The sequence below is a fragment of the Bufo bufo genome, chromosome 3 (assembly GCF_905171765.1).
Source record: "Bufo bufo chromosome 3, aBufBuf1.1, whole genome shotgun sequence".
Classification (NCBI taxonomy): Eukaryota; Metazoa; Chordata; class Amphibia; order Anura; family Bufonidae; genus Bufo; species Bufo bufo.
Genome location: NC_053391.1, coordinates 97,777,911 through 97,849,999, shown reverse-complemented (window position 1 = coordinate 97,849,999; position 72,089 = coordinate 97,777,911). Strand labels below are relative to the sequence as shown.

At 43.6% G+C, this 72,089-nt stretch overlaps 1 protein-coding gene across 2 annotated transcripts; it reads right to left on the bottom strand.

Annotated features, from left to right (window-relative positions):
* Positions 1-53,276: 53,276 nt before the first annotated feature.
* Positions 53,277-69,157, bottom strand: LOC120994657. 2 transcript variants are annotated; one of them, XM_040423385.1, is made up of 4 exons: positions 68,806-69,157; positions 59,361-59,465; positions 54,163-54,232; positions 53,277-53,714 (listed from the first exon to the last, which is right to left on the bottom strand). In XM_040423385.1, the coding sequence occupies exons 1-4, from the start codon at positions 69,106-69,108 to the stop codon at positions 53,428-53,430; spliced, it is 765 nt and encodes a 254-aa protein (XP_040279319.1). In that variant the 5' UTR covers positions 69,109-69,157; the 3' UTR covers positions 53,277-53,427. The 2 variants fall into 2 exon arrangements, with proteins under 2 accessions (XP_040279319.1, XP_040279320.1); XM_040423386.1 differs by lacking the exon at positions 59,361-59,465.
* Positions 69,158-72,089: the final 2,932 nt, after the last annotated feature.

Sequence of the window (72,089 nt, the reverse complement as noted above, 5' to 3'; positions counted from 1 at the left end):
CATGAAAATATAATGGTCTTACTTACTTTCCTTCAGCAGTAGGGTGTTAGCCGCCGCTACCACCCTAGGGTGGTAGCCGCCGCAAAAAACCGCCCCTCATCGTGTTGATTGACAGGGCCAGCCGCGATCTCCTCCTCCGGCCGGCCCTGTCAGCATTTCAAAAATCGCACGCCTGTGTTCATTCGGGGCAGGCGCTCTGAGATGAGGAGGCTCGCCTCCTCAGAACTCCCTCAGTGCGCCTGCGCCGATGACATCACCGAAAGAGAAGACGTCATCGGCGCAGGCGCACTGAGGGAGTGCTGAGGAGGCGAGCCTCCTCATCTCAGAGCGCCTGCGCCGAATGAACACAGGCGCGCGATTTTTGAAATGCTGACAGGGCTGGCCGGAGGAGGAGATCGCGGCTGGCCCTGTTAATCAACATGACGAGGGGGCGTTTTTTTGCGGCGGCTACCAGCAAGTAGACGCCCTTCTTGCTGGTAGAGACCTAATTTACATATTATAAAAGTTCATTTTTATAAGAAACTGCTGAAGGAAAGTAAGTAAGACCATTATATTTTCATGTATCGCAGTATAAGGAATTTAACTAGCCCAAAAAAATAAATAATGACTTTAGTGGGGTGACAGAAGCCCTTTAAGATCATTTTCAGGTGCTAGGTCAGGTTTTTATTTAAAGGGTTTGTCCGCTTTTTTCTTACTGATGATCTATCAAGTGACCTATAGTTGTGACATCATTGGCCTGTGCGAAGCAGCGCAAAGGCCGTGACGCTACTATGAGCACCGCTGCCTTCTCAAACAGCTGATCAGAGGGGATCGATCCTAGGTGTTGAACCCCCATCGATCAGGCGCTGAAGGCCTATTCAAAGGATAGATCATCAGTCAGAAAAAGGCGGACAAACCCTTTAACTCGGACAACTCCTTTAAAAAAAGTTGTCTAGGATTATAAAAACATGATTCCTTCCTTTCAGAAACAGTGCCACGCCTGTCAATAACATGTCCATAAGTTGTATGTGGTATTGCAGCTCCGTACCATCCACTTCAATAGAGCTGAGCTGTAATACTAGAGACAATCTATGGACCAGTGTTGTGCTGGAAGCGACAATGTTTTCCGAAACCTGGACAACCCCTTTAACTGTGGCTATAAAAGGAAATAAGCTTACAGTAAGCAACAATCCTCATGGAGGTGTTACGTTTCAATAATGATATCAAGGGATTCTATAAAACCAGGAACCATTTTTCATATGGGAAGGCAGGGTCAAAATGTTGGTCCCCGCTGGACTGGAAGTGTGATCTGTTGTCTACCTGGACATCACTGCTGCTGGCCAATCAATGGACTCAGCACTGGTAGTATCTACATGCAGGGCCTGCACACGTCACTGCTGAGGCCATCAGCGGTGACACGCATGTTACATGTAACTTTCACAACCAGGTTACTTACCGCTTTCCGTTTTCTTTTTTTCCAAAAACTTTATTGGGTCACGGCAAGAGTAAAAAAAATAATAAAACCCACTCCCAAAGAGCAATATGTGCCTAAAATACTGTACTAAAGCCTCTTCCATACAGATATAGTAAAATGAAACTGCTTCTATGGGGAATACAGTGCAACTCCTCTACATAACCACGTTGTGCATCTAGTCCATAAAGAAAAAATATGGAGTCAACACACGAAGCTGAAAATGAGTCCTTTCATAAGAAGGCATATCATTCTTTTTCGTGTATGGGTATTAAATTGAAAAATATCCTTATGTCATTTGTGATGTCTTAATAGTAAATTTACAATTACACGCAGCAAGAAAATCCAGCACAATGAATGATCTCGCGCTGTAGTAAGCAGTGTAATTTGTAACATCCTGTTTAATGATATCTGCTAAATGACTTGCATAGCCTACAGCGGTTATATCTCTTGAATGATTTATAATGAAATTTAAAATGCATTTATATTTAGACCAATAGACATGGGTTGTGGATTGATTCCGGTGAGCATTCAAAATGTGGAGCCCAGACGATAAATCAGCATCCATGACACGGGAGAGTAATATCCGGCAAGAGGGTCCTAAATGTATGGCAGGAAGAGCTGGGAAACTGCGACAGGTGCATTCAATGGAGCTGTGAAGACAATGAAGCAGGTGGGAGTTTTGTGTATCAATCACTCAGCCCCGGATGGGAGAAGATGATGGGAGGATTGTAAATTGATAATAGGAAATAAACTACTGTATGACAGAAGTCTAGGGCAGGTGGTACGAAGGAAAATAGAGAAAAAAATTACTTATGATGGCTAAACCCACACAAACAGGATAATAGCAGCCATTTATCAACTGATCATTTACCTAAGGGTGCCCGCTCATCACACGGCCCAGCTGCAGGGTCTGCTTGGTAGCCCGTCCACTTGTTTCATTACAGGAATCCAAGAGGGATGAGCCAGGACAACTACAGAGTAAGGCCCCATTCACTTGACCGTATTTGTGGTCCGCATCCGATCCACAAAAAAACGGACACCACACCATGTGCGGTCTGCATCCGTATGTCTGTTTCACAGTCCAGCAAAAAATATAGAACATGTCCTATTCTAATCCATTTTGCGGACATGAATAGGCCTTATTACATTGAGTCTGCAAAAAAACGGATGCAACACGGACATCACACAGATGTCATCTGTATTTTTTTTGTGGATCGTAAAAAAACTATGATCGTGTGCATGAGGCCTTACTATCAGCAAACTGAGAATTTTATCAGCCGGTGTGCAACTACTTTGGATCATATTATTCCTCTGTGTGTTCTCCCATTTCCCGCGTGCACTGCTAGGCTGAAAATTAGTTTCCAGAGCATCTTCTACCAATGGTCTGTGAAAATCACTGACAGAACACCGATGCCACCTATCTACAGTCAGTGGTTTCAGACTTCAATGGGTACATTTGTCACATCCCAATTGTCTATTGTCTATTACTCTGGCCTGAGAATAAATCTATTGAGGCCTCTTCCACACGAACATTATGGATTGTGTCAGCATCTGTTCAGAATAAAAAGGATGGTTTTGCACACAAATTCAGTTTTTTCTGCGACTGCGTTCAGTGTTTGCCTTTTTTCTATCCGGATTGCATCTGTTTTTCATGTGCGTGAAGAATAACAATCTACATATCCTAGGAACCGTCAGTGAAAAACGCATTGCATCCGGATGTCTTCTGTCTTTCACCCTAGCCTCATTCACTACTATGAAGCCAGAGCTGCATGAAAAACGCACAATATAGAAAATGCTGTCATTTTTTCTGATGTAAAGATAATGTGTGAAAAACAACTTTCATGTGCACAGAGCCATTGAAATGAACGGGTCAGGATTCAGTCTGAATACAAAGCGTTCGCTACGCACATCGCATCCGGATGGAAAACTCACTTGTGTGTAAGAGCCCCAAGGTAGATAATCCGAACCTGTACGCCGAACTTGAAACCACAAGTTCGCTCAACACTAGTCAAAAACACAGAACAGGTGTAAATCTCTCCATTATACTTTATCTCTGTGTAGCCTCCACTTCTGGTTTTGACTCATAATCACTGGTGGTAATTACTGATTAAACGCTGACCAAACCAAGTGCGGGTCAAAAATACAGAACAGCTGCAGATCTTTCCATTAAATCTTACTGTATCTCTGTGGCGGCTCCACTACTGGCTTTGGCTCACAATCACTGATGAAAACCACTGACCAAACACTGACTGTGTGAAAGCGGCCTAAACACATTAAAGTCAATGGTTCACTAAAGTGTGAAAAAGGCCTAAGGCCAGACACACATGAGCGATTTGAATGCGATAAACTTGCTAAACTTGCAGCGTGTGTCAGTGAGAGGTCCTGCGCCGGCTTTCCCTGACCCTGGCCACAACCTAGCCTGATGAAGGGCCCGAAACATTGTATTGTTGTGCACCACCATGTCCGTCTGAATAAATACACCAATTTGCATATCTACCATTTGGAGTGCTGTCTATTTGTATATATATACTACAAGTGTGGATCCTGAGGTGGAGTCAGGAACAGAACCGTGACTAGCACCCTAAAATAAGCCAGACTATTAATGAGTGCTGTGACCATTTGTGATTATACTCTGCTCCTCTGTCAGGATCTCACAGCAGTACAATGATTTATAATGTTGTGTAAACCTTTACTTTACCAAAAAAATTATTGTTTGCTTGTTTGTCAGATTATTGGATCATTCATAGGATATAACACAATTAATAAGAATCTCATACAAACGGAAAATGCAAATGTGATCGCACACTACATCCAGCACTCTGCCCTCCATGCTGGATGAGACATTGGTTTATATTTTGGCCAAAGCATAGTAAGCCACTCACCGCGTCAAGGTTGTCTCATGAGTGGTCCCTAACTCTTGTTCCTACCTGTTCATGGGCCATGACAGCCACATAAAATCCAGGGAATGCAGGTCAGCATGCAAGCCAAGTACACTTTGCTTGTAACCCCGTCCGGTGCCATTACAGCTTTCATCGGATCCAGGGATGCAAGTACCAACATGCATGCTGAACCCACCATATACTTCTCCTGGAGCCAGATGGCCAATGGTAGGTTCTATACAAGCAGACTCAGTTTTATACTGACTTTAAAACCAGCCTCAAGGACAGATTAACTGGTCAGGTGTGCAATGACTCCAAGGAGATCGCCACGCCTCCAATATATACTACAAAGAAAAAAATAAGGGGTTGGGTCAGCACAACCTGCCTGTAGGTGCACATCACTATGGCGAAATACATAAAAAAACGGAAAATGCAAATGTGATCGCACACTACATCCAGCACTCTGCCCTCCATGCTGGATGAGACATTGGTTTATATTTTGGCCAAAGCATAGTAAGCCACTCACCGCGTCAAGGTTGTCTCATGAGTGGTCCCTAACTCTTGTTCCTACCTGTTCATGGGCCATGACAGCCACATAAAATCCAGGGAATGCAGGTCAGCATGCAAGTCAAGTACACTTTGCTTGTAACCCCGTCCGGTGCCATTACAGCTTTCATCGGATCCAGGGATGCAAGTACCAACATGCATGCTGAACCCACCATATACTTCTCCTGGAGCCAGATGGCCAATGGTAGGTTCTATACAAGCAGACTCAGTTTTATACTGACTTTAAAACCAGCCTCAAGGACAGATTAACTGGTCAGGTGTGCAATGACTCCAAGGAGATCGCCACGCCTCCAATATATACTACAAAGAAAAAAATAAGGGGTTGGGTCAGCACAACCTGCCTGTAGGTGCACATCACTATGGCGAAATACATATACAAACTGAAAATTAAGAATCTCATACAGCTTGTATAATTCGCAGAGATAATAAAAGGTAAAAAACATTATTGCAAAGAGATGCTATGATTCGAAAGCACCTGTACACCAGCTGAACATATTCTCCTATAGTTGTGCCTGCTGTGCTCACCTTTCCTGATGCCCTGGACCCACCTCCCGCTGTCTCCTTCTTCCAGAAAGGCCTGTCCACTGGGCTTGCTCTGTCCCTCCACGCAGGTTGTGACCTACTTGCCTGCCCGTACTTCATGCACGCTCTCTCCTTCCAGTTCTTGAATGGCCAGCTCACATACCCGAATCTTCACCAGCCAATGGCTGGCAACTCTGGGTTCCCCTGTGGAAGGTGCCTGAGCAATAGGTTGTCTACCTTGTTAGATGTCATATTCTCTGCCCATGTACCGACTCTGCCCGTTTCCAGATTTGACACTTCACTGCCTAACCTGACCTCTGCCTGAACTCCATATTTATGCTGAGCTGCCCAGCCTGTCATCGAACTGTTTATCAAACTGCACGCAATTTGCCTGCCCTGACTACGATTCTGCCTGATCCCTTGGTGCTCTGCATTGGAATCTTTTGACTCCATAGGGTCAGCTGTCAATCATGTAGAGACTACATCAGGAGGTAGTGGCCTGGTGGCAAAGTCCAGATCCCTAAACAGGGGTTAAAGGATGAATATACCAGGGGACTGCCAGGAATCCTAACACCCTTAGGAGTAGCCCAAAGCCAAAACTATTGGATTGGACTGTGGTTCCACACCCAGTGCCGTAACAGACTACTGCATGGGTATGCAGGTTATGAGCACCAACTGAAAGGCTATCATGGTCGCCAATTGGTGCCTGTTACAGAGTAGAATATCTGCTCACGTAAAAGACACCTAATTGGGTTTTGTGCAATTTCGGTTATGTGGAATTAAATAGTATTTACATGTTATTACCAGGGTTGAGCGAATCGGGTTTGGATTGCTGTATCCGAACCTGATTCATTTAAAAACTTAGTTAATATGGGCTCCGTTTTACTGTTAAATGTATGTCCTCCTTGGAGGTCATTCCGAAGTTTCTGCAAATATCGCACTTCTTCTCGCCTCTATCATGTGTCACTTTGTTTATTGGCATAAATTACTGTATCAAAATACTAAGCTGAACCCAAGTTCAGCTTCATATTTTAATACAGTCATTTATGCCAATAAACAAACTGACATGATAGAAGCAAAACGAAGTATGTAAGTCTCACGATATTTTCAAAAATTCTGGAAACACCTCCGCGGAGGACATACATTTTAGAGTAAGACAGAGCCCATATCATTAAGGTAGTTTTTAAAAGAATAGAGTTTGGATTTCTGTATTCGTTCAACCCTAGTTATTGCCTATTACAATAGGACCCATTCGAAACCTCGGACGGTCCCATGCAGGGCCGGCGCTTCCATTAAGGCAAGTCCTTAGGGGCTCCCGCCGGCACCGCAAGCAAATATATTTTCGTGGGCCTGTGCTGCGGTGGGGCAGGAGAGGGAGAGGTGTGTCCCTCCCCTGTTCCTCAACTGGGGGCATTACAAGGGGGTATTTTTTGCACTGTCACATTATAAGGAGAATTATTTCTACTGGGGGGTCATTATGGTGGGCTTTATTACTCCCCCATGGTATGAGCCGCCTAGTAGCAGCACCAGCCTCTCCTTTCTCTGCTATCCCTCTGACCCTTCTCCAAATTCTTATTATGAAATCTCTCTCATTAGGATAAAACACAACATCAGCTCCGAGCCCCCGGCCAAAGTGTTGAAGTGGCGTCCGAGATCCCCAAGGGCCGAGCCAAGTAACTGTAAGTTTTCATGTGAAATATGTTTGTTATACACATATAGCATACACTGTGCCACACAATATACAGTTTCTTCTGTATGAACGTCCACAAATTAAATCTCCAGAGTAAATACCGGACGTTAAAGTGAACAAGTGTCATGGGGGGCCCTTATTGTTTTTCGCCCCAGGGCCCCATTTCACCTAGAACCGGCCCTGGTCCCATGCAGTACCTACTGGGCAGTAGTTAAGAGCTGATGGATTTATCTGTGCACATCCCTGAAGGCAGTACCACCTATACTGACCTGAAGGCCACTTTGTAACAGCGAATTTGGTAAATTAATATTTTATAGCAATAAATAAAATGAAATATGATCAGAATGACCAGAACACGCCTTTGAGAATGTCATTAGAACCGGTGTGTTGGTTTACCTATTGGTTTGCCTATTTTGTGTGGTAAGCATAGAGCTTTATTAGGGACAGTGGTGGGGATTCATCAGAGCGGGGGAGTGCAGCAATAATCCAGCCAGACCCTGCTTCACCCTTAAGCATATTCATATAGATTATGATTTATTGTGGCATGACAGATTGATGAGCTGATGCAGTGAGCATGAAATGCGTTGCTGGGGCACTCCCTGAGCTCCTGATGACAGTGAGCAGTAATTATCAGTCGCCAGCACTAAATCACTGCTATGTCTACATAGCCCCTGGCACTGATAGCCCAGTACACATTAACTCCATAATGAAGAGCTACCACACGGCCATTACACCAATACATATTATATACTTTTTTCATAAAGTATTATAAACCTTAAGCATCAATGGACTAAACCAACTAGTATTATAAACTCTAAGCATCAATGGACTATTAGATGCAATTATTGAAGGGGATTCTCCAATTTTCATATTGTCTGCCAAGCTACACCAAGTCAGTAGATGATCAGAGAAAATGGGTGTCCATCTGTTAAATCGGGGGGCTATAAGATTTAGTTCAGGATACTGGTTAGTAAAAATCTCAAAATATAAGCCTAAAAATTTTATTTTCTGCTAAATCTCACTTTCATTGAAAGCACTAGGTGGTAAAAACAACAAATGACCTTCACTCTGTAGGGTCAGTACGATTATAGAGATACCTAATTAATAAAAATAATTTATATGTTAATAATTTAATATTTTGAAATCTTTCTTTGTAAGCCAATATTTTGACATCCATAACTTTTTTATATTTTCATTTACGGAGCTATGTGGGGGCTCTTTTTTGTGGGGCAAGCTGTAGTTTTTATTGGCGCCATTTTGGGATATGTTTAGCTTTTTGATAACAGTACTTTTTATTCATTTGTAATTTGGAGGGAAAGCACCGCGTTCACTATATGGAATAAATACTTTTATACATTAATAGTTCAGGCATTTTTTGATGTTGCATTACCAATGATCTTTAGATTTTTTTTATATGTAAAAACGGGAAATGGGGTGATTTGATTTTAAAAAAAATATATACATATATATGTATATTTAAACGTTTAGTGACCAGCCTGTTTTGGGCCTTACTGATCAAGTGATTTTTTTCATTTTTTCATTGTCGCCTTTAAAGACCTATAACTTTTTACATTTTTCCATCTATTTAGCTGTACGGGGACTTGTTTTTAATGGCACCAATTTGGTGTACACATAACTTACTGATACTATTACTTTTATTAATGCTTTCTGGGAGGGTGATATGAAAACCTCCTTTTGCCGTGAATGAACCCCTGCTGTGCCTGGGTGACAGGGGCCTAAATCTCTCAAAATACTCTGTTCTATTGCTGGGTGACATGAACCCCCTTTTGCCGTGAATGAGTTTTTAGGTTATACATTTTGCAGCGTTTATTTTTTGGCATAAATAACATGATAATTTTATTCTCTGGGTCAGTATGATTACAGCAATACCAAATACAGTTTTTTAGTTTTATATTTTTTTTTTTACGTTTTACTACTGTTGTCTTTTTTTTTAAAAAAAAAGAAAATGTTTTTGCATCGCCGCATCCCAAGATCCATAACTTATTTTATTTTTCTGAGGGCTTGAGCTTTGCGAGATGACTTGTAGATTTCATTGGTATCATTTTGGGGTAAATAACGCTTTTTGATAGCTTTTTATTCCTTTTTTGTTGGCGACTAAGCAAAAAGAAGCAATTCTTACAGATGCGGCGATACCAAACATTTTGGGGAGATTTTATTTTTGCATGTTTTTCAATGGAAAAAAGCATTTTTTATTGGAATTTTTTTTAATAAATGTTTTTTTAAACCATTTAATAGTCCCACAAGGGGACTATAATAGACAATATTTTAATCGCTTCTAAAATACATTGCAATATTCCTATAGTGCAGGGGTGGGGTATCTTTTTTCTGCCAAGGGCCATTTGGATATTTGTAACATTGTTCGTGGGCCATAAAAAATTCTCAGCTTAAAAGTTATACTTGGTCAAGCATATAATTAGAACAGAACCCCAAGCTCCATCAGCCTCAGATCGACTTCCCAACCTCCATCAGCCCCCCCCAGCCCCCATCAGACTCAGATAAGGCCCCCAGATCAGATCTAATCAGCTTCAGATCGGACCTCCCAGACCCCATCAGTCTCACATCGGACCCCCAGACCCCATCAGCCTCAGATCAGTCCCCCCCCGACCCCAATCATCCTTAGATCTGACCCCTCAGACCAGGGCCGTCTTTAATATTGATTGGACCCTGGGCAAAAATTTACTTGGGCACCCTGGATCCCGCCTTCCCACACCCTAGCATGCAATCACGCCCTCCACCACAACACACACACAAAAAATTCACACCCCTGGTAGAGTACAGTGAATGACTGTAAATACTTCCAGTTCTGAAGACTCCAGCGGCTCAGGATCAGTGCTCTGGGCAGCTGGGCTCAGGCTGGAAGTGGTCACCGCTCTGCAGGAAGGAGACCAGGGCTCGGCTCACCCTAGTGTTACAGTGCACCCCAGCACCCCCACAGTATGCAGTATAGCACCCTATAGTATACAGCACCACACAGTATGCAGTTTAGCACCCCACACTATACAGTACCCCACAGTATATAGTAGAGCAGTATAGCACCCCACACTATACAGTACCCACAGTATATAGTAGAGCGTATAGCACCCCACACTATACAGCCCCCCCACACTATACAGGCCCCCCCACAGTATACAGGCCCCCCACAGTATACAGGCCCCCCACAGTATACAGGCCCCCCACAGTATACAGGCCCCCACACAGTATACAGCCCCCACACAGTATACAGCCCCCACACAGTATACAGCCCCCACACTATACAGGCCCCCCACACAGTATACATCCCCCACACAGTATACATCCCCCACACAGTATACAGCCCCCTCCCACAGTATACAGGCCCCCACACAGTATACAGTCCCACACAGTATACAGCCCACCACACAGTATACAGCCCACCTCACAGTATACAGCCCCCCCCCACAGTATACAGGGCCCCACACAGTATACAGCCCACCACACAGTATACAGCCCCCCCCCCACAGTATACAGGCCCCCACACAGTATACAGTCCCACACAGTATACAGCCCCCCACACAGTATACAGCCCACCACACAGTATACAGCCCCCCCCCACAGTATACAGGCCCCCACACAGTATACAGCCCACCACACAGTATACAGCCCCCCACACAGTATACAGCCCACCACACAGTATACAGCCCCCCCACAGTATACAGGCCCCCACACAGTATACAGTCACGCACAGTATACAGACCCCCACACAGAATTCAGCCTACCACACAGTATACAGCCTACCACACAGTATACAGCCTACCACACAGTATACAGCCCCCACACAGTATACAGCCTACCACACAGTATACAGCCTACCACACAGTATACAGCCCCCCCACAGTATACAGCCCACCACACAGTATACAGCCCACCACAGTATACAGCCGACCACACAGTATACAGCCCACCACTATACAGTAGTTTACAGTATATTAACATAACAGCCCCTGTCACCTTTTTCTGATGTAATCTTCACACAAAAAAGCTCCAAACTTCTGTCACAACACTCCTGGTAGGACCTGTGATGACCTCATAGCCATGTGACCAGTAATTGCTAGGTTACTGGTCACATGGTGATGATGTCATTAAGGTCCTGATCACAACTTTAACACAGTACGATCATGATGCCTGGACTCAGTGCAGGCAGGCACGGCAGCACCCCTGTGTAGCTGACAGCTTGACACCCGGGGCAGTGGCTAGCAGGGCTCAAGAGGCAGCTGCCTTGGGCCCCCCAGGAGCAACTGGGCCCGGGGCAGCTGCCCCTTTTGCCCCTTGGTAAAGACGGCCCTGCCTCAGACCCCGCATCGCTTCTTCCGGGTCCCACTGTGTACTGTGACCTGACTGGCCATAGTGCATGCCTAAGAGCGGGGCCCGGAAGAAGCAGGGCCCAAAAAATATGGGAATGCTCTGGCAGGGGGTCAGGGAGCTGGGAGCCATATGAAAGGAGGTTCCCCACCCCTGCTATAGCGCAATGCATTTTAATGTCAGTGGAACTGACATTGACCAGCAGGCTGCGCCAGAAAGGCACAGCCTGCTGGGAAACGCTGGAGGCAGGCCTGAGGCCTAGAGTAGGCCCCGACCTGCCTTCCCTGACATTGGCATCCCACAATCTCATTTGTGGGGTGCCGATGTGAAACAGAGTCTGCTCCCTCTGCAACCGCTTACATGTGGGTTTAAACAGTGCTCCTGTCAATCGGCGCTCCTGCCGGCCGGGGCTGTTAGAGCAGGAACACGGCTCTCATGTGCCTAAGGCACCAAAGTGACCACCGTAAAAAGACATATGCCTGGTCACTAAGGGGTTAAAAACATTTTTATACTATCCCCTTGAACGTGTGATTGTCACATTGCTTATACCATGCAATCTGAGGCAGGGCTTTGACTTCATCAGTGACCCCATAACAGTGATATCCACAGTGCTTCCATAACAGTGACATACAGAGTACCGGTAACAGTGACATGCACAGCATCCCCATAATAGTGACATCCAGAGCCCCATAATAGTAACATACATGGTGCCCCATAACCAGGGCCGGCTCCAGGTTCATGTGGGCCCTTGGGCGATAAATCCCAGTGGGCCCCCATGAGGCATTTTTTTACATTGACATGTCCCCCTGTGGCTCCTACACGGTATAATGACCCCCAGTGGCCCCTATACAGTATAATGAGTACTAGTGGCCCTTCACACAGTATAATAAACCCCCAATTCCCCCCCACTGTATAATGACCACCTGTGGCCCTGCATTCAGAATAATAACCCCCAGTCGCCCCCATTTAGAATAATGACCCCCAGTAGCCCCCACACTGGGGGAATACTGTATGGAGGGGGCTCTGGGGGTATTTATACTGAATGGAGGGTCATTGGTGATCATTATACTAAATGGGGGACACTGGGGGTCATTATACTATGTAAAGGGCCCTCACAGTATAATGACCCCACAGTGGCCCTCCATTCAGAATAATGACCCCCAGTCACCCCCACACTGGGGGTTATACTGTATGGAGGGGGCACGAGGGGTTATTATATTTAATGGGGGCTCTGGTGGTCATTATGCTACATGGAGGGTCAATGGGGATCATTATACTAAATGGGGGGCACTGGGAGTCATTATACTGTGTAAGGGACCCTCACAGTGTGATGAATGACCCCCCAGTGGCCCCCTCACATACCTATCATTGCATGGGAGCTGGTGGTCCTGTCATTCACTAACCGCAGCTCCCAGCTCCCCACATGAACCTGGAGCCGGCCCTGAATGACCCCCAGTAGCCCCCACACTGGGGGAATACTGTATGGAGGGGGCTCTGGGGGTCATTATACTGAATGGAGGGTCATTGGTGATCATTATACTAAATGGGGGACACTGGGGGTCATTATACTATGTAAAGGGCCCTCACAGTATAATGACCCCACAGTGACCCTCCATTCAGAATAATGACCCCCAGTCGCCCCCACACTGGGGGTTATACTGTATGGAGGGGGCACGAGGGGTTATTATATTTAATGGGGGCTCTGGTGGTCATTATGCTAAATGGAGGGTCAATGGGGATCATTATACTAAATGGGGGGCACTGGGAGTCATTATACTGTGTAAGGGACCCTCACAGTGTGATGAATGACCCCCAGTGGCCCCCTCACATACCTATCATTGCAGGGGAGCTGGTGGTCCTGTCATTCACTAACCGCAGCTCCCTGCGCTCCTTCTCTCCTCCGGCCCGCTGCAGCAGTGAGCCAGGCCTGGAGGAGAGAAGGAGCTGTGCAGTGATGGAGCTAGAACTGACTGGGCCCCACAGCGAAATTTAGTACGCCCCCCTCCCCCCAATGTGTGTTCACATTACGTTTTTCCTATCGGTTTGATGTATACACATGTGCAGCGCTCCACGTTTTTGTATCCTGCAGAGTCAAGTAAAAAATGCATACGTTAACGTACATGTTTTTTTACCATGGAACTGTATGGTGAACGGACGCCACTGTACGGCATCAGCCTGAGGCATCTGTCAATGCATACATTTTCAGTATGCATTAAATGGATGGCAAAAATGGGATGTGAACCCAGCCCTAGTGTCAGAATAAGCACCAGTACACAGCGGAGCAGCGTGCCGGAGAGGGGAGGCCGCCATGTACTGACAGAGCGCTACCTGGTCCTGGTGGTCAGGGGTGAGGACTGTGCTTCCCAAGGATCATTTTCTACTGGGAAATACAGGGCACAGTATAATACACTATCTATATAATATAAAGATATTAGCCCTACCCCCGAATAATAATACGATTAGGGGGTCATTTATTATATAGAAATACGTCTATATTAGGCGTATTTCTGACACAGATGTGGCGCAAAGGTCCTTAACACCGCAATCTGTATCTTTTCCCGCTCATGCCAGGTCTAAAAAAAGTGGTGTGGGCAGAAAGGGATACAGCTATGGCCATGCAGTTATTGGATGCCACCGCCATATAGTGATAACACCGCCATATAGTGATAAACCGCCATACAAGGATAAAACCACCATACAGTGACCGGATAAAAGGGTATAATAGGGCACAGTACAGGGAATGACTATGGGCACTGCACAGAGTGTGGTAAGAGGGCACAATGCAGGGTATAAGAGGGCACAGTACGGGGTGGGGGGCACAGTCACATGACCCTGTGATGTTAGAAGGTCCTTATGGTGAATGCGGTTCAGATGCCACCATAATGAGAGGCAGAGGAGTGAGACAGGGGCCCGGGGCCCTGGATGGACAGGAGGGGTTGACACAGCAAGTAGGTGGAAGGGGCTCTGAGGGGGATTCATACAAGAAGTAGTGGCAGGAGGTCTGTGCAGGGCAGCAATAGGAGATAGGAGGGTGGGACAGGAGCTCTGGATACATGAGGGAGGAAAGGAGACATCAGGGGCTCCATGAGGATGAGATAGGACAGGATATAGGGGAGGTGGGACAGGTGTCATGGAGGCAAACGGCTTAATGAGGCAGTAACACAACTAAATAGAATGAAGCAGCAGCGTCCCCCCCTTTCCTTCTGTCCCACAGAGAAGAGACAGTCACAGTGCAGACTTACAGACTGTGTTCACACTTCTCTGCTCCAGCTCCAGCCCTGCGGTCTCTCTCCAGTCTCCTCAGGCAGCACGTGTCCTGTGTAGAGGGGGCGTGTCCTGAGTCTCTGCAGCTCAGAGGGCCCACCAGAGGGGTACTGCGTATGTGAAATGACAGCAGTGAGAGCTCCCATCTGTATTGATGGAAGTGCTCATAGCAGCTCAGTGGGCCCCCCCAGGAGCATTGGGCCCCGGCACTTGCCCGGGGATGCCGGGTTATGACGCCGGCCCTGCCCATAACAGTAGCGAGAACAGTGACATCCATGTGCTCCGATAACAGTGACATGCACACACAGTGCCCAAATGACAAAACAAGGATATTCACAGTGTCCCCATAATAGTGACATCTACAGTGTCCTCATAACAGTTCCATCCACAGTGCCCCCATAACAGTGATATCCACAGTGCCCCCATAACAGTGACATCCACAGTGTCTTCATAACACTGACATCCACAGTGTCCTCATAACACTGATATCCACAGTGACCATAATAACAGTGACATTCACAGTGTCCTCATAACAATAAAGAAAAATAGCTGAGTTGTTATTGAAACCTAGTGTAAAACTGTTTGTATGTCAGTGAGCCAAAGACTGAAGGCCATGTAAGCTTCTGTTGGCCCATAAGGGTAACGTGAAATGTGTATATCAGTTAGGATATGAGTAAAGGACCTGCAAGCTTCTGTTGGCTAATACAGGTCATGCGATGGTACCATATTTGGTTTTTTGTGGATATCTCAAGAATGGTCCGTCCTGCTGCCCCCATAAATCATGTTCAGGAAATACATGTAGAATAAAAAAATCTGCAATCAGAAAATAAAAACATGATAATGTATAGTGGTCAAGTGGCTCAACCAACACGTTTCCACAAATTTAGGTTAACTCTCCTGTGGCAAAACCCTTGCCAGGTAATAATTAGAAAAAGTGCAATAAAGAGTTTGGAGGGCATTCACTTATCTGATATTTATATGGAAACATGCTACATATCTAAAAAAGATATTTTATTAAAAAAGAAACATCTATATACAACACAAATAGGATAAAAGGATCCCTTAAAATACTAAAAATCAAAATAAAACCATATCAAGCGGCATAAAAGACCATCAGTACATCACTCCATATCCTTATTGTTAAGGTGCATATTAGGCACAATGAGATCGACTACAGTGTTGATACCGTCAATTACTTTAAAGTGCTCAATGAATATAAGGATATAGTTGAAGTGTGGCAGTATTACATTACTATATGTTAGATCGAATATCCAGCTGGACTCACACAGTAATATTCAACAATTTTATTCAACGTATTCCATATAGGTGCCTCCGATTATGGTTAGTATCAATGTCCTTATCTGGATCTGACACAAATGAATTGAATGTTCAAAACTCCTTAATATGCCAGTTTTAGTTGTGTCTTTATAAACACTCACCTAAAGAATTATTAGGAACACCTGTTCTATTTCTCATTAATGCAATTATCTAGTCAACCAATCACACGGCAGTTGCTTCAATACATTTAGGGGGGTGGTCCTGGTCAAGACAATCTCCTGAACTCCAAACTGAATGTCAGAATGGGAAAGAAAGGTAATTTAAGCAATTTTGAGCGTAGCATGGTTGTTGGTGCCAGACGGGCCGGTCTGAGTATTTCACAATCTGCTCAGTTACTGGGATTTTCACGCACAACCATTTCTAGGGTTTACAAAGAATGGTGTGAAAAGGGAAAAACATCCAGTATGCGGCAGTCCTGTGGGCAAAAATGCCTTGTGGATGCTAGAGGTCAGAGAAGAATGGGCCGACTGATTCAAGCTGATAGAAGAGCAATGTTGACTGAAATAACCACTCGTTACAACCGAGGTATGCAGCAAAGCATTTGTGAAGCCACAACACGCACAACCTTGAGGCGGATGGGCTACAACAGCAGAAGACCCCACCGGGTACCACTCATCTCCACTACAAATAGGAAAAAGAGGCTACAATTTGCACGAGCTCACCAAAATTGGACTGTTGAAGACTGGAAAAATGTTGCCTGGTCTGATGAGTCTCGATTTCTGTTGAGACATTCAAATGGTAGAGTCCGAATTTGGCGTAAACAGAATGAGAACATGTATCCATCCTCTGATGGCTACTTCCAGCAGGATAATGCACCATGTCACAAAGCTCGAATCATTTCAAATTGGTTTCTTGAACATGACAATGAGTTCACTGTACTAAAATGGCCGCCACAGTCACCAGATCTCAACCCAATAGAGCATCTTTGGGATGTGGTGGAACGGGAGCTTCGTGCCCTGGATGTGCATCCCTCAAATCTCCATCAACTGCAAGATGCTATCCTATCAATATGGGCCAACATTTCGAAAGAATGCTATCAGCACCTTGTTGAATCAATGCCACGTAGAATTAAGGCAGTTCTGAAGGCAAAAGGGGGTCCAACACTGTATTAGTATGGTGTTCCTAATAATTCTTTAGGTGAGTGTATATACTCAGTGCTTTCTTTGGAGTCAGTTTCAAATGTGCATAAATCTCCTTGCAGGTATATTGCATGTGATCATCGCTCTTCCTCTACAAAACAGTCACTGGTTATCGACACCTAGTAAGTATTAAAGAGGATAAAATAAATGGTTACATTACGAATACTTGCATGTGCCCGAGGGAGCTCTGTATTCGGAGCCTAGATAGACTGCAGCACCTTTGATGTCTGTATTGGTTGTGCTGGCCTCGGCGTCCAACGTGTTCTCGAGATGCCGGCCCTTTCAGCTCTCTGCTGCCGATCGCTTAAAGTTCCGGAGCGCTCCTATTCACCATGGGTAAATGTTAACTACATTTACCCATGGTAAATAGGAGCGCTCCGGATCTCTCCATGGAGGGAAAGCTTTCGGTCACTGAGTGTGTGCCATTTTTTAGATTTTCACTGAGTGTATGACAGGATTAAAAAGCCACATTTAAATATTTTTATAGGACAGAAAATAGCGACGGTCTCATGAAAAGTACAATAATGCTTGAAGCTATCAAAGTGTAATTGAAAGCTTGTCCCATCCAGCAAACATCAGAAAATGCATATAATAAGCAAGTGCCCCGCGATCAGGCGCTGAATACACAAACCATTATATACAGTATGTCAGGGAGAATAACACCAGTCTTTATCTCAGAGGGAACATGATCTAATCTGATGGAAGTGACTTGATGGAATTTGTTGTATCTGTTGTATATCAGATTAGTATTCAGTCATGTCACATTTGTGCTTAGAATTCTGAGATGTTCTGAAATGACATAACACTGGTAAAAGGTTAAAATTATAAGCTGCCTGTGTGGTGATTTATACTATAATCGCTTACCTCAGCCCGAGAGACCCCTGAAGTCTTGCTGTTGTTCTTGGAAAGATTTGTTCGACATGTCATATAGGTTCAATAGCTGGAACCTCACCGATGTGCAGAATAAGTGGTTCCCTTTGCATCCCATTATAACGAGGACATGGTGTATGTACCATCACTGGTAATAAGATTGCAAATGACAAACCTATTATATGTGTTCTCTTACTAATAGGACTCAGTAGCCACCTCTCCAGGACAGTGAGGGAAAATTGTGGCGGGAAGGTTCACTAAACTAAAAGCCATACAGTAGTCGAATGTTGCTCAAAATGAACGATCTCGACCAAAAAGATAATTCCCTGGTGAGATGCAATAATAAACGATCATTTTACAGGACTGATGACAGACTGTCTTTGTCTAAAAGAAGTCACCATGTGTGAAATTTTGGGAAGAAAAATCTTTCATTTATAAGGGGGATCGTTCATGGAGAAAAGATCTTTCTTTTGACGTTTCCAAAGAGATTATTTGCTTTGAACCTAGCATCATTGAGTATGTATGGCCAGTTTAAACGCCTGTAATGACCAATATGGCTGTATCTGTGAAATGATCGTGCCCCAGATTCATTAAAAAGTTACATTTAAATTCTTCTATGGATGGTCTCATTGGCTTCTTAGTTAATATGATAGGAAGAGACACAGAAAAGGGTGGTCCTGCACAGCCTGCTTACCCCTTCTCTGTCCTTGTGTTCAGTGACATTAAAAGTAATAATTATAGACTGGTTGACAATGATCTGGCAACCTTATAATAAGGACTGTAAATACATAGTAGGAATAGATATCAGCTGCCATGAGAGAAGGTGAAAAGCTGCTTGGCAACACATTATTCCCTGTGTCAGGTGTCTCTCTGTGCTGTTCGATATTATGAGGTATAATTTTGCATATTCAGAGAACCCAACAATAAATGTGCATACCAACCATAGTACAAGGAGCTCCTGCTGCCTGTGACGACCTGCTAGGACAGTGAACCATAGCACACCGCAATTCAGGTTAGCACTCAGTAAATAACAGGTACTCATAAAAAGTGATAATATGAGTAAGCCACATCCAAAAACATTCATTGTCATCTTCTGGGGTACATTCACTATGCCCCATTATTCCTTAAAGGGGTACTCCAGGAATTTAAAAAAAAAATGAAATACTTAAATATTATTCCATAATAAAAATACCTTTCATTACTTAGAATGGCTTGTTTTGTCTGGGGAGCAATCATTAACAGAAATAAAATGGCCGCCATTCTATTAGTACAAACACAAAACCTGTCCTAATCACACAGCAGGACAAGTTACTTCACAACACTGAGGTAAAGAGCTGCCTCATCCTCCTCTCTGCTCTGCTTGTCAGGGATTATGATCCTGAATACAGGTGAATACAGGAATGGAGGAGATGAGGAGACATGAGAGGAGGGTGAGGTGTGGATAATGAGCAGCAGCTCTTGTATGCAGCCTCCATTACCACAGCAACACATTACCACATCCTGTCCGTCCTCTCTGTACTTCTTGTCCCCTCACGAACGAAATTCCACAGAGATTCAGCTAAAGTTCTTATCATCTGCATTCAGGATCATAATCCCTGACAAGTAGAGAGGAGGAGGAGGAGGAGGAGGCAGCTCTTTACCTCAGTGTTGTAAAGTAACTTGTCCTCATGTGTGATCAGGACAGGTTTTGTGTGAACTAATGGGACAGCGCCCATTTTGTTTCCCCTGATGATTGCTCCCCAGACGAAACGAGCCATTATAAATAATGAAAGGTATAATAAAATAATATTTAAGTATTTTCATTTTCTTAATTCCCAGAGAACTCCTTTAACTAGGACATCCCATGACTTTATGATTTGTAGGGTTCCAAACTCTGAGACCACCACAATCCTGAGAATGATTCAGAAATGCAGTCTCTTCGCGGTCTTTCTTTGATCAGAGGTGGCCAAGCCACAAAACAGAGCAATTTAAATGACTAGTTCCAGGAACAGATCCCTGCTCAGGGAAAACCAGTGAAGGTGCCAAAGTGCTGTCGTCTCTTCAGGCCAAGGACCGTTGGGGGGCCCAAAGGTCATACTCAATTTTAAATCTCAGACTATCTGCCTTGAAGGGGTTGCCCCCTCTGGGCATTTATGGCTTATCAATAGGGTATGCCATTAGTGTCCGATAGGTGCAAGAAAGTTCCACCTCTGGGACCCACTCCTATCTCAAGAACGTGTCTTTGTCATTAGAGAGAGCATGTTGTGCATGCACAATGTACACTCCATTCACCACTATTTGACTTCGGAAAGTAGAAGTGGTGTGAGCACACTCGGCTAATCAGTGCATGGAGAGGATGCTGCGCATGCATGGCCACACACCTCCATTTACCACTATGGGACTTCCAAAAATAGTCAAGCCAGTAAGCCAGTGTGCGTAGCTTGCTATACATTCACTGTGGAGACCAGTTCTTGAGTGGGACCTTCACCTATCTGAAAGTTATGGCATATCCTATCAAAATGTCATAAATGTCCAGATGGGCTTACCCCTTTAAAACTTCTACAAAGGACAGAATTGTAATTATAATGTATATTTCTATGTGCAGTTCCCAGGAGCTACAGAAAAAAAATAAATTACAATCTCCTGTCCCATACCAAAATAGTGAACCCCACACACCACATTTAAAGAGATGATCTTCTTACATTCCAGGTTTTATGAGGTCCTCAAGTCAAGTAGAGGGAAGAAAAGACTTATTATTCATTACCGACTCGCCTTTAGCTAAACTAAAATACAGAAAGCCCTTCATCCTAACTGCTTGTTAGCATACCAGGACTAGCACACTTATATACTTGAAGGTGAGCTGTTGGGTCAAGCTTTCCCTCCACCCCACCTATGGGAATATACGCCATATCTAAGTTTAGACTTCACTCCTATCATTTGTCGTGGAGCCCTTGGGCAAGATCAAAGTTTAATCTTTCTGACACCACTCCAGTCGTAATGCCTTAGTGTAGCTGTCAGTTTTTTTCTTAACCCTTTGAGGACATGGCGATTTTTTACATTTTTCCTTTTTTACTCCCTGCCTTCCCGAAGCCATAACAGTTTTTTTTTCCTATTCACATAGTCGCATGAGTGCTAGTTTTTTGCAGGACACGTAATACTTTGTAATGTCATCATTTAATATTGTACGAGATGTAGTGGGAATCTGGAAAAAAAATTCCTAATGGGTTGGAATTAAAAAAAACCACAAACACAATCACACTATAGTTCATGGGTTTGGTTTTTACAGTGTTCCCTATGCAGTAAAACTGCCCAGTTGCCTTCATTCTATGGGTCAGTACAATTACAGTGATACCACATTTATAGTTTTTCTTGTACTGAAAAAAATAAAAACTTTGGAAAATATATATTTTTTTATTTGGATCGACATATTCCGACTCCCATAACTTTTTTACATTTCTATCTATGGAGTTGTGTGAGGGCTTATTATGCAGGGTGATCTGTAGTTTTATACAATTTTGGAGTGTGTATGACTTTTTTATCACTTTTTATTCACACTTTTTTGGGACGTGAAGCGACTAATAAACACAAATCGTCCGTTTAGATTTTTTTTCACCATTAGGCGTTCACCATAGTGGATAAATACATTTATATTTTAATAGCTCGGGCATTTTGGGAGGTGGTGGTGCACATGATCTTGGTTTTTTAATTGTTTATTTTTATTATGAGGAAGCGGGTAGTGATCTCATGCTTCCTCCAGCTGCTAATTAGTCAGTGTGCTGGGTATACAGATTGCAGGTATATGGTCAATGATCACAATTGACAGTGTGCCGATGTCAGGCAGACAAGGCAGTATATATATGTATAGTATTATGGCCAGTTTTAGCTACATATGAGGGAAGCAGCAGTGAGCGAGAAGCATCTTCATTGTTCAGTACTGGGTTGTGCTTGAGAATCAACTCATGGACAGATGTCCTGACAATTTCATTTAGAATTTGCTGGTATAATTCTGAATTCATTGTTCCATCAATGATGGCCAGCTATCCAGGCCCAGATGTAGATAAAAACAGGCCCAAACCATGATACTACCACCACAGTGTTTTACATATGGGATACGGTTTTTATGTTGGAATGTGGTGTTTTCCTTTCTCCAAACATCACACTTTTAATTTAAGCTAAAAAGTTCCATTTTGGTCTCAGCCATCTATTAAAAACATTGGAGGTAATTTATTAAACAGAAATATGCCTAGATTTGGGCGCAAAAGTCCTTTATGCCACAATCTGCGACTTTTTACCACACTCACGCCAGGTCTAAAAAAGTGGGCGTAGGGGCGCATGCGCGCGGCTTGCAGGGAAGACATGGCTCTGTGAGCTCCGCTCCGACCGCTGACAATTTCCCTACAACAGCGCCGTTTAATCAGCTCCACAAGCCCTGAGCACTCATGCAGGGGTCACAGAAGGCTGCCCGAGGCAAGATAGGAGCTAAACTTCAGGGAACACCGGCTGCATCGCAGACATTACCGGAGATCTTCAGGAGCACGAGGCATTCCATCATGGCGGACAAGACAGTGTCCCCGGCTAGCCCAGCCTCCTCTACTGAGAGCGAACCACGCGCGGATACTGCGACTTCACAAACAGGTCAGGCAGATCTGTATGCTAATATAGAAAACCTCTTTAGAACCGAACTTTCCCAGGCGGTTGCGGAATTCTCCCGCCAGATAAATGACTTGGGCAACAGGGTCTCGGACCTGAAGTCCAAAGCAGACGAACTATCTGACGCCATAGGCGCCGACAGGGAAGACATTGACTCACACTCTCTCCAATTACAAGCACTTGAATTGAAGCTTGAAGATTTGGAGAACAGGTCCAGGAGAGGGAACCTGCGGATCCGAGGGTTGCCTGAGTCCTTCCAGGACCTCCCAACCACTATGGGCTCACTATTTACCACTTTACTGCCCCAGGCCCAACCGAGTCAGTTGCGGATGGACAGAATACATAGGGCCCTGGAAAAACCGCCCGTCCCGGACACCCCTAGAGATGTGGTTCTAAAATTCCACCACCCTGAGGTGAGGGACATGATTCTTAATGCCGCAAGAAATATGTCAACCCTGCCTGATCTCCCACCTGCGGTGCATCTTTATGCGGACTTAGCGCCTACAACGCTACGGAAACGCAGGGAAATTAGGCCTGTGACACTGGCATTACAGCAAGCGCAAGTGCGCTATAGATGGGGGTTTCCCTTCGCCCTGTCTTTCCAAATCAATTCTCTCTCTTATATAGTTCATACCCCAGACGAAGGGATTGAAAAGGTTCTCCAAGCTGGAATAAGGGTGGATCGCATGGAGAGACCGACAGCGCCTCCAAGGCCCCAGTGCCCGGCCAGAGTCTGGACTCGGGTTCCAACCACCTCTTCAATAACGAGCAAATCCCCGGGACAATGAGTGAGCTATTCTGAGTCATGCCTCAATACTCATGGAAAAACAGGACACTATTCCTGCGTGGCATGTTGTCACTTGTGATCTTTCCATCACTGGGCCCTCCATGCAGCCTGGTATTGTTTTTTGATCTTTGGTTCCTGCACGAATATCGCTCAGGTTATCCGATAGGGACTCAGCGATTCGGATTTTCATGTTGCCTACCATTGTTGGCTTCATTCTTGTGGACTCAGGGATAGATATTATTCCCCTGACACCCGCATCCGGCCCACTTATTTTTGCTGGCCATCTTGGGCGCAGCCATTCCTGCTGTTTAACAGCATTGTTAGATTTATTGTCAGTTTAATTGTCTTTATGGAGATCTTTGCTCTCACCGTTAGCTACTTTAAGTAGTTTATACAATTCGATATGCTAAGCTTCATTATATATTGTTGGGATTATGTGTAAATTGCTATCACACAATGTACGGGGTCTGAATTCCCAGAGGAAACGCAAAATGGCCCTTACCTCCTATCTTAGGCATAATCCAGATTTAATATGTATATAGGAGACGCATTTTACACCTACCCCCCATCCTAAATTCTTTCATTCCCTCTATACCAGGTTTTTCTCTTCCACGTTTCGTACTAAAAGTAGGGGAGTAGTCACTCTATTGCGGAATTCCTTTCCGTTCCAGATAACTAATCATATCTCTGACCACGAGGGGCGCTATGTTATTTTACTGGGTGAATTTTGGGGGAAAATAATGTGTATAGTGAATGTGTATGCTCCAACTGACGACCCGATTACTTTTTTCATGCATATGTATCACATACTTGAAACACTAAGGTATGATGAATTACTGTGGGCAGGGGATTTCAATTTTGTAATAAATCCCTTACTGGATCGCTCCTCACCTCCTAACACCCCGTGCCCCACTGCTCAGGGAACCCAGATTAAGAATGTTATGGAATCCCTTTCCATTGCTGACTCCTGGAGGGAACACAACAACACTCAGAGAAGTTATACTTATTATTCACCCGCTCATCACCTATATACCCGCATCGATTTGGTCCTGATTTCCACTTCCCTCCTACCGCTTTTAGCTTATTGCAGACATCAAGTGGTGTCCTGGTCCGATCACGACATGGTTATCATAGACATCACCCCATCTACTCCTACAAGCCGTCTCTTCACATGGAGACTTAATGAGTCATTATTGTCCAGACCTGCCATACGTGATCGACTCCAGGATAATTTAAGGCAATTCTTCCTGGAAAATGCTGACCCAGATGTTGACCCTGTCGTAGTTTGGCTCTCTCACAAAGCTTTTATGAGGGGCCAAATTATCAAGGAAGCTTCACTTTAAAAAAAAAAAAAAAAAGAGAGAAATGCTACCCTGTTAAACTTAGAGTCTAAACTTAGTAGACTAGTTAGGGCCCATCAAAGGTCCCCCTCACTGTACCTGCTTAGAGAAATAAAAAACACCAAACTGCAAATAAACATGATTCTCACAAACCATATGGAGAAAGCTTTACGTTGGACCGCATCATATTACTATAAATACGCCAACAAACCGGACAAGATGTTAGTTCATCAACTTAAAGCTAGACAAAAAATCAACTAGGTGTTTCAGATTCGCTCAAGGTCAGGACAGGTAACCTACCCAGAAACCATATACAAAACCTTCCACGAGTTTTACCAACTACTTTATACTAAGCCAAGAAGTGGACAGGGACAGGTGGATAGCAACTTCTTGAACTCCATCAGATTGCCACAGGTATCTCCCGAAGCAGTAAATGACTTAAGCAAAGCAATAGTAGGCGAGGAAGTAGAACTCACAATTAAGGCCTTAAAATTGGGTAAAGCCCCTGGCCCAGACGGTCTATCGGCCCTCTACTATAAAAAATTTGCTCCACTGCTGATCCCCCATATCACCAAATTCTGTAATTATATTATGCAAGGTAATATTCCTCACCCCGACTTCTTAGCTGCCAACATTACGGTCATTCCCAAGCCCAAGAAAGATCACCTAGCTCCATCTAATTATAGGCCGATATCATTATTGAACTTGGATACGAAAATTCTCACATCCATCCTTGCTCGGCGACTCAATAATCTTCTCCCTAGTCTAATTGATAAAGATCAGGTTGGATTTATTCCCGGCAGAGAAGCCCCAGATAACATCCAAAAAATCCTTAATCTTATCCAGGTCGCAAATAAACAGACCACTCCTTTAGCTGTCCTGGCTCTCGACATAGAAAAGGCATTTGATTCTGTCACATGGGATTATTTACATCAAGTTCTTCATGCTATGGGTATTAGAGGTCCATTCGTGCAGGCAGTCAAGGTCCTTTACGCCACTCCGGTTGCTTACCTTAAGCTTCCGTCCATACACCCTGCTCCCATCCAAATACTTAGGGGTACGCGTCAGGGGAGCCCCCTCTCCCCGGCTCTCTTTGCTTTGGCGATGGAACCCCTTGCCATTCATATCAGGAATGACCAAAATGTTACAGGGATCAAAGTAGGAAACACGGAATACAAGATTATCTTGTTTGCGGATGACCTCCTCTTATCCCTTACAAACCCCCTTGTTTCACTACCAAACCTTTTACAAATCCTGAAGTCTTTCTCAGAAGCCTCTGGGCTTCAGGTCAATCATCAAAAATCGGAGCTTATGTTATGCAATGCCTCCCCATCACTAAAGTCACTACTATTACAAAACTTCCAGTTCCAACATTTACCTAACCATATCCCATATTTAGGTACTGTAGTGCCCACCCAACCTCACTTGATGTATAAGTTGAACTACACTCCTTTATACCGTACAATTAGGGAAGATCTTAAAACCTGGAGCATGTTACCAGTATCATGGATAGGTAGGATACACATAATAAGAATGGTCGTCCTGCCTAAGCTCCTATATCTTTTTCGTACTATACCATTGCAAGTCCCGAGTCGGGATCTCCATGACCTACAAAAGGATGTAATGAAATTCATTTGGGGCAATAAACGTGCGTGTATAGCTCGAGCTACTATATGTCGGCATAAAACACAAGGGGGTCTTTCAGTACCCGACTTCATAAAATACTATAAAGCAGCTAGACTAGCTCAGTTATTCCTGACACATTTGAAACCAGAGACACACCCCTTATGGGTCTCGATAGTACAGTCACGTCTTGCTCCTTGGTCGTGGAGAGCCCTACTCTGGACTACCCTACCTATACCGATAGCAGTTCGTTCCAACTCGCCACTATCCTATCAAGCTCTATTGATGTCGAGATCATTTAGATTTAAGTTGGGGCTTCAGTCTAAATACACACCACTTCTCCACATAATGGGCAACCCTGCCTTCCTGCCAGGGCTTAGGACAGCTGATTTTAGATGGTGGATAAACAACAAATGTACAACGTTACATAAGTTCTTGATCAGGGGAAAATTGATCACACTGAATAATTTTAAGGATAGGTTTGATGTCCCTACTAGTGAGTCATTTGCAGCCAATCAAATATTCTCATTCCTCCACTCTCTGAAGATTGACAATTTGAGCTTAGATTTTACTCCCTTTGAACGCTTTGTCACTTTTTCTTTGTACAAGCAGGGACTACTGTCTAGACTATATGGAATATTTGATGCCTCACCTGAGGGAGTTAAACTTTCATATATGGTGGAGTGGGAGAGGGATATGCTGGAAGAATGCCCACTTTCCGAGTGGTTTCTACGTTCCCAGACCCTAACCAAAAATTCCTGGCAAACCACATTGGCAGAAACCTCTGTTAAAGTCCTTCACAGGACCCATCTAGTACCCTTTAGACTGCATCATATATACCCAGAAGTATCACCGCTATGTTTTAGAGGGTGTGATGAAGATGGTACAGTCTACCATATCTGGTGGACATGCCCTCAGGTCCGGCTGTTCTGGTCCAAAATAGGCAGACTGATCTCTACAGTATTAGGATGCAACTACCAGCCCACTCCCTCTTTATGTCTCTTGGGGGATAGGCCCCCTTGGCTGACATTTGCAAAGTTCAAATTATCGCAACATATACTACTGGCTGCCAGAATTCATATTGCGTATAAATGGAAATCTGATACGTTAAGTTTTCAAGCAGTTTTAGATAGAGTCAATAGGATTCTATTATATGAAAGACTTTCAGCCATTCGTATGGACACATTTGAGGCTTTTGAAAAGTTATGGGAGCCCTGGGTTTCCTCCTCCTACTCCACCAATATACAACATAGTATATCGTTGTAATATCAGATGAATCTTGTATGAGGGCCTCAAATATGTGAGGCATATAGACCACTTGAACATGAAAGGTTGTTATATTCTGTACCAATCACCTTGCAAGTAACCGCTATAGGATCTCCTTTTGATTATTGTTAATGTAATTTTATTTCTTTGTTACTATGCTTTGTATGAACAAAATGCTTGTCAGCCCGTGTGGGCGGGGGACGGGCTGACAGGCCCATCTCATTTACTATTTTCTATGCCTGTTTTAGGCTTGGCAAATGGTCTAAATTAAGGAAGCTGTAATACATTTAGAAGCGACGGTGGATTTGCCGAAGTTAGGGTCCGGCACAACATAACTTCAGCGGATCCACCGCAAGCGCAGGGGTTATTAAGACTGGCGTCTAAAATACCGGTCTTAATAAATTACCTCCATTGTTCCAATTGCCTTCTGGCATGCCCAGGTGATCTTTAGTAAACTGCAGATGGGCAACAATGTTCTTTGGAGACCAGTGGCTTTCTCCTTGAAATCCTGCCATGCAGACCATTGTTGCTCAGTGTCCTCCAGATGGTGGACTCATGAACATTAATATTAGCTAATGTGAGAAAGCCTTTGGTTGCTTAGAGGTTACCTTGGGTTCCTTTGGGACCTTGCAAACTATTACATACTTTGCTCTTAGCGTGACCTTTATTGGTCGACCATTCCTAGGGATAGTAATAATGGTCTTGGGACTCCACCAATCCACATTCAGATTCTGTAAAAATGGAGGAAATTCAACTCTTTAGAGATGGTTTTCTAACCTTTTCCAGCCTGATCAGCATCAATGCACCTCCACGAACATGTGTTGTGAAGATCAGACTAAGGTGCACTCAGAGACAAGACTAAAATCAAATATAAGCAAACAAGCCCTGAATTACATGAGGCCTACACATGTTATTTAGGCAACCCTACTAATTCCAAAGGAGATGAATGGATGGAAGCCAAATATGTATTTCACCTCTGGTCTGGTTGGAAAGCAAGGAGCACTCTCATTAAGACATCTTTGAGGAACAACTCCATTTTGTATATAAAGGTGCTAGGTTTTTAGATCTACTATCTAGGGGAAGATACTTACCTTTCCATATGTAAGCACTTCACAGCTCAGTTGGTGTTCTACTTAGCAACCCCAAGCAAATAAATTCTACATTCAAGAATTTATTTTTGTCCACTATAGGAGGGTATGAATTTCATGATAAGGTCTCATTACCCACCACATCGAAAGAACATCTACAGTACTTACATAGGAAGATTATTGAGGTACAGATCTAATTGACTGATTTTTTTTTTTCTAAATTCCAAGGCCCCAGGTCCCGATAAAGTTTCAGAGGAATTCCATAAAATACTGGTAGACCAGATTTCCCCTGTTCTTTACAATTATTTTAATGACCTATTGACCACTGGTCAGATTCAAGAAGCTTCTAAAGAAGCATACTCCCACGTCTGATTAGTCACACCCAATTAGGCTTTGCGAAAAATAGATCAGCAGTTACTAATATTTGTAAAGTCATTATGGTGTTAGGGAATCGACCACTCCTTAGCCAGGGAAACATCCCCCTTTGACAGCCCTAGATGCGGAAAAGGCGTTTAATAATGTCAAGTGTCCCTGGCTGGGCCACGGTGTTAGACAAGATAAGAATCAAGGGTTGTTTGAAGACATTTCTAGATGACCTATATGATAATCTAACAGCAGATGTCCGTACTTCAGGCTTTTTATTTCTCATTTTCCCTATGTAAGGGAAGTTAAACTACCCATCTATTTTTTAAAAGATAAATGGGGTTATCCAGGAAATGATAATGATAACGAATCCTCAGGATATGTCATCATTATCACATTGGCAGGGGTTCAAGTTCCAGAACCCCCATCTGTTTCAGGTAGCCACTGCGCTCACCGGAGCTCTGGTGAGCATGGCGGGCTCCCAGCAGCTTGGACAGCTCCGTTCATTGTATAGTGGCTGTGCTTGGTATTGCAGCTCAGCCCAATTGACTTAAATAGGGCTGAGCTGCAACTATGCCATTTGACCAATGTAGTGTGACATAACATGGCCTAGAACAGAGATCAGCACCATTCAGCATGCTAGTTGCTGTGAAACTATAACTCCCAGCATGCGCACTTACTCGGCTGTTCTTGTAACTCCCATAGAGGTTAAAGGAAGATTCTGGGAGTTGTAGTTTCAGAACAGCTGGAGTGCCGGACACTGCTGATCCCTGGCCTAGGAAGAGGCAGCGGCACTCATGGAGCGCCTGGCCTCTTGTAACAGCTGATTGGCAGGGGGGTCCCAGGAGTCGGACCCCACCAATCTAAAACTGATGACCTATCCTGAGGATAGGTCATCAATGTTAATTACCAGATAACCCTTGTAAATAAGAATGGTAACTAGACAACTAGGAACCTAAACTCTGTTAGATTACAGTAAGTAACCGTCCTACAACTGCCCACAGCAAGGAGAGGAGGGGAGTGGTGGTAGCAGAAAGGAGAGTAGTAGTAGCTCAATGAATAGTGTTAATAGCAATAAACACAAACCGCTGATGTAACACACAACTGATATACCAAAGCCAGACAATACCCTGTCTTCTCACACATAAGGCTGTCACAGAGTTCAATAGAGCTTTTCTTCGGTTCATCTAGGCAGGTAGACAACCCAGGTTTACCTTACAAAGACTTAAGCTTACAAAATGTGTGCGCGGGTCTTAATTTTCCCAATATCATGGGTTATGGGTCATGAGGCACACAAACTATGCCTGTTAACCTAGAAAGTTGAAACTGTGATTCTGAGAGATACTATTCGACATGGAAGGAGGGCAGGCAACATTTTAGCTTACCCTACCTATTTTTTATCTGTCCTCATGGGGTGAACCTGAATGTCTCCAGGCCTACAAAACAACTCTTTTGCTCTCTGGAAAGCCAAGGGGATTCTTACTCTCTTCAGTTAATGAACACATGGTACTTTTGTGGAACTATCCTCCCTTTACCAACTTTCTATGGGTAAGTATTTGCAATATATGCAATTATCTTCATTTTTTCTGTAGAATGTTGACAATGAGGTGATCACAAACTCTTTTGATAAGGCTGAGCGAACCAGAGATATAGTATATCCTCTTTGTACTGCACCCGGCTATCTCCGTAATTCCAAAAGAAATAAATGGAGCGGCCGCACGCATTTATGACCGGCCGCTCAGTTCATTTCAGGGGGGCTGCAGGTGGTATGGGGCCCCATTCTCGTGATAAGTGGGGGTCCCAGCAGTAGAACCCCCTCATCGATCTGTGGATAGGGGATAACTTGAAACAACAGAATACCCCTTTACCTTTCCAGTATCTCTTTCAACCGGACAAATTAACTCCATCCTCTAGGTGCAATACCCCTCCTACAGACATGTGGCATGGAATTTGGGGATGCCTGCGAATTGAAACTTTTTGAGCCAAAGTGATTGCATATTTTGACAGTCTTTGGGGATTAATGCTGAAGCATGACCCACTAGTGTTAGAGTTTCAAACCATCTCATTGGAAGATGTAAATTTAAAGAGTAAATTTCGGGTTCCCCCTCCACGCCCCTTATTTCACACAATGTTATTGGTGGCCAAATGTTATTCGTAACAACTGGCTTTCTCCAAGCATTACTTCCATTGCAGACATTATTACACAATTACAAACACTTATCGGTGTGGAGTGTTTAGATACGATTAGGCACAAAGAGTTCCATGCCAGTAAATTCTTTATGAAATGGAAACCTTTTATTGTTAGGCATTGTTCCAGAACTAAAATTGACAAATTGATGGATACTTTTCAATTTACACAATGGTATTTAAAGGAAAGCTTACATGGTTCTTTAGGACCCCTTGTGGTTGGACCACAGTGATTCTTGTGCACCACTTTGGGTGGGCAGTTCTAGATCTGGATTTTGGCTCGATTCCACTTCAAATTGTTGACTGGAGGCTGAGCTGTGGATTTCTTTTTTTTTTCCGTTTCACCTGGTTTGTCCCACACTGGGTGCAATTTCATTTCATAAACCATTTTTTTTTGTACTTTCAGTTTCGTTAATGCCTTCTAAAGTGTCTTATTATAATCTACTATGTGACTTTATGTACTTTGCCTTCACAAAATATTACTGTACTGTTTACATACTTTCATATTTTGGTGCTGTTATATTGAAAACGTTTAAAAAAAAAATCTGCTTATCCTAAAGGTTCACATAATGCCACTCACAGACGTGATATTGGATCTTTTTCCTCATTAAATTATGTCTAATATTTTTACTCATTTGTTTAATGTAGCTATGTTTATCTACTTTTAGGACTTGTGTTATGTAGTTTAGGTCAAACTGTCAAGCACTGTGTTTGTTATTACTGTAATCGTAGTGACCCATAGAATAAAGGTAACATAATTTGATGGAAGGTGAATAACGCAAAATTTGTAACACAAAAAATGATGAAATTGTATTTTTTTCCTTTTGAGTTAATAAAGGCTAAGCTCTCATTCAGCATAAAATAAATTATGGCTCTCAGACAGGGATGAAAATCTGAAAAATATTGCTGTCATAAAAGCCAAAACTGTCTGTGGGAAGAAGTTCCATTTTTTCAGGATTACTATAGTTTAACAAATCTGCTCATGTAGTTTTTTTTTATACAATTTGGACCCACCTGACCCATTTTCACCATGTAGACATATCACTCTGGTTTGTTTCCATCCTGTATGTAAAACTTCCTGTTTCCAACCAAACCCATGATGCACTTCTCCCTTCTCTGTCATAGCTCCAGCACCGCCAATAACAACGTCCAGCTAGTTTATAGCTCCTCCCACCCAGCTAATTACATAGACACTCCCTTATCATTGCCCCGCCCATGGACATAACATCACAGGAAATAAGAAAGAGCTGCCTGGACATGATCATGTGACCACGGCCCAGAAAAGGGAGATAGGGTAAATAAAGGTAAAATAAATGCATTACAAAATGACAGCTACTCTTATAAATTATTATTTTAAAGGATGTTAATACAAACCAGAAAACCCCTTTAAGACTTTTAACTCAATGGAGGAGATTTATCAAACTGTAAAAGAAAAATGGCTTAGTTGTCCATAGCAACCAGATTCCTCTCAGTTTCCAAAGGAGCCTTGAAAAATTAAAGGTGGGATCTGATTGGTTGCAATTGGCAACTAAGCCAGTTCTACTTTACACCAATTTGGTAAATCTTCCCCAATATCTTGTCAAATCGAAGATTGTCTGCATTACAAATGTAAAAATCATAGGAAATAGGGGCAATCCTGGCAGGTTCTATTTTTACTTGGAAATAGTGGGGATAGTAAACTTGCTGTATCTACTCTAGCTGACGGAGTAGTATATAAGGCCAGTGGCGGATTGGCCATAGACCCTACATGGCAATTTCCAGGTGGGCCGATGCCCAGGGACCCGCCTAAGCCCTCCTCACGGCCAGCCAGTGGAAGTTTTTGGGGATGCATTTTGTGATGAACTGTGATATTTGGCTCTGTTGGGGCGGTATTATGTGCTGCAATATGGTATTGCTGGCCCTGCTTTCTGTCAATTTGGACTTGACTACAGAACGGGGCCACTTTTAGTATTTTTCCAGGGCCACTTTAACTTCCCAGTACGCCCCTGTATAAGGCCTATCTTACTTTCAGAAGTACTGGATCCTCAACAGATCCCACTGACTTCGGTAGTGTCTGTCAGTGTGAGCTTGGATGAGGTGGAAAAAGAACCGATCACAGAGTTGTAGCTTTGTTTAAAAAAAATTAAATAAATTGCACTTGCAGAAATTTACCAAAATTAATGAAATACATAAATGAAACAAAAAAGTTGAACATACAGTGTATATGTGCCTAAATATAAACTCAATCTATGGTTAACATTGTTTAAATCATGCATTCCAAGACAATAAGATAATTTATTTCTTAACATGACTCAAAATGCGTATGAGAACATAAATCTTTGCACTGTACATGCCTCACAAATTCTTGGTTACATAAAGTTGCTTGTGAGATTCACCGAAGTTTATGACTGTCGTAGCAAAACAACACTGAAGTGATATGTTCATTTTGAGGGGTTTCCAGGGTTACAAATATGGGTTGTTTTTTCCAGAAACCGTGCCATGTTTGTCCGTAGGCCTTGTCTAGTATTGCAGTTTAGCTCCATTCACTTAAACTGCGAAAAAATTGCAATACCAGACACAATCTGCTAGAGCGTCTGTCACCCCCTTGACAGAAAAATGTATCCTTTCACGGTGACTGTTCAGTTGCTGTGGGTAACCGTAGACCCTATTACGATGGCAATACTATCTGTTGTGTGACTATTTACTTTGTACACGCCAGTAATGAGATTATTACGTGACATGCTACATGATACACCAGGTGCCATCGTTTTAACGGCTCTTTCTTAGCATGTTTCCTATTTTTGAGGGGTTTGTACCATTTGATGTCTTGTGGACAGATCACCACTGAAGCCAGTGGTTGGCTGAAGACAATCTGGTCACCATAGCAGGGAGGAAAAAAAACCAATCCTGGAGCGGAGAGGTGGGAGTCAGCTTGGAAGATCGGAGTGGTGAGGAGCAGGTAAAAATTATCCTTTCACTAGGGAAGGCAGGCTGCCCCCGCAGCTGTTAAAAATTATGTATTCCAGGACAACCCCTTTAAAGAGTAACAAACTAATCAACTATTCAAACAATAGTAGATGGCACAAAAAGTTAAAAATGAATACAATAAGGACAGCATCCATAGGACATATATATCCTGTATGATTTATAATAAAACAAACCTGAACTCCCAGTGGTAACAAGTATGAGGTAGGATTTCTTTTCAGGGTGCAGCACAAACATACTTCAAAAAAGTCTTCTTCAAGTTCAGGCTAATGTATAAAAGGGGCATAACTCGTCTCAGACTGAAAGAATTGTATACAAGTAAAACTTTTGAAGCCACGATTTTTGTCACATTGATTAATGGCTCTAACTTTTGAATTTGTTGGGCTGGGTTTTTGCAATAATATTTTTGAAATTTTTGTATTTATATTTTTTTTCTAACAATCATGTAGTTTTACCCTAAAATGGACTCCAAGGGTACTATTTCTCCTTATGGAGAGCGACTAGTAAGCGAAAGTAGTCTTAGAGGCCAGACAATGCTCCTCTGGCAAAAGGTATGGTACTTCTGGTGCCACCAGATGCAAGGTAGCCATTTTATCCACTGCTCAGTCTTTTAAACAGCCCTTGAGGCATAACTTGGATCATAGTTAAGCCAGCTAATTTGCATAACCGGAAATAGACTTTTTATTCTTGTTTGTCATTGTCAAACAGTAAATTATGATGAACTATATTCCATGTCCAGTTTAAGGCCAGTTGTTGCGGCTCGGTTAGCAGCACAACAACAAATGGTGGGGGGTTATGGGGAGTTAAATTTTACTATATTTTTTTTAAACCCTGTCCCTCAAAAGGTTAGAAAAGACCATTGCAGCTCTTTTTTCCTATTATTATATTTAAGAATAAATTAGAAAGAATAAATCAGACATTATTAGACATAGTTGTTTTATGATAATGCAACCCTATACTATACAAACTGCATCTAGACAGACTGAACTGCCCAACGGCTAACTAGGAAATCACTGAGTCACCTTTCCCATCAGGTGTGTGTATGAGTCACATATATACAGTTCATACTTTCCTTTTGCATCACTAAATTGTTGTTACATTACGCTAAACTTCCATGCTATCTCCCGGCACCAGCCTGCACCCTATAAATGGAAGACAAACAATCTTATAGAGAGCCTTGTCCCAATTAACAATTTACAACATTCTCAGTTCTATACAGAATGACATTCCAGAACTGCAGGAACAAGTTACACACTTCATCCTCAAAGAAGCCACTGAAGCAAAGTGAAATGTTCTTTTTATTTGCCTTAGTATAGAAAACATAATGCATTGCATAAAAAGTGTAGTTCAAAAGCAGCCATGACCTCCCAGAAGGGGGTAGATTATCAGTACTATTAGGATCTGTTCACATTGCATTAGGGAGCTACATGAAAACGTTTGACACACATACAGAAGTATTTGGACAGTGACAATTTTCATAATGTAGCCTCTATATACCACCACAGTGGCTATGAAACAAAGCCATTGAGATGTAGGGTTTGACCAAAATACTGCATTAAAGGGCCTGTGGCACCTCAGCCTTTCATGGCTTAGATGGGTATAAGCCACAGTTACTGATGGTCCGGAGAAGCAGAAACAGCTGAACAGCCATCGTTTTGCTCTTTCCGTGGCTCCCATAGCAGTAAATGGAAGCTACGCAAACAGTGTAACACAGCAGTCTACAATGTTTCCATATCTCCCGAATGAAAGGCCAAGATGGGATAACTCCTTTAACTGTTAGGAATTACAGCCATGATTTACATAGGTCCTCCATTTTCAAAGGATCAAGAATAAATGGCCAACATATCTAAGATTTTATTTTTTTATGCCTTGATGGAAAATCTTTCAAGTCAATGACTATCTGAAGTCTACAACCCATGTACATCACCAAATGCGGAGTTTCTTTCCTTGAGATAGTTTTTTCCAGGCCTTCACTGTAGGCACTAGGCTTGAGCGAATGGGGTTCGGATTGCTCAGTCTGAACCAAATTCATTTGAGAACTTCGGTCCTACTGTAAAAGGTAGGACTTTCCTAAGTTTCAGCAAATATCACGAGACTTACTATCACGTGTTACTTCATTTATTTGCATAAATTACTGAGCTTCAAGCCTCATTAATGAAGCCGAGTTCAGCTTTGTATTTTCATACAATAATTTATGCAACTAAACAAAGTGACACATGATAGAGGTGAGATAAAGTAAGTATCGCGATATTTGCAGAAACTTTAGAAAGATCTCAGCGGAGGCCATACCTTTTACAGCACATATTCTTAATGTATTTTTTTAAAGAATCCAGTTTGGATACAGCAATCCGGACCTGATTCGCTCAACCCTAGTAGTCACCTTCAGTTTTGTGCGTCTTTCAGCCTTCAGTTTTCTCTGACTTTAGGAGCTCTTGTGTTGCTTTCACAGTGTGTTTTATATCATTATCCATCTGTAATGCTATAACAGTTTTGCAGCATTTGCTGGATGCTGAGACGAAAGCATAGCATATTTCATTCTGCTACTTCAATTTGCAGTCACATCATCCGTAAACACCAGTGACAGTTCTATTGTCAGCCATACATGTATGCCATAAAACTGCCTACTCTTTAACTCCTGATGCCCTTACTTTCCTTCTCCATACTGTCCTTTCCCATCATTCTGGTACAAATTAATCTTGGTTTCCTCTGTCCAAAGAAGATGGGCGCTTCTTTTGGATATTTTCCAGCATAGTCTAATCTTGCCTCTCTGTTCTTGACTGTTACTTTGTATTTTAAGACAAACCCTGTATTTACGTTCATGGAGGTGTCTCTTGAGTGTAAACTTTGACAATGACACTTCTGCCTCCTCAAGAGTGTTCCTGACTTTTCTCATACAGGTCTTTTGATGGTCACAAGTACTTATCTTCAAGGCAATACCAAATTGGTTGATTTTTATGCCGTTTCTAGAATAGGTTTATTTTCAGACAAAATTTACCCTTTTTTTTTTTAAACTCGTTTTATTGAACGAATCATTAGAGAATTACAGATCATAGTATACATGAAGGTCAATGAGACATTCAAATACAAAGTACAACAAAAACAGTACCATATTCATACTAACATCTGTTTCAATAAGTTACACTTCACAGTTATAATGGATGCACAAAGCAATCATGACAGGTAGGACATATATCTATAGTATGTATACAAGCATTTTACCTTAACATTGCATTAAGGTTATCTAAAAATCTGGGAGCTGAATACATCGTATGCATGGATGAACACCAAGATCCCCATACTTTATTAAACTTCTGGGGACAACCTCGGTTTTTAAATACAATATTCTCATAGGACACTACGTTGTTCACAAGTACTTTCCATTGATTAATAGAAGGTCGTCTGTCACCCATCCAGCGAATTGCAATAGCCTTTCGTGCGAGAAATAATGTTTCTCTTAAGAATATTCTACAATGATGTGGATATACTTCCTCGTCCAGAATACCAAACAAGCACACCTGTGGAATCAATGCCACAGAAGGGTGCGTGAGTGTATTGAGGAAATTTATAATGTCAGACCAGAAGTTTTGTATATATGGACATTCCCATATAAGGTGCCAAAAATTTGCCCCTTCCGCGTCACATCTGTGGCATCTGGAATGTGTCAATTCGCCTATCCTTTGTAGCCGCATGGGTGATAGATAACTTTGATGGACAATACATAGTTGTATGAATTTATTGTTGATAGATGGGGAAACCAACACAGAGGATTCTAATATATCATTAATTTCCTCATTAGTAATACCTGGTATTAGTGCTTCCCATTTAGATAGCACCAAGAGGGGGGTTCCATGCATTTTAGTATTCAGTAGGTGGGTGTAGAGAGCAGAGATGAATCCCTTGGGGCCTTGGGAGCGTATGACACCAATCAGTGGATAATCAGAAATGGATATTGTAGTATTTCCAAAGTGAGTGCTCATTGCATGACGTATCTGAAGATATTTAAAAAAGGATGTTCTAGGGAGATCATGGCGATCCTTCAATTGCTCAAAGGAATTAAACACATTACTGGTGTACAAATCCCCCAGTATACCGACCCCATGGTCCCTCCAGAACCGTCCATCTATTCCTATGCGAAGGGAAGGAAACATAGGGCTATCCCATAAAGGTACCTCAGGTGTCAAGTCTGTGTGAGAATGCAGTTTCCTGCCAGCTTCCCAGACTTGGGCGGCTAACTTGTGTTTAGGTAGGAGCATTCGGCCAAACAGTTTTGGTTGTTCCAGTACTGACCATAATGATGAGATATCTAAGAACACCGCTAACTGTTTTTCCGCTCTGGTTAGAGTACCTTCGGAGGAAATCCATGATCTTAGCTGCCTCATTTGCCCTGCCAGGTAATACAAATATAAAAGTCAGGCAAGGACATACCTCCTTCACCTTTTGGCCTACACAACACATCAATGGACAATTTACGTCTATTATTACCCCATATGAATGGAGATAGGAGAGACCTGAAGCGTTGAAATATTTTTTTAGGCACTATGCAGGGAGCATGCTCCAAAACATATAGCCATTTAGGCAAAATAGTCAGTTTGATCAGGTTAATTCGACCCGAAACAGACAGAGGAAGTCCGCTCCAAATCCTGAATTTGTCCGCACTGTAGTTCAGGAGAGGCTGTATGTTGAGGGTGTGGAAAGATGTTACGTCTTTGGTAATATGGATTCCCAGGTATTTAAACTCAGATACTATAGGTAACTCTGTATTCAAAGAGGATGGAGATAAGGCATACAGTGGAAATAAAACAGATTTAGTCCAGTTTATCTTGAGACCTGAAAACTGACTAAATGTTTCAATGATATGAGTGGCTCGAGGTAGTGTGGATTCTACATCTGACATAAATAATATCATGTCATCCGCATATAAACCCACTCTGTCCTCTTGATCTCCTATATATATCCCCTGGAATAGGGTATCAGATCTTATTCGAATAGCTAGAGGCTCAATCGCCAAGGCAAATAATAATGGTGACAGTGGGCACCCTTGTCTGGTCCCACGGCCCAGATCAAAGTTTGCGGAGCACATACCGTTCACCAGAATACCAGCCGAGGGATGCTTATACAGTACTGAAATCCACTTAATAAATGCTGGACCTATCCCAAAACATTCTAAAGTCGCCAATAAGTAGGGCCATTCCACTGAATCAAATGCCTTAGCTGTATCTAATGAGGCAAGGGCCCAATGCTTTTTCCATTGAAGGCCAATCTGAGTGACCACCTGTACTCTACGTATATTATCTGTCGTAGACCTACCGGGCAAGAATCCAGACTGATCGGGATGAATAAGATTTACTATGACCCCATTCAGCCTCTGTGCTAAAATCTTAGCTAAAATCTTATAGTCTAGATTCAATAATGATATGGGTCTATATGATCCGCAATCAGTCGGGTCCTTGCCCGGTTTGAGTAGTATTACAATCGTAGCCTCATACAGTGAAGCCGGTAGGACACCCTTTGAGAAAGAGTCATGGTACATTTGCAATAAGGGATTTACCAACTGATCAGCATATCTGGAGTATATTTCTAAAAGGTAGCCCATCCGGACCAGGGGATTTTCCATTCGCTAAATATTTGATGGCGTCCACCATTTCCCTTTCCAATATTGGACCTTCCAAAGATTGAGCTAATTCTTGTGAGAGCTTGGGATAATTTAACTCCTGCAGGTAAGTATTAACTGTTTCCGTAGTATAATTAACACGAGCCTCATACAGATCTTGATAGAATTCCCGGAAGCGTTGAGCTATAGCCTCTGGTTCCACTATTATAGTTCCCCCTCCATCTTTAATACGCAGGATAGCAGGAGACGCTTGGTTCTGGTGAACGATATGAGCCAGCAACTTACTATACTGATTGCCCAGTTCAAAAAAAGATTGTTTAGTGAAAAACATTTTACGTTGAGCTTTTTCTTGTAGCAACGTGAGATAACGCCTCCCAACTTGTAACCACTCCTCCCTATTCTGAGATGTTGGGTCCGCAACATACAGCCTCTCCTTCCCAGCGCATTCCTCAGCCAGGTCTCTTTCTTGTTTAGCAGAGTTCCGTTTAATAAATGAAATGGACGATCTCAGGCATCCCCTCAAATAGGCCTTCAACGTCTCCCATACTATCGACCTATCTGTATAGGCGATATGTACAGACAGAAACATAGATAATTGGTCTGGGATACGATCTGAGGGCGGGAACAATGTTAACCAGAAGGGATGCACCCTCATGGAACGTCCCACTCCCCTGGCAGACATTAGCAAGGACAATAGTATAGGGCTATGATCTGATACCCCTCTAACACCATACTCCATCTGATAGGAGAGTGAACTCACTGTGGAGCTACCAAAGGCGTAGTCAATGCGGGACAGGGAGTGATGACTTGCTGACTGGCACGAGTAGACCCTGTCATCTGGGTGTTTAAGGCGCCACAGGTCCTCCCACCCCACTTCCGTCATCAATTTAGATAGTGGTGATTCTGTCTGAGATACCCCGTGGGGCTGTCCCTGCCCTTGAAAACGATCCAGCAGGGGGTGTAGGGTCATGTTAAGGTCTCCCATACATATGACTCGTGCTGTGGGAAATGAGGCTGCGAAACATATTGCTTGGTGCAATACTTGGAGGGAAGAGGGGGGAGGAATATAAATTCCTAGTATAACATATAATATGCAATTAATGTATGCTGCCACAAAAATGAACCTTCCCGCATTGTCCACCTGTAGCCTCTCCACCTCCCATCTCAGAGATTTATGAACCATGAGAGAAACTCCCCTTGCCAAGTTGGAATAGCATGAGTGGCTAGACCATTGAACCCAAGGCCTACACAATCTTCTAGTCTTATCATGGAGTAGATGGGTCTCTTCCAAACACAAGATATGAGGATTGAACCTTCCAATCGCTGAAAACACCATTGAGCGTTTCCTAACACTCCCAAGGCCCCTGACATTCCAAGACATCAACCGTATTTCTGCCATTGTGATATAGTAAAGTACACATTTCTCCTCCCATCCTTTGTCATACACATCCGTTTCCCGCCATGACCCTGCAGATCCTTCACACAGTATATTGGTACATACATAAACATGAAATGGTAGCCATGAACTAGTAAAAACCAAACAATTAACATTGGTTTTAAAGAGAACATCATGAAGATGGATCCAGCGCCAAGCATCCAGGCATTGTAAGTATGCAGCAGGATGCCCGGCGGTAGATCCAGTGTGGCACACAAGTACACGGGGTGTGCTACTGGTTAGTTTAACCTATTGCACTGTAAATATGAGAAGAAGGATAGGAGCTTATGCCCCAACTTTGCACTTTATAAGCACAGATATCTGAGAGGAAGGCCCCTCATTCTTATACCAACAATCACACCATCTTTTCCCCATAATCACTAGGTTATAGGACATTGCATTTACTGCTGAGATAAACGCTGCGTACAGCCATTAGAATACCATGGTATTACACACAGCAGTTCATGCCGTGGACACGTGACGCAGAAAAAAAAAAAAAAACTGCATAGTAAATGATAAGAGAGAAAAGGGGAACTAACAGAAATGGCATAATACTATAACATGAATAAGGCACATCGGTTATGCATGAGAGAAAAAAAAAAAAACCTGAGTAGGTAATAGCATCGAACAGGAGCAGAGAGTGTTCATCTCTGGGGTCTTGCTGGGCGCGGTTGTCCGTCCAACCAGGCCACGGCTTCAGCAGGATTATTAAAGAACTTGATGGAGTCCCCATCCACTACCCGTAGCCTGGCTGGGTAGGCCATAGAATAAGGTATGTTTAACTAACGAAGACGCCTCTTAATCACTGTAAACGTTGCTCTGCGTTTCTGGAGTTCTGCAGAGAAGTCCGGAAAGAGCATAACCGTTACATTCTCAAAGCGGAGCTCCTGCTTGCGTCGGGCCAACTGCAGAATGTGATCACGATCCGCCGATGTCAAAAGGCGCGCCAGCAATGGCCGCGGTGGAGCTCCAGGCGGCAAAGGCTTGGCTGGCACTCTGTGCGCTCTTTCTATAATAAAGGCAGTGGAAAAGGCGGCATCCGGGAAAGTGGCACGCAGCCATGTTGCTACAAAATCGCATGGGTTATTACCCTCTGCACGTTCAGGGAGTCCCACTATGCGCAGGTTGTTGCGGCGTGAGCGGTTTTCGTAATCGTCACACTTTTGCTGCCAATAATCCACCTTCTTTTCCAATTCAGTTAGACGGGCTGGTATTGGGTTCAATTGGTCTTCTGCCGTGGATACGCGATTCTCCACCTCCGCAATACGATCCCGCATATTTTGCATGTCATGTCTCAGGAGGCCGGGCAAGTAGCAATCGCCTGAAGCAACTGGGTCGGTTACTTGTTTGAGTGAGGGCTCAGCATCCGGTGAACCGTCCTCACTAGGAGCAGGTGAAGTACTCCGCGAGGCAACCGCTTGTGCGCGTTGTTCAGAGCCGGCGCCATCTTGGGGATCTGCCCTGGCAAATTCTCTGAGTTTTTCAGTCGCCGACTGCGCCTTATTGCGTGCCATCCCTGTTTTCCGGGGACGTCCCGATCTCCTCTCCTCCGTGGGCTATATGATTGCGGTCGGTAAGTTCAGGATAATGGCAAAGTCAGGGCTTCAGTGACGGAGCTCAGTTATACACGTCCGTCCATGTTGCGCTCAGGCCACGCCCCCCAAAATTTACCCTTTTAATTGTACTCATACCTCTAAGAGCTCCTATGATCAACCACCAAATGCAAATTTAACTGTTGGTATAGACTCCAGAACTGTTAACTTCTTAGTTTGCCATGAAATAAAAAGTGAACAGGCAGAAACAGTATCATGAACCTGCCTATTGGTCAATTACTTTTGAACCTTTGTAAATGGATGGACTTTGTACAATATGGTTGTAAGGGGTTGTACAATGGTATTAACCAGTTCAAGACCGGGCCATTTTATACCCTTTATGATCAGGCACATTTTTTAATTTTTGTTTTAGTATATGCAGGTTTGAAAGTCCCTTTCAGTTATACATGGGGCTTTATATGTATGTAATTTTTATTACAATTTTTATTGGGAAAATGTAGGGGGGAAAAAAAGGGAAAAGGGTCTGTTCTAAAAAAATTTCTTTAGCAGGACAAATTACAACTAAAGTTTATTATTTTTTTAAAACTGTGTCCCCTTTCCGTATAGTCTTTTTTAAAATTGAGGATATAGTTTATAGTCGCTGGGGGTGGGGCTAGAAGCTGTGCTTTGGGCTAGTAGGGGCACTTTTTTTTTTTTTGTCTATTTTAATGTTTAAAAACTTTATTGCCAATTTCATCTGTAACTGGGGCTGAAATATTATTTACAGAGGCAACATCTTCTGGGGTCTCACTGCAGATCTGGGCTTCCTAAGATGCAGTTACCCAGTGATGACAAGAGCAGGAAGGGTCATGGCCACCTCCTGATCTGTATACATGGCACTCACTGAGCACAACCTGTACTGTGACGGGAAAGGGTAATAAACAGTTTCTGCCTTCTCTATTTTCTTTTATAGTCATTTTTCTGATTAATACCACTGGACAACTCCTTTAATGCATTAATTTTTGTAAACCTATCGAATTAAAACTTAAGGTCCACCTTTCAGTTGTTGTTTTTTCTACCAGTGGTTAACTTTTGGGGAGAAGTCTATGGAAAACTTTTTAAATAAGCCATATAGTTAGCATTCGTGGCAGACTTTTGTGAAATCCTCAGTTAGTTTGTTATTGACACGCTGACTGAGCTTTAGCTGGTGCCTTGGAGAATCGGGAGATACAGTGATGTGGTCAGGGCCGGATTAAGTGGAACACGATGGTCTGCTAGAGCAAATTCAACAAAAGCAGTCTTACGAAATTATGACTTCATATACAACGCTCTAAAAAAAGACGTCACAAGATGATAACTAAATGTTAGTACACGACATAGGGCAAAGAAGAAAAATATTTCAAAAGACATTGCTTTCATGACAATATTCTGTAAACAGCATAGAAAGTCTTTAATCTTCTATTGACCAAGAAAATCAAAAAAGTAGACCATATAAGTGCAAGCTACCGTTTGGGGAGTATCGCGACCATGAAGCAATACAAGGCCAAATTTTGTGTTGAAAAGTTTATATCCCTTTTGTTGATGTTCTTGATACATGTCTTAAGAAACGCTTAGAAGAGTATAAGAAAATTGATGACATATTTGAATTTTTGACCCATTTTAAATCCTTGCCAGATTCTCTAATTCATCAGAAAAAAGCACATTCCCGGATGAAATGCTGCAGTACTTCAAATTTATCCAAGGCAATGATACTCCACCAGCACTGGAATGCCTTCAAATAATTTAAGAAATTAGAATCAGTGTTCCCAAATGTTGAGATAGCTTTCTGCATTTATTTAACCTTCTGGCAAACTGCAGTGCTGAAAGGGCATTCTGCAAAATGTCAAGAGTTATGAATGAAATTCGTTGACCAATGATAGACTAAAGATTGAAAGCTCTGTGCCCACTGACTATTGAAAGAAGAAAAAAAAAAAAAAAAAAAAAAAACACATTCTTCAGCATCCAGTATAAAGATATAATTTCAGATTTTGCTGCTCAGAAAGCTTGTTCATTTGTGACTCAAAGATTTAAGTGTTCATTTATTTATTTTCAACTGGATAATTAGAAGATATATCACTACAACACTGACTATATTTTGCTAAAGTCAGTCCTGCCACACCACTGGCAACAATTCAAAAGCAGGCAATGACTCTTGTTATGTATCATGATTTGTTTTGGTACTCTGACCATGGAGATACCCAGAGCAGCTGGGGCACTGTAGACCCTTAAATTAAAGGGGTTGTCTCATCCATATCGGGAACAGAGCACTGCAAAGTGGTGGCTGGAGGACTCCAGTCCAGCCACCAGCAAGCGCTCTCACCATAAAAGTGAATTGGAGTGCACCGTGCATGAACGGCCACCGTTCCCATTAACAAGTTTTAATATTTCAGCTCAGTAATCTCAATTGGAACCTATATGGTAATACTTCTTTTCCTCCTAAATTTTAGATAACAGGTATGAAATGTTACCTCTTCCTTGCCTTCGTTTGAGTTTCTGTAAATTGCTTTGTGTCCAAATTTTTTATATTTCGGCCCAGTAATCCCAATTGGAATCAGGAGGCACCTATTCGGTAATTCTTCTTTTCCTTATAAATTGTAGATGACAGGTATGATATAGTATGTGACCTCTTCCTTGCATTTCCACACTGACTTTTTCATAATAGGAACTTTTTTTCTAAGATAGGTATGAAATATAAACTCTTCATTGCCTTCTTGTGTAGGTTCAACATCTACTTTCTGCTTGCAAAATACTGCCGAAAATGTAAAGGAGAGGCCCTAATAATTTTAGGAGAAATGTTCCTTTATGTACTTCAAATAATCATCGCCCCTTCTGTACCATCACAATTCTTTTTATCATTCCATATGTTTGATGAAAGGCTGGGCCACTTTTAAATACATATTTTAAAGTTACCTTTATTCTAAGTATATTTGCAGAACTGTTCATTATACAATGGTTTATTTCAATTCAGACTCTAGCTATGTATCTAGAGCAACCTTACAGTTGTCAGCTGCTATGGATGATGGATTTCATAGCTGGAATTCAATGCTGTAGTAAAGTGACCCATACTGTCATAACTAAATTCAAGGTTTGATATATGGATCCCTCAGACAATAACATTTTCATCTCATTCACGCTCAGTCTGCGTTCTTTACCAATGATTTTATGAATAAATGCAGCAAAGTTTTGTATCTGATTCTATACGATGTGTCACATTGTATGTTTTCATTCCTCCTATTTTATTGTGCTTTAAAAGTAGCCAGGTCCATAAATATTGGGACATCGACATAATTCTAAGCTTAAATTTGAGGGTATTTATAACCAAATCAGGTGAACGGTGTAGGAATTACAAAAGTTTGCATATGTGCCTCCCACTTGTTAAGGAACCAAAAGTAATGTGACAGAATAATCATCATAAATCAAACTTTCACTTTTTAATACTTGCTTGCAAATTCTTTGCAGTCAATTACAGCCTGAAGTCTGGAACGCATAGACATCACCAGACGCTGGTTTCATCCCTGGTGATGCTCCGCCAGGCCTCTACTGCAACTGTCTTCAGTTTCTGCTTGTTCTTGGGGCATTTTCCCTTCAGTTTTGTCTTCAGCAAGTGAAATGCATGCTCAACCGGATTCAGGTCAGGTGATTGACTTGGCCATTGCATAACATTCCACTTCTTTCCCTTAAAAAACTCTTTGGTTGCTTTTGCAGTATGCTTTGGGTCATTGTCCATCTGCACTGTGAAGCGCCGTCCAATGAGTTCTGAAGCATTTGGCTGAATATGAGCAGATAATATTGCCCGAAACACTTCAGAATTCATCCTGCTGCTTTTGTCAGCAGTCACATCATCATTAAATACAAGAGAACCAGTTCCATTTGCAGCCATACATGCCCAAGCCATGACACTACCAACACCATGCTTCACTGATGAGGTGGTATGCTTAGGATCATGAGCAGTTCCTTTCCTTCTCCATACTCTTCTCTTCCCATCACTCTGGTACAAGTTGATCTTGGTCTCATCTGTCCATAGGATGTTGTTCCAGAACTGTGAAGGCTTTTTTAGATGTCGTTTGGCAAACTCTAATCTGGCCTTCCTGTTTTTGAGCCTCACCAATGGTTTACATCTTGTGGTGAACCCTCTGTATTCACTCTGGTGAAGTCTTCTCTTGATTGTTGACTTTGACACACATACACCTACCTCCTGGAGAGTGTTCTTGATCGGGCCAACTGTTGTGAAGGGTGTTTTCTTCACCAGGGAAAGAATTCTTCGGTCATCCACCACAGTTGTTTTCTGTGGTCTTCTGGGTCTTTTGGTGTTGCTGAGCTCACCGGTGCGTTCCTTTTTAAGAATGTTCCAAACAGTTGTTTTGGCCACGCCTAATGTTTTTGCTATCTAATTGGTTTGTTTTTTCAGCCTAATGATGGCTTGCTTCACCGATAGTGACAGCTCTTTGGATCTCATCTTGAGTGTAGCAAACTTGAAATGAACTCTGGACCTTTTATCTGCTCATTGTAATTGGAATAATGAGGAAATAACACACACCTGGCCATGGAACAGCTGAGAAGCCAATTGTCCCATTACTTTTGGTCCCTCAACAAGTGGGAGGCACATATGCAAACTGTTGTAATTCCTACACCGTTCACCTGATTTGGATGCAAATACCCTCAAATTAAAGCTGACAGTTTTCAGTTAAAGCAAATCTTGTTAGTTTCATTTCAAATCCATTGTGGTGGTATATAGAGCAAAAAATGTTAGAATTGCGTCGATGTCCCAATATTTATGGACCTGACTGTATTTGCACTTGTTGGGGCAAAACCCCCACCTCTATAATTGTCGGGGTCCCAATTGAAGTTTTCTTTATGAGCGCTCGGAGAGCTGCCACAGACACATTGCTGAATCAAAATTCTCTCATTTTTTCCATGCAAGCATACATCTTTATAACACTACACATAATCACAGACCAAGGGGTTGGAAAGCGAAACTAATGATTTGATTCGTTATTCATAAAAGGCAATATTTCTGGACCACACTAACAGAATTCTGATAATTGAAAAAAGTTTCTGCAACATCTTATCTCAAGATTAGCATTCTCCAGCAGCACATCCCTAAACTCAGAAGGAACATAACTCTCTTGTATGTCAAACTCTGATAAGGAAACGAGGGAGCTGCTATCTTGACCTTGCAGCTGGGAACTTCTGATCTACATACACAGAAACTTCCTACATCCTTCCAGCTGCCTCATTAATTTTTCCACATATGTAGAAGATGGAGGACATGTTTGTACAAAATGGATTCTCATGCCTCACACACTTAATATGCTGTGATCTTCGAAGAAGTTTAAAAAAAAAAACAGCATCTAATAGGTTGCATTTTTGTTCTGAAAGAATCGGTTGCTGATCGAAGACTCAAAAGCTTTCCAAGCAGGGGTGCACCACCAATGAGGCCAGGTAAGCTGTTTGAAGTGGCCACTGTACTCCTGTGTGCGCCACAGCCTCTTCCTAGGCCACTGATGTTAAATTCATTGGTCACATGGCCTAGGCATAGCTCAGCTACGTTCAAGTGAATAAGGCTGAGCTGCAGTACCAAGAACAGCCACTATACAATGTATAGCGCTGTGCTTAGTAAGCTGCAAGGAGGCTGCAGTGTTCACCATGCAGACTTCCTCGAACAGCCGACTCACAGGGATGCCAGGATTTTGACCCCTACTGATTACATATTGATAGCCAAAATGAAAATCTCTGAAAACACATTCAACTTTTTCTAGAAAATATAGCCACATTATACTTACATCCGTCTCCGTACAGTATTAGAATGTACAGTTGTGTTCCAAATTATTCAACCCCCCATGCTGTAAAGGGTTTTAGGTAATTTAGTATACATTTGTAATTGTGTTCAGAATTAAATCTTACAAGGACTTTTTAAAGAACCAAATGCAACTAAAATGACATCAATTGTTTTTGTAATATACTATTAAATGTTTTTTTTGTGATTTCTTCATTGACTTTTATTCAACCCCTTAAAGACTACCACTCTTAAGAACAGAGGTTCATTCAAGTGTTTTCGATCAGGTATTGAAAACACCCGTGGATGTCAAGGAGCAGCAATCAAGCATAATAAGCACCAATTAGGCAGATTTAAAAGGACTGTGATACTCAGCTCCTTCTAGACATTTACTGGTGTGTTTACAAACATGGTGAAGTCAAGAGAATGGTCCAGGAAGACAAGAGAAGAGGTGATTTCTCTTCACAGGAAGGGCAATGGCTATAAGAAGATTGCAAAGATGTTAAACATACCAAGAGGAACCATAGGAAGCATCATTCGCAAATTCAAGGCAAAGGGCACTATTGAAACGCTACCTGGTCGTGGCAGAAAGAAGATGCTGACTTCGACCGCTGTGCGCTACCTGAAGCGCAAAGTGGAGAAAAGTCCCCGTGTGACTGCTGAGGAACTGAAAAAGATTTGTCAGATGTGGGTACTGAAATTTCAGCTCAGACAATAAGGCGCACACTGCGTAATGAAGGCCTCCATGCCAGAACTCCCAGGCGCACCCCCTTGCTGTCTCCAAAGAATAAGAAGAGTCGACTGCAGTATGCCAAAAGTCATGTGGACAAACCACAAAAGTGTTCTGTGGACTGATGAAACAAAATTAGAACTGTTTGGGCCCATGGATCAACGCTATGTTTGGAGGAGGAAGAACAAGGCCTATGAAGAAAAGAACACCTTGCCTACTGTGAAGCATGGCGGGGGTCAATCATGCTTTGGGGCTGTTTTGCTTCTACAGGTACAGGGAAGCTTCAGCATGTGCAAGGTACCATGAATTCTCTTCAGTACCAGGAGATATTGGATGAAAATGTGATGCAGTCCGTCACAAACCTGAGGCTTGGGAGACGTTGGACCTTTCAACAGGACAATGATCCCAAGCATACTTCCAAGTCCACTAGAGCATGGTTGCAGATTAAAGGCTGGAATATTTTGAAGTGGCCATCGCAGTCACCAGACTTAAATCCAATTGAGAACCTCTGGTGGGACTTAAAGAAAGCAGTTGCAGCGCGCAAGCCTAAGAATGTAACTGAACTGGAGGCTTTTGCCCATGAAGAATGGGCGAAGATACCCGTAGATCGCTGCAAGACACTTGTGTCAAGCTATGCTTCACGTTTAAAAGCTGTTATAACTGGAAAAGGATGTTGTACTAAGTACTAAGATTGAATGTCACTTGGGGGTTGAATAAAAATGATAATGATGTAAGCACAGAAAAGACATTTGTGGTTATTTCATTATAAATGTTATGTTATATTTGACGTACAAGTGCCTCTTTGATTTAATTGTAAACAAGATGACTGAAATGATCAGAATCAATGTCAAACTGGCCAAAACACTCAATTTCAGTGGGGGTTGAATATTTTAGAAAACAACTGTATGGGCTACAATGAGCCGAAGTAAGTTATTCACGAAGTTGCACGTGACTTCAATTAATAAACTTCGATAGTTGATTTTTAAAGTCGAAAACCACTAGAAAACGAACTCGGCTTCGAAGTACTAGTCGGAAAGAAATTTGAGTTAGTTTTCAAGTTTTAACGGATGCAGACAGTTGTATTATCATGACGGAAGCGTTTTTGCTGGATCCGTCATGGATGGCTGGTGTAAAAGTAGCCTTACTTAAAGTCATAACCAGGGCATGCTGCAATTCACTTCAAGGTAGCAAACACACAGGTAAACTGTCAGCATGTAATATCCAGTGATAGTGTTGTTTTGCTCCAAAGACGCTGCATTCTTCAAAAGACATAGGCCCTGATTTATCATACCTTCACTCCAGAATTCTGGCATAAAAAAAAAATTCACAAAAATAGGGCTTTTGCAACATTTAGCATTTTCCTCCACTCATTCCAGTTTTGTAATGTGGGTGGAAAAGTGGGTGTGGTTAGCTGTTAATGAGTTTAACTCAAGATTTATCATTGAGACTTTTTTTTTTTTTTTTTAAAGTCGCATAGATGTGGCATAAAGTACTCCAACGTAGACTCAAGCAAAACTGACATTTTCCCTTCATGATAAATTCCCCCCATAGTGTGACACCACTAATAACTTTCCGAATCCTTGATGTCTAGTGGGGGCCTGACTCTACGTTTGAAGGTAAACCTTTACCTAAATATTCATTATAGTTTATAGTACATTTCCAAACTGTATAAAGTGCACGTTTAAAGGGTAACTAAACCTTTGTTGAAAAAGGAAAGAGCGCCCTGACCCTTCAGTTTTAATCGTCTCTGATCAGCTTTTCATGTGTGTAGAGTATGGATTTATAAAAAAAGTATATGGGATTCTTGTTTCACACACTCTGAAAGGCAATCAGAGCCAATGAATGCCGAAGGGGCAGAAGCTCTAATCACAAAAAACAAAAGGTTTAGTTACCCTTTAACTACTTGCAGACTGCCAAACGACTAAGCATTCCTGAACTTCACTGCAGAGTCTGCAAGCACCCTAAAATCATGCAGCTGCAGGAGAGGGCTGGCAGTGCAGTGTACTTACAGGAGCTGTTGGGTCTTAGCAGACTCAAATCAGCTTTGCAGTGCACTTTACAGTAAGAGGTTGAATTCTCCCTTTAAACAGAACTAAGGCCCCTTTCACATGAGCAAGTTTCGTGCGTGGGTGCGATGCGTGACGTGAACGCTTAGCATCCGCACTGAATCCTGACCCATTCATTTCAATGGCTCTGTGTACATGAGCTTTTTTTCCCCCACACATCAGTTCTGCGTTATGTGAGAATCGCAGCATGTTCTATATTCTGCGTTTTTCACGCAGCCCTGGCCCCACAGAAGTGAAAGGTGCTTCAGTGAAAAACGCATTGCAGTTGCGGGTGCAATGCGTTTTTTACTGATGGTTGCTAGGAGATATTGTTTGTAAACAGTATTTTTCCCCACTCATCAAAACGCATTGCACCCATGCGGAAAAAACTGAACGGAATTGCAGACAAAACTGAATGAACTTGCTTGCAAAATGGTGCGAGTTTCATTGAATGCATCCTGAGCCAATCCGTATCGTTCGTGTGAAAGAGGCCTAATATATTAAGCCGACTTACAGGGAAAATCAGCAATATAAAAAAAAAAAAATATACAGTAGTGTTATAATGCACCCATATATCTTTTATGAAAATGTGTGAATTACCGTATTTTTCGCCCTATAAAACGCACCGGCCCATAAGACGCACCAAGGTTTTTGAGGAGGAAAATAAGAAAAAAAATATTTTGAACCAGAAGGTGTGCTTTTGGTGGGCTTTGAACTAATGGTAGCCTGTGGATGGCACTGTTATGCGGGCGTCTGTGGATGGCACTGTTATGCGGGCGTCTGTGGATGGCACTGTTCTGCGGGCGTCTGTGGATGGCATGACACTGCTATGGGGGGGGGGGGGAATCTGTGGATGACAGATAAATAGCATCTTATGCTATTTGACATCCACAGATTCCCCCCCCATAACAGTGTCAGCCACTGTGAATGACCCCCAATACAGGGGGTGGGGGCTGGCATCTACACTAGTTTTTAAATGGCAGCGGGGGCCCAGTGCAGTCATTGTATTCTATTGCACCGGGCCCACGCTCACTGTACTAATCATATCTATTGTAGCTGCAGGCATGAAATGTTTAACTATAGATATATTCGATCCAGCAGCCTGTACTTACAATCATAGCAGGCTGGAGGCAGGAGGCAGTGGGGGCGGGCGGGCACTGGCAGCGTAACTGTGTGCTGTCCGCATCCATTCCGTCCCCATAGAGAATGAATGGGTCCGCACCCGTTCCGCAAATTTGCGGAACGGATGCGGACCTATTTGCGGACGTGCGAATGGAGCCTTAGGCTACGTTCACACTAGCCTTTTCAATTTCGCTATTGAAATCCGTCATAGGATCTCAATAGCGGAAGAAAACACTTCAGTTTTGTCCCCATTTATTGTCAATGGGGACAAAACTGAACTGAACGCACCAAAATCTTTCAATAGTATTCATGACGGATCCGTCTTGGCTATAGAAGACATAATACAACCGGATCCGTTCATGACGGATGCATGCTGTTGTATTACTGTAACGGAAGCGTTTTTGCAGATCCATGACAGATCCTCAAAAAACGCTAGTGTGAAAGTAGCCTTATTTATATTTAAAAATGTGGAAAACGTACTTTTTTTTTATTTTATTTTTTACTCTTTTCACTAATATCACAAAACTGATGTAGAAATGACAAACATAAAGCCCCAGTATCATGGGGGGGGCGGGGGGGGGAATGCCTGAATAACCCAACAGTTTTTAAAACTTCATGTTAAAAAAAAAAAAATTGTCTGGTTATTAATGGGGAAAAATTGCCTAATCATGAAATTTTTATATGATTTCTTTCAGTCCTGCTGGAAGACGTATGAATTCACTGTGTTCGAGTGAGAACGACACGAGATCATCAGTCACGGTCAGCCATCACCATGGAAGCTGTGTGGCTTATCAGTTATGTTTGTGTGCAAAAATAATATACTTGACAGGCTATATTTCGAAATCAGTCTCCACATACTGGAAATGAGCCCCATCACAGAGCACAAACTGGGGATTCTTCCGTTTCCATACGCTAAAGGAGTCCACTTGCCCTGGCCAGCTGGGCAACCGAATCCGCTTCACACAGCAGAAGTCCTCAGCCAGGGAAAGCTGGAAGGCACGTGAGGTGGACTGACCCCAGGGGTTGGAAGACAGTGTTTCACCAAGGAGTTCACCCACATGGAAAAGTGTGTGACCCCTGAAGAAAGCCAGACAATCCAGAGAAAACTGGGAAGATTCTGTAAAATAGCACATATACTGTAAGACAGCATCAATACGCTGGTCGTAACCTACATTTCTGAAAGGTCCCATCAGTGAAATTATTCTGGAACCCTACTCTTTTTTTAATAAACTTTTTTTTTTCTATAGCATTAGTCTTTTTCCTTTAATTTCACAGGAGCCACAGGAGTCTGTAGTAATGTATTACAAATACATGTACTGACCTCTACTGGTCAGATCAAAAAATTACTGTAAATTCTTCATACAACATTTATACTAAAAATCACAATAACCTGCAATGAGAATTTGATACTAGACGTGCTAAAAAGGGCATATGTATAACACATGAGGTGTATTTTTACTACCATCAAGTCAGTTTCTGACCATTTCGGTAAATTATAGAGGAGGAAGACATAAGGAGAATACCAAAACCAAGCAGGAGAACACCAGCGATGATAAAATTCTTACCGTCTGCATCAGGCCAGGCAAGAAACAAGGCTCTATCTGGGTAGTGCTCCAAGAGTTCAGGACCTCCAGTCTATAGACACAACATAAGTTGTATATTCAGATGCTGCACTTGAAACCAGTGTAAGAAATACTACAAATAGAGCAAGTTCATTCAATTTCGGCTTTGGTGATACATATAGAGTCGAGGTCAAAAGTTTTGAGACGGACACAAATTTTGGCTTTCACAAAATTTTCTGCTTCAGTTTTTATGGTGGGAATTTGCATTTACTCTAAATTGTTACGAAGAGTAACCAGATGAATTGCAATTAATTACCAAGTCATTTCTTGCCATGACAATTAACTTAAAGGGGTTGCGCCACTAATATAAATGTATCCCGCCCAACAGATATCAGTGTTATATCCCTTTCCCTAAATACTACCATTTATCAAAACTGCCTTATTCTAAAGTTTTTAATCTGCTGATGTCAGGACACATCTCACTGCCCTAAGGCATGATGGGACAGCAAACACATGATAAACCAGGAAGTAGGATTCAAGCATGGGGGATAAGAGAAAATGCAAATTAGGAAAATGTGAGAAAAAAAATCCAAAAGAGAAATGTGAAATAGAGTAACCGATGAAAATAAACATTAGAGTGAAAAGTAGTCAGGCCTCATTTAGACAAAGAATAGGAGATGTTCTATCTTTTTTGTGGGGCCACAGAACAGAATTACGGATGCGGCCACACACAGCGTGCATTGAAATGAATGGGTCCGAATCCATTCTGCAAAATTACGTAACGGATGCCGACACGAATATACTGTCGTGTGAATGAGCCCTTAATGGCACAACCCTGTTAATCGCATAATCCCTATTTCCACTGCATTTCAGCCCTGCCACAAAATTACCTGCTAACAACATTTCAGTGATCTTCTCGTTAGTCAAGGAGAAAGTGTTAAAGGGAACCCGTCATCAACTTCATGCTGCCCACACTAACGGCAGTATAAAGTAGAGACAGATGAGTTGATTTCAGCAGTCTGTCATTTAAAAGTAAGTGGTTGCCGAGAACCAACATCACAATCATTGCAGACTGGGCCTGGAAAAAGAGTCACGGCCACCTGAGAAGAGTCCTGGTTATTCATAAGTTCCTGCTCTCCCTGCTGATGACTGACCGTCTTCTACCTAGTTTTCTCCCTTTCTGTCTAGGAGAGAACTGCCAATCATCAGCAGATGGAGGAGAGAGCAGGATATTAGGAATAACCAGGACTCTTCTCAGGTAGATTTGACTCTTTTCAAGGCCTGGGATGCAATGATTATGATGCTGGTTCTCAGCAACCACTGACTTTTAGCTGATGAGTGACACAGCGCTGAGATCAGCATTTCTGTCACTATTTTATGCTGCTCTTAGTGAGGTCAGCATAAAGTTGATGGCAGGTTTCCTTTAATGAGCACAAGGCAGCTGATATCATGCTGTAATGTGGATTGAATTAGAAGAGCAGACTGGTTGCTTTAAAAGGGAAGGTGCTTGAAACTATTGTCTTCTTCTGTTAACCATAGTTACCTCTGAGGAAACAGCAGTCGTCATTGCTGCAGGCCAGGGAGAATTGCAGAAGTCTTGAAAGGGAAGGTCAGCACTGGAAATATTGATTCTTTGCATAAACATGATGGATTTGTCAATAAAAGTAAACTTATGAAATCTTTAGAATACTTCAGTGTACCATAGAAACTTCCGACACAAAGATCTAAAAACATTGAGGGAGCAACTTTGTGAAAACCAAAATTCGTGTCGGTCTCAAAACTTTTGGCCATGACTGCATTTTTGTTACAGTTGACAAAATAAAAACAAAACAGCAAGGAAAAGGAAAAGCTTTCTACATGTGCCTCTCTGGAAAACAAGGATGAATTTTTACTTTTTAAAAAGGTAAAAGTCTGGCTAGGTTCACGTCATTTTTTCCCTTGCCTTTAGCGCATGTCGTCATAGACGAGCACGTTAAATATTTGCATATGGCTCCATTAGGCTGCGTTCACACGAGCGTGTCCGGATTAGTTCCGGATGCGTCCCGGTGTGTTGCGGCAAACCCGCGCGAGTAGGAATGCAATTGCAGTCAGTTTTGACTGCGATTGCGTTCCGATGTTCAGTTTTTATCGCGCGGGTGCAATGTGTTTTGCACGCGTGTGATAAAAAAACGACTGTGGTACCCAGACCCGAACTTCTTCACTGAAGTTCAGGTTTGGGTTCGGTGTTGTGTAGATGTTATTTTCCCTTATAACATGGTTATAAGGGAAAATAATAGCATTCTGAATACAGGGTCCGCGGTGATGGACCCTGTGATTGGAGCATGTGATCTGACGTCACCAAAGGTCCTTTAGCCCATAGTTCATCTTTTTAAAGAACTAAAGACCGGGAGAACTACGCGAACAAGAGGAGAAGGTGAGTTAATTTTTTTTATTTTTTAACCCTCAATTGATCACCTACTAAGCATTCTGTATTCAGAATGCTATTATTTTCCCTTATAACCATGTTACAAGGGAAAATAATACAGTGTATAGACAGTCACCTAGCAACCGTGCGTGAAAATCGCATCGCATCCGCACTTGCTTGCGGATGCATGCGATTTTCACGCAACCCCATTCACTTCTATGGGGCCTGCGTTGCGTGAAAAACGCAGAATATAGAGCATGCTGCGATTTTCACGCAACGCATAAGTGATGCGTGAAAATCATCGCTCATCTGAACAGCCCCATTGAAATGAATGGGTCCAGATTCAGTGCGGGTGCAATGCGTTCACCTACCGCATTGCACCCGCGCGGAAATCTCGCCCGTGTGAACGCAGCCTTAGTCAGATGGATGTCAAAAGAATATGGTAAGGGGGGGGGGGAGGGTGTATGAGGTATGCCTATACAGTGGAATACTTTTGAGCCTTCTAATGGAAGGCTCAAAATGTAATGTGAACCCAGCCTTACCTTGTTTGCACATAGTAAACTATTTCCACTGGGCTGCAGTTCACCTATACAGCATGAAAAACATACCTTTGGTACTCTTTATGGGGTTTCCACTTTGCAGAAAAAGAAGTCTGAATCAATACACTAAATAGGCCCCAAGTGCCCAGGGAGCGTTTCCAGATCTTCTAAAGGGGTTATCTGTGATTAACTAATTGATGTTCTATCCTCAGGATAGGACATCAATATGAGATCAGCAGAGATTCAACTCTTGGGACCCCTGTCAATCAGCTACGGTGAGCACCATGACCTCCTGAAAGCTCACCAAGCACAGCGTTGTGATTGTATAGCGGCTGTGCTTGGTATGGCAGCTCAATCTCTTTCACGTGAATGGGACTGAGCTGCGCTTAGGCCACATGTACAGTGACGTCACTGGCCTAGTAAGAAGCCGAGGTGCTTACGGAGCACCGTGGCCTCTCCATGCAGATGATCGGCGGGAGTCCCAGATGTTGGAACTCTGCTGATCTCATATTGATGAGACCTAACACCATGATAACCCAGTTAATGATTCTCACCTCCTACCCCTTGCTATTGAATGTCCTTTCCCTCTCCTCCACCTCAAAATCTTGCACAGGTTCAGACTATCACCTGCCGATGCACATCCTCCTCTACTAGTGGTCCTGAAGTGTGGGCCGATTTAAATTTTTTATATATGTATGTATTTTTAAACAAAATTTTTAACTTTTTTTTTATTTACACTTATTTCATTTTAATTCATACTAGGAGACTTTAAAAAGGGCTGTGCATTACCAAGCAACCCCCCCCCCCCCCCACACACACACACAGTTGTCCCCCTTAATAATGATTACCTATCCTCTGGATAGAATTTGTAGAACTACAGGTAACAGCACACTGCTAGTCAATTGCACAAAGATATAAGCAAATACTGGATAGGTCATCAGTATCTTATTGGTGGAGGTCCGACATCTGGAATCCCCACTGATCAGCTGCTTGGGAGGGCAGCGGCACTTGTATTAGTGCTGCAGCCTTCTCTAGCTTCTCCTAGGCCAGTGACAACATGTTCATTGGCCACAAGGCCTAGGTGGAGCTCAGACTCATTGAAGTCAATGGGACTGGGCTGCGATACCAAGCACAGCCGCTATACAATGTCCGGCGCTGTGCATTGGTAAGCATGGACAAGTCCGCAGCACTCACAGAAATGCTAGTGCCTTCACAAACAGCTGATCGGCGGGACCCCACCGATCAGATACTGATGAACTATCCAGGTATAAAATTCCTGGAAAACTCTTTTAATTTCTCCTACAGGAAGGTCTACAAAAAGTATTTGCAAGTTTGGGGCTTGTTTACACAAAACTTATGGTTAGTCCATCTAACTGATTGAAGCCAGATGCGATTTTAAAAAAAAGCAAAAAATAAAAATGTTGGCAATCTTACTCGAGTAAGGGGGTTGTGCATAAAGTGGAAGGGTTGGCCACTTTGCAATGTTTTTCTGTTACTTGCTGTATTATAGTCACTGCTTCTGTTCCTAAACTTCCATACATATTCTGTTTATTCTGCTCTGAGGTGTGTTTTTGCCTCTGTGACCCCTCTGTGCATGATGCTCACTCCAATCGGTAGCTGCATACACAGGACAGTGAATGGGCCTGAGCTGCAATGCCAAGCACAGCCCCTATACTACGAACGCTGATAGGAGGTCACAATGCTCGATAAAATGCTACGTCCCTTACAAACAGCTGAATAAACCAAATGCAACACAAAATGGTTCCATAAAAAAAGAAAAAAAACAGTTAGCCCTAATGCACACAACCGTTGTGCGTCGGTGGCCGTATTGCAGCCCGCAAAGGGCGGGTTGGCAATCCACGGCCACCGGCCGTGTGCACTACGCATGCGGACCCATTCACTTGAATGGGTCCGCAATTCCGGAGATGCGGAACATAGTCACGGAACAGAACACCGTAAGCACTTGTTCCGCACCGCAAATAAATATCACATCATTTTTTTGCGGTGCGGACAGACCACAGACCCATTCAAGTTGAATGGGTTCGGCCCGGTGCACGGATGTTGCCCGTGCATTGGGGACCGCAATTGCGGTCCCCAATGCACGGAACAGCCGCACAATGGCCGTGTGCATGCGGCCTTACATTGATGGAAATACTGACCCATGGAATAAAATATCACATTAATTATACTGCGCAAAAAGTAAAATGAAAAGGCAGAATTATTGGTACGAGGCTTCACTTCCACCACAATTCTCTTACCAGAACCTCTGTGTAACGCATCTCTGGAGGAAAAATGGTGTTCTGATCAAAAGCCACTACATCCAGTCCACGAGACTGCAACAAGAATTCCCAGTATCCTGTGCCCTGGACAAACAGCAAAGGAGAAGTAAGCAGCGCAGTGGAGGAACTGTCAGCAGAACGGGGTGAGGATTCTGCGTCCTCTTACTGTCCTGACTATTTGGCATGCACCGCTTCCAGACAAATAACTTACAGGGTATCTGCATAAAACCCAGTGGAGTTAACCCAACCCACTATGATGTACTGATGGGAGAAATCTACAAAGATTTTATTTGTGGTTTCCCTGATTCTACTCTTAGAAGTTTTCTGCCCAATAATTTAGAACGTCTGATAATCTGCCATCTGATGTCATGGATACATTCAGGGTAATAGACCAGTGCGGCAGTGAGGGAAGCAGATTCTTAGGGCATGCCACCGTCTGCTATATGGGTACATCTCTGCACTCTCCCTTAACCCCTTAGTGAGACCAAGTACCCAATCAGCAACTCCACAACCCACTTATTTATCGCAAAGTGCCAGTACGGAAATTTACCGCTAACCTGAATATACAGTCCACTATAGTATAGCTTCCATGTACCGTACTTTAGCTATAATAGTCTGCCTACATTCAGTGCGCTGCCTGTGCTGTTCAAAGTGATGAATGGCAGGAAAAGTCACAGGCATATTGGCTCTAAATGCCACCTCTGGCCCCCATGCCATTGGATTGCCACCACTGCCTTAGTGACTAGCCTGTTTTGAGTCTTAAAGTTGCATTCCCATCTCAGACAATGGGGGCATATCGCTAGGATAGGTGTCTGACCTGCACCTATCTTTTGAACTGAGCTGCCACCGCACAAGCGCAGCCACCATCCATTCATTTCTATGGAGCCACCGAAAATAGCCAAGACCTGGCTCGGCAATTTCCAACGCCCCCATAGAATAAATGGGAACGCACCGCGCTTGTGTGGCCACCACTTCCATTCACTTCAATGGGGCCAATGGAAATAGCTGAGCCTGCGCTTGGCTATTCTCAGCAGCGCCAAAGAAATCAATGGAGGGTGGCAGAGCATGCACGGTGCGCCCTCCTTCTCTTTGCCAGCTCAGTTTAAAAGATAGGTGCGGGTCCCAAAGGTAGGACGCGCACCTATCAGAAAATGGGTCATATACTGGAGCTTTGCCCCATTGTTTGAGATGGGAAAACCACTTTAATGACCAAGCGATTTTTTTATTTTTGCCTTCCAAGAGCTATAACTTTTTAACTCGTACATTTAACCCTATGAGGGATTGTTTTCTGCGGGACAAGTTGTCGTTTTTAATGGCACCATTTTGGGGTACACAACTTATTAACTCTTTCTGGTAGGGAGATCGGAAAAAGTTTTTACGTTATAAGTTTTACAGTGTTCATTTTTCGACATAAATAACACAATAACTTTATTCTCAGAACGATTACATTGATATCAAATACATTTGTACAATAAAAACATTTTATTTATTTTTTTAAAGAAGAAAATGAGAGGGCTTGAGTTCTCCAGGACGTTGTGGATCGTTATGGATGCAGCGATACCAAGTATGTGGAGATTTTATTTTTTCCATGGAAAAGCGTTTCAAGGCCTGTTTAAAGGGTCGAGTACAGACACAGGATAGCGACTTTACATCTAGTGGCATCAGAGGCTCAGCTTTCTTTTCTCTTTTGGAAAGGGGGATCATTTGCATATCTTTTTTCCCCCCCAGAGTCGCATTGCCTGGCCTGTAAGACTCCTCATGCTTACTAGGCCCTCTCCATAGGGGGAAAAAAAAAGTAGCCCTAAAACTTATATGGCAGTCACTGACTCCCCCGATCCATAACAATCCCTACGCCTCGAGTCCCTTTGCGTGAGAGAAGTGCATTACAAAGGGTTGCAGTCCTAGCATTGGTCTTTTACCACTCACGGGTTCTGAAATCTCTCTATAAGCTACCAGAAGCTGCCGCTAGGGCATGTTCACACATCCCAGGGCAAAATTATTGTGAAAAAAGCTGAGACTGTCCCACTGCTTTCACATGCGGCAGATTTTGTTCCATTCATCTCAATGCTGCTTGCAGAAATCCATGCGCTTGTTGCCAAAATAAACTCATTCAGAGGAATGAAACTGATATTTAGGCTGCGGCTTCACAGAGATCTTGGCCGCACGCCATCTCATGCAAGTTGCGCTGTAAACCCATTCAGTTCATGGCCATGAGATGGGGGGGGGGGGACTGAGTGTTGTGTAGCCCCAGCCTAAGGCTACTTTCAGACTAGCGTTCAGAGAGGATCCGTCTGGTGTCTGCACAGACGGATCCGCTCCTATAACGCAGACGTTTGGATCCGTTCAGAACGGATCCGTCTGCATTATAGTTTAGAAAAAATTCTAAGTCTGAAAGTTGTTCAGACGGATCCGTCTAGACTTGACATTGAAAGTCAATGGGGGACGGATCTGTTTGAAAATTGAGCCATATTGTGTCAACTTCAAACGGATCCGTCCCTATTGACTTACATTGTAAGTCTGGACGGATCCGTTTGCCTCCGCACGGGCAGGCGGACACCCGAACACTGCAAGCAGCGTTCAGGTGTCCGCCTGCTGAGCGGAGCGGAGGCTGAACGATGCCAGACTGATGCATTCTGAGCGGATCCGCATCCACTCAGAATGCATTGGGGCAGTACGGATGCGTTCGGGGCCGCTTGTGAGAGCCTTCAAACTGAGCTCACATGCGGAGCCCCGACGCTAGTGTGAAAGTAGCCTAAGGCTACTTTCACACATGCGGCAGAGTCATCCGGCAAGCAGTTCCGCCAATCTGCATGCAAACGGACAGCATTAGTAGACGGATCCGGATGCGTCTTACAAATGCATTGCAAGAACAGATCTGTCTCTCCAGTTGTTATCCGGAAAAACGGATCCGTTATATAATTTTTTCACATTTTTACCGGTCTGCGCATGCGCAGACCGGAAGGACGCATCCGGCATTGCAGTATTTTTAATGCTGGACCCGACACTAATACATTTCAATGTAAATTAATGCCAGATCCGGCATTCCGGCAAATGATCCGGAATTTTGTACGGAGATAATATCGCAGCATGGAGGGACTTCCGGTTCCGGCGCGCGCATGGCCAGCCGCTAGTGAGAAGCGCTCCGCTCGGCCGGCCCGAATTCAGCGAAATCGCCGCATACCGGGGCTGAGACTAGCCCCCAATACCCCCGGGAACATCGAGGGGCTTCACATGGAAAAGTTTGTGGTCCAGGGCGGCTCGCAGAGGGAAGTTCCAACACTACCCCCGACAGGAGACGAACTGAAAGCCAGGGGCAAGATGGCGCCTGTGTCAGAGAAGCATCACAGGCTCACCCGCTCGACTTCCCAGTCCACACAGAGAAGTACCGAAGCGTCCGGTTCGGAGGACGAAGAGGGAGATTGTGGCCTCCTGCCGAAAGGTGATATAACCTCCTCGTGTAAATCTATGGCCATAGAAGTAGCCAAGCTCCTGGCCCCGGACATTAAAGCCTCGCTAGAGGCCACGGTTGCGACGGCTTTGAAACAGCTGCAGTCTGAGGTGGCACAACATACCTCTCAGATCACAGAGGTACAGCACAGAGTGGTGCAGGTCGAAGAGGATCTGGAGAAAGCACAAAGTAATATCGCTGACCTCCTGCGTAGTAACCAGTTCTTAAAGGAAAAGATAGATGATTTAGAGAACCGCTCCAGGAGGAGCAATTTGCGGATCATTGGGTTACCTGAGTCGATCCCGCCGAATCACTTGGCGGACATTTGTGAGGAGGAAATACCGCAGGCTTTGGGGCTGAGGGGCGCGTGTGTGGTGGAGAGAGCGCATCGCCTGGGTCCACCTTTACCGGCGGGGTCGCGCTCTAACAACGCTAGACCGAGGGCGACGATTGTGAAGTACTTGAATTATGCGGCCAAGGAGGCCATATTGGCGAAGTTCAGACGTAAAGAGCAACCCCTAATGATCAGGGGTAACAAGATCCTCCTTTTCAGCGACTACTCCGCTGAGGTGGCGAGGCGAAGAAAGGAGTTCACTCCGCTCTGCTCAGCGCTGGCTCAGCACAAGATCAAATTCGCTCTACTATACCCTGCCACCCTGAGGATTTTCCGTCCGGATGGGTCGATTGATACTTACCACTCGCCAAGGGAGGCAAGGGAAGCGTTGGAGATGGACCCTCTATATTCGGACATGTTCATGTCCTTGTCCCAAAGATCCACGACATCATCCAGGGGAAGAGGAGCAAGACAGAGCCCGGGCAGATCTATGGCACGTGCAGCGGGAGCTGATCTGCGGGAAGCTGAAAATGAGTGACTGTGAGCGCCTCTAAGCAGAGACTTTACCTGAGGAAGGATCCCTGGCGGGACACGTGAGAGATCAATGGACCTGCTGTTATTTTGAATTTTGGTAGTAGTTGTCTGTTAAACTCGAGACATAGGGCTGGAGGGTGGGACATGGTGGGAGAAAGATTGGGATGCGGTTGGATTTTAGTGGCGACAACAGCTACGCGGTAGAATGCGTGAAAAAAGCGAAGTCTAGAAAATGTATGTTATTGTTGTGGGGCTGGTGGGGCTGGTTGGGCGGGTTGGGAGGGGGGGAGTTATTACTGATTTGAGACACAGTGTAATGCTGATGCCGGTGCCTATTATATGTATTACGAGATCGTTTGCTCTACGGGGGTCCTCCTGCAGTGTCCTTTTCAGTGAGTCACCGACATGAAAGTTGCAACATGGAATGTTAAGGGCCTTCGCTCCCCCACCAAACGTATGGCAGTGCTCCGTTATCTTAAAAAACTGGGCGTTGACATTGCGTTTCTGCAGGAGACCCACTTGGAGGAAGCAGATTTTGACAGGATGCGAAAATTATGGGTGGGCCGAGTAGTGGGGTCACCCTCAGTAGGAAGGAAGGCGGGTACTTTAGTGCTTTTTCATAAACGTTTGCGTTTTGATGTACTGTCCGCGACGGCTGACACACTGGGGAGATGGTTTCGTTTGGAGTTAAACTCGCCAGTGGGTCAGTTAGTGATCCACAGGCGTTTACGCCCCTAATGGCTCCCAGGCAGCGTTTTACGAGACCCTAGAAAGGGACATTATCTCAGAACACTCACAGCTGCTACTGGTAGCGGGCGACTTTAACAGGGTACATAGTGAGCAGGAGGACAGAAAGCGGGGGACACTTGCAAACGCAAATAAACGGCAGAGAAGTCAGACGCTGCTTCCGTTAATGCAAAATACGGGGCTGCATGACACATGGCGGTACTACCATCCGGAAGACCGCGAGTATACCCATTTCTCTCATGCCCAGGGGTCATGGTCCAGGATTGACTACCTATTAGCGTCAACAGTCTTGTTGTCTAAAGTAAAAAAAAGGTGGAAATTGCCGATCTGTTAATCTCGGACCATGCCCCAGTGGTTATGGAGCTCAGGGACGCAGTCCCTAGGGGACAGGATTTTATCTGGCGGATGCCGCAGCATCTGTTAAGAGATAAGGAGTTCACTGACAAAGTAAAAGGATGGTGGTGGGAATATGCACAAGATAATGCGGAGCATGCGGCCAATCAGCGCTTATTCTGGGACGCGGCTAAGGCGGTACTGAGGGGTCGGATTAGGTCACATACAGTAGGGAAGAAGCGCGAGGCGAGAGAGCGGTATGACCAAGCCACGATGGAGGTGCGGGAAGCCTATACCAGATTCTTGCAGAATCCCACAAACCCCAACAAACTGGCCTGGGTGACGGCTAAACACAACTTTGATTATTGCCAGGAAACGAGGGAAAAATGGACGGGGGACTATCAAAAGGCGAAATTTTTTCGTTTCGGTAATAGGCGGGTCGGTTTGTTAGCCAATTTAACACGCCCCTTCACCACACAATCTATGCTGCATCCTCTGAAAGATAGAACAGGAAGGTTATGCACCCAGCCGAAAGAGATGGTAGATATCCTGGGGAGAATTTTATCAGGCCCTCTATTCTAGGGACCCGTTTGACTCTGCGGAGCTAGGAGTATTCTGGATAAAATTGACTTGCCACGATTACCGGAGGAACGGTTAGAGGCCTTAAATGGGGAAATTACGGAAGAGGAAGTTGGGGCGACCATAAAATCCCTCTCGAACTGTAAGGCGCCGGGTCCCAGACGGGTATCCTGCGGAATTTTATAAATCAAATGAACCAAGAATTGGTCCCGACCTGACCAAATTGTTTAATAGCGTTATGCTGGGGGGGGAGTCTACCTGATTCGGGTCAAGATGGCATATATTAAGGTCCTCCCGAAAACCGGGGAGGGACCTGAACCTGCCGAGTGCGTATAGGGCCTATTTCTTTGATAAATCAGGATGTCAAGATCCTGTCCAAACTCTTAGCCACCAGGTTGGCACAGTGTGTACCTGAACTGATTGGCCCTCATCAAGTGGGGTTCATGAAGGGGAGGTCGGCAGTTACGAATATTCGCAAAGTATTAGCCAGTCTACATGCGAGTGGGGAGGTGAAACAGCCAATGTCCGGCGTTGCTTGCGATTGATGCCGAAAAGGCTTTTGACAATGTCAACTGGCAATGGCTGGACAAGTTCAACGTCACGGGTCATTTTAGGAATTACCTAGGGGCGCTGTATGAGGATCCTCAGGCGAGAGTAACATACCCGGCTTCCTATCCAGTCTATAGTATTGGGCAAGGGAACCCGTCAAGGTTGCCCCCTGTCTCCGTTGCTCTTTAATTTGGCGATGGAACCTTTGGCGAGGTGGCTGACTCACTCAGATTTATTTGACGGAATCAGAATAGGGGGCAAGGTGCTGAAAGTTAGCTGTTTTGCGGACGACATCCTGCTGTATATGGGGGCTCCAGAGGCCCAGTTGGGAAGGTGTTGGAGGCATTAAGCGCTTATGGGAAAGTAACGGGTTATAGGGTCAATGTGGACAAAAGTCAACTATTGTTTTTGGGCGAACACCGCAATTGGGGGCCTGCACGATGAGTGGGGTGGAGATTCGGAAAGATTATATAACCTATCTGGGCATCAAGATCGGTCGCACACCGAGCTCGCTGTAACCCTGAATTATCCCCCTCGTTTCTTGAAAATAGAATCTGAGTTAGAAAGGTGGCGGGATCTGCCCTTGTCTCTCTGTGGTAGAGCCCACTTAATCAAGATGATGAGCTTCCCGAAATTACTTACCACTTCAAATGATACCTCTGCTACTGAAACATGTGGATGATGGTGAGGATGCGGCGGGCGTTTATACCGCTTCTGTGGAAGACCAAACGACCGCGTATCGCTTATGCCAGCTGACTAAGTTACGGGATGAAGGGGGGTTACAACTTCCTGATATCCGCCACTATAATCTGGCGGCGCTGTTTAGGCACGCGCGAGATTGGGTATGGGATCTGCTTTCTACTCGGCGACTTGGCTCGAGAAAGAACTTGCTGGCAGGGAAAATTTAGAAGCTCTACTGCATTCCAGGCTCAGGACATCCGGCGCCGATTAAGCAAGCCGTCTTGTTAAGGGATTACCATAGTGGCGTGGAAGGCCATTAGAAAGATTTACGGGCTTCCATGCTACATTTCTCCTAGAATGCCGCTGTGGTCACTCCCGGCCTTCCCCCAGGCAGGGAGAATGCTCTGTTTCAAGTATGGAGGAACAAAAACATCGAGTGAAACTTAGTGATTTATTGTTGGAAACACGGTCCAATGGTTGTCGTGGGACCAGCTCAAAAGAAAGTATGACATGCCAGACGCACAGTATCTTCCTTACCAGCAGATCAGGAGTTATTGTAAAACTCAGGCGAGTTCTTTTGGGAGAAGTGGAGAACCTGGCCTGGTTTGCGGTCTCTGTTGGGCAATAGTGGTTTCCCACATGTCCCTGTCGGAACTGCACAGTAGGCTTCACAACATTCAAACGATAGGGCTTGTGAAAGGGGCGTACAAGCTTTGGGAGAGGGAATTGCTGGATCAGATATTGCGAAAAAAATGAGAGTGGGGCTTGAGTTGGTAAGGCGGGCCACATATAATGAACAGTGGAGAGAATCGCAGCTAAGACTCATGCATAGGGCAACATATGCTTCAACCTGTCGTATCGTGACGCCCCCTGCTCATTATCTGCGGAAACTGCCCCAAGTGTGCCGGATTGTTACATGCCATGTGGGAGTGCCCGAAAGTGAGACCTTGTGGCAGAAATCAATAGACACAATAAAGGAGTTCTGGGGGGAAACGGTGGGATTGTCACCTCAACAGTGTATTTTCCATTATATACCCTTGAATCAGAACGAGGAAATGGGTGCAGTAGTCACCAAAGGAGGGGTACATCTTATGTTGATGTCTGTGAAGAAAACTCTTTTGAGACATTGGTTGGAAGGAGTAGTGCCGTCTTGGGAGGAGGTATTGGGCACGATGAAGGCTGTCCTTTATCTGGAAAGACTTGAGGTGGAGCAAGATAAGGAACGTATGATTGAAAAGTTTGTTAAAAAATGGAGGTGCTTCATTGAGAAGCTGTTGTCACGGGGGGAAATTGAGGAGCTTATGTGCCCGTTCAAGCTGACCAAATGGTACCTGGAAGCGCAACTTGCTAATAAGCTGGGATTACTGGAGGCTTAAACCGGAAAGTGTGTGATAGGATAGGCTTTTTCATGTACGGCATTCAAATCAGTGTTTTTGGGGTTGGGGGGATGGGGGGGGTTCAGGGAGGGGAGAAAAGTTAAAATGAGTGGAATGGAAAAATGTTGTGAGACGATCAATGTTTTTTGCTTGTGCAATGTATCTTACTTCTTTTGACATTAACGTCTGTATGGTATGTATTGTCTGCACTTTTCCACTTTAATAAACAGAAGTTTAAAAAAAAAAAAATATCGCAGCATGCAGTGGTATTTCCTCCGTCCAAAACGCCGTTAAGTGACTGAACAGCAGACATCCTGATGCATCCTGAACGGATTTCTCTCCATTCAGAATGCATGGGGATAAAACTGATCAGCTCTTTTCCGGTATAGAGCCCCTAGGACGGTACTCAGTGCCGGAAAAGAAAAACGCAAGTGTGAAAGTACCCTAAGGCCTCCTGCACATGTTCACGGGGCCTACTGTAAGAAAGCCTATTCTTGTCTACAAAACGGACAAGAATAGGGCAGGTTCTATCATTTGCGGCCCGCCGCACGGATGCAGACAGCACACAGATAACATTTGTGTGCTGTCTATTTTTTTGCTGCGACTGGTACGTGACAGTCACTAAAAATCCATCCAAATACATTGCAACACCAATGAAATACATTACAGCACATTCTGCAAAAAACAATGCACTTGTAGGAATCAGATTTTCAATTACAGAAAAGTCTGCAAGAAATCTGTGACATGTGAACACACCCTTAGGTATCAGAGATATCCTTTTTATATATATATATATATATTTCTCTGGAATAAACATCCAGGACGTGGGCCCCGTGCACTCACAGCTCCTGCAGACACCAGCGGTACATTCAGGGCACACAGCAGCTCCAGCACCTGGGGGCTGGGCACAGAGAAGGAGAAGAGGATCTGCAGGCGCTGGCAGCTGGAGCCCTCCTCCAGGCTCCTCAGCAGGTGGAGCAGCTCCTTCCTGCGGGGGGCGGGCGTCTCCGGGTCACAGAACCTGTGCACGTCTGCGGGCAGCTGCTGCATCTTCTCCGCGTGCAGCTGATAATACAGGTTCTCTCCCCCGTGCTTCCTCTGCTCCAGCGTCTCCCACCGCAGCCGGGGCGAAACTCCCGCGGCCATGCTGCCTGGCTGGCTGCCCCCGCAAGCTCAAAGTGGCGCCTCTGACTGACAGCAGAGGAAGAGGAAGACGGGCTGGGAGCTGCTGGCGGCCTCCGCTTGTGCTTCACTGCCACCTGCTGGACGTCACTGGAACTGCATGTGTGGCTGTGACCCTGGCCTTTATGACAGGAATAGTGATAATGCTACCCTGCAGACATAAAGGAGTTAACTTTCCACACTAAGGGCTCATGCACACAACCGTATGTATTTTGCGGTGCGCAAAAAAAAAAGGGATGACATCCATGTTGCAACCGTTTTTTTTTTTTTGTTTTTTTTTTTTTGTGGATCCATTGTAACAAGGCCTGTCCTTGTCTGCAAAACGGACAAGAATAGGACATGTTCTATTTTTTTTTACGGAACGGACTTGCAGACATGGAATGCACATAGAGTCATTTCCATTTTTATTTGTGGCCCGATTGAAATAAATAGTTCCGCATACGGGTCGCAAAAAACCCCCAGAATGGATACAGACAAAAAATACGTTTGATGTGCATGAACCCTTAGGCCCCTTTCACACGAGCGTGACGGATTATGTCCGGATGCGTTCAGGGTGCACTCAGTGAAACTCGCACCATTTTGCAAGCAACTTCAGTCAGATTTTTCTGCGATTGCGTTCAGTTTTTTCCGCGTGGGTGCAATGCGTTTTGATGCGTATTTCACGCGCGTAATAAAAAACTGAAGGTTTACAAACAACATCTCTTAGCAACCATCAGTGAAAAGCGCATCACACCTGCACTTGCTTGCAGATGCAATGCATTTTTCACGCAGCCCCATTCACTTCTATGGGGCCAGGGCTACGTGAAAAACGCAGAATATAGAACATGCTACGATTTTCAATGCAACGCAGAACTGATGCGTGAAAAACAACGCTATGTACACAGACCATTGAAATGAATGGGTCAGGATTCAGTGCGGCTGCTATGCGTTCACGGTCACGCAATTGCACCCGCGCGGAAAGACTCGCTCGTGTGAAAGGGGCCTAAGGGTCCATTCACACGTCCACAAAATGGGTCTGCATCCGTTCCGCAATTTTGCAAAACAGGTGCGGACCCATTCATTTTTAATGGGGCCGGAATGTGCTGTCCGCATTTGAGGATCGGCACTTCCGTTCTGCAAAAAAATAGAACATGTCCTATTCTTGTCCGTTTTGCAGACAAGAAAAGCATTTTCTATGAGAGTGCCGGAGATTTGCGGTCCGCAAAATGCGGAACGCACATTGCCGGAGTCCGGACACATACGGACGTGTGAATGGACCCTAAGTCCGCAAACGGTGTGCGGTACAGCTATGTTATTTAACCCTTTCCTAAAGCAGCGATTTTCTGTTTTTGCGTTTTCATTTTTCGCTCCTTGCCTTCCCAGAGCCATACATTTTTTTTTCTGTTTACATAGCCATTTGAGGGCTTGTTTTTTGCAGAACAAATTGTACTTTATAATGCCACCATTTATTATTACATAGGATGTAGTGGGAAGAGGGAAAAAAAATTCCAAAAGGGGTGTAATTGGGAAAAAAAACGCAATCCCGCCACAGCTTTTTTTTATTTATTTTTTTACTGCGTTCACTATTCGGTAAAACTGACTTGTGCTCTTCATTCTCCAAGTCAGTATGAATCCGACAATATCACATATGAATAGTTTTTCTTGCGTTTCAATCCTATAAAAAAATTACATCGGAAAAATTATTTTTTTCTTTTCATCATCATATTCTGACCCCTATAACTTTTTTATAGTTATGTCTACGGAGATGTGTGGGGGCTCATGTTTTGCAGGACGATCTGTAGTTTTTGACAATACTATTTTGGGATGTGTATGACTTTTTGATCACGTTTTATTCAATTTGTTTTGGGAGATTTAGTGTTGAAAAAAACTGCGAATCGGCCATTTTTTTTCCTTTATACCATCTACTGTATGGGCAATTAATTTTTATTTTTTATTAGTATGCCCATGATAGTTTCTAACGATGCCCATGATGTTATTTTTTTAATTGTTTATTTTATTTTGATTTTGGGGAAATTAAAAAAAAAATTATATTCTTTTTTTTTTACCTTTTTTACTTTTTGTTAGGTCCCCAAGTGGACCACAACTTGCAATCATGAGATTGCAACTTGTACAGAATAATGGAAATGTCTTCATTAGGCCTCCTGCACACGACCGTATGGCTTTTTCACTGTTTTGCGGTCCATTTTTCACGGATCCGTTGTTCCGTTTTTTTGTTTCCGTTTCTGTTCCGTTTTTCCGTATGGCATATACAGTATACAGTAATTACATAGATAAAATTGGGCTGGGCATAACATTTTCAATAGATGTTCCGCAAAAAACGGAACGGAAACGGAAGACATACGGATGCATTTCCGTATGTGTTCCTTTTTTTGCGGACCCATTGACTTGAATGGAGCCACGGAACGTGATTTGCGGGCAATAGGACATCCTCTATCGTTAAACGGAACGGAAAAACGGAAATACGGAAACGGAATGTATACGGAGTACATTCCGTTTTTTTTGCGGAACCATTGAAATGAATGGTTCCGTATACGGACCGTATACAGAACGCAAAAAACAGCCAGTAAACGGAGGGAAAATACGGTCGTGTGCAGGAGGCCTTAACTCAGTATATAAATCACCATATCACAGTTCTGTGCTGCCACCTAGTGGCCGGAACTGAGATATACTAAGGGCTCATGCACATGAACATGTGTCGGCCATTCCGTGCATTGCGGACCACCATTTGTGGTGCACCAACTAGTGCATCAACATGAATGGGCCCGTGATCCGTTTGCACGGAGAGGAACCCCACAGAAGCGCTCCCTAGTGCTTCCGTGCCTCCGTTTCCACACCGCTCCTTCCGGATTGCAGCCCCTTTCAAGAGAATGGGTCCGCATCCGTGATACGGTGTGGACACGGCCGGGTTTATACAGCTCCTGCAGAGTTAAACCAGTATGCACGGT

What these genes read in the sequence shown, in the direction of transcription:
- LOC120994657 (XM_040423385.1), bottom strand. Translation starts at nt 69,108, where the DNA reads ATGGCCGCGGGAGTTTCGCCCCGGCTGCGGTGGGAGACGCTGGAGCAG. An exon ending in TGCGTTACACAGAGGTTCTG is followed by an intron (nt 54,233 to 59,360) that starts GTAAGAGAATTG and finishes TTGTGTCTATAG; the next exon opens with ACTGGAGGTCCTGAACTCTT. An exon ending in TGCCTGGCCTGATGCAGACG is followed by an intron (nt 53,715 to 54,162) that starts GTAAGAATTTTA and finishes GCTATTTTACAG; the next exon opens with AATCTTCCCAGTTTTCTCTG.